Raw genomic sequence first — 71444 nt, 5'->3', positions numbered from 1 at the left:
GCCTGCAATGTGTGCCTGCAGGCTCTGTCCAAGCTTGGCCGCTAGAGGCGCTGTACGGGCCCCATTGTTCGGCTGGAAAGCGAACCCTCTTGCCTGGTTACTTTATCGTAAACCACAATCTGTGCTCCACTGACATATACACCAGGCTCTCCGTAAGTTTCCACGTCACATAGCGGTCACATAGTGTGCAAATATTGAGAGTGCCACAAGTGCGACAGGAGACAACCGCAAGATTCAGTAACTATTTCGGTTGTGTGCAGAGTAGCCTGGGGGCATCAGTGGAAGTCACGCTGCTTGCCTTAAGCCCGCACCGTATTACTAGAGAGGCTGGAAGTAGGAGTGTCTTGCTTGAGACTCAATTCTCCGCTCAAATTTTGCCTAGATTAATTAAATTCGATTATCGTATGGAGGCTTTAATATCAACCACTTAGCTTCCTTCAGCTACAACTGGTTGTGGATAGTCATTATTAATTCCAAGAGGTAGTACGAGGCACAGGTATTCACGTTATGTCGTCCCATTTATGCAGTAAACTTCCAGCAGCAAATTGGATCGCTTTTGGAAGAGTTCTTTTATTACAGAATCTAACACGTATACGATAACCGAGAACACAGCTGTCCGCGCAAAGCGCATGAATTCTGAGAGGCGAAGTAAAAAAATGAGAAACTTAGACTAACCTATCCATTTCTGCCACTTAGCTTTTTGGGGATCTTTGCTGCTCTGTTGCTACACAACCCTCCGCACTGGCATAACAACAAGTGCAGCTAGCTTCCCTGTACTTACCGTTTGCATGGAAACGATGGGATAGACCTTCAGATGAAGTGAGTTTACAGTCACGTAGTGTGCCTGAAGCATCTTGTAACTTTGACTGAAACTATTTTCTTTTTTTTTTATAGTGTACATGTACAGAAAGCTGTTTCTTTTGATTTAGTGCTCAAGGAATTTATTTTATTTATTTTAGGTGGCACCGCCTATTTAACACTTCTTCTTTGGCAGAGCAGAATGAATGGTTCCACACAGACGAAAGCAGAGAACATCACGTCGCAATGTGTTTACAGATGTTATGCCACTCACATAGTCAGGGATGGTCCTCTATTCTCTAGTCAGTAGGGTATAGCTCCAGAGATTTTCATAACACATCCTCGCAGAATATGTTTGATTAAGTTAAGTAGACAATACCTTTATATGACTTCCGCATATTGAACGAACACGAATAAAAAGTTGAATGGAAGCCAGTGATAGCCATGTTCGCAATGGAGACATTTTATTGTACATGTGAGAAGGCTATAGATTCAAATGCGAAGATTTTAAGCATTTTGGTTGTTCAAATCTGGGATGCGATCTTCAACGTCTCTCTCGTAAACATATGCCAAAGCATTCACCTCGGCGCAAAACACATTCAGCTGAAAGAAATTTTGAGGGCATTATTTTTTTTCTGTAATGGAGCGAAAAACAAGGAAAACATTTTTCTTATCAAGTGTTCATCATCCAAACAATGTTTCTGCTAGTTCCTTTGGAGAATAAGTTGAAGGACACTGAAATACAGATTTTATGTATCCACTCCTGCCCCGGCCTGAGAATTTTTTTCACTGAGTTAAATAAATAATAGAACATTCTTCCAACGCTGTATAGTCTCCAACTTGTCAAGTGTATTACAAGGTTTCAGTCAATTTAAACTCACTGTGCCACATACATTCAAAGGAAAGCGTGTGCAAGTTATTTGCGTTTCGGCAACTGAATACATCTTTGATAGCATTACTAATGACTAAATTATTTAATTATTAGGACATAGTGAAGCTATTTCTGGCAGCTACGCTATACCACATACTGGGTGCTTCAGCGAACACTTTCAAAAATTTTCGACAAAAGGCTTTTTGGGATAAAAACATGGCTTTTGTAGCATTGTATTACCGGTGTTGGCGGACACCAGAAAACCGGTGAATCGTCTTAGGTTCTAAGCTGGCAAACAAAGTTTTAATCATAAACTTCTTAACTATTAGATTTAGGCGAGTAGTTGAAATTAACGATTTGTAGCCTGTCGTTTTTAATAGCTATATCAATTTTTAGAATTTCGATAATACGATTAACCTCGACGCTGTGGCTCGATAAAATTAGGCTGCATCGTACGAAAATACAGGCGCTTTAGAAAGCATGCAGGCAAGGCAACCCGTCCAGTGCCCGTAACTAATCGAAAAACTCAAATTTTGTCTAGCCACACCGCCAAGGGTAATCGCATTTTCGAATATCTAAAAACTGATATGGCTATTACTAACGACCGGCTACAAATCTTTAATGGCAACTAGGCGCCTAAATTTACTAGTTAAAATTTCAGTAATTAAATATTTGTGAGCCAACTTACTAATTAAGACGATTCACCGGTTTTGTGATGTCCGCCAACAATGGTAATACTATGCCACAAAATCCATATTTTTACCCCAAAAAGCCTAATTTTGAAAATTTTTGAAAGTGTTTGCTGAAACACCCGGCATAGTAACGCAAACGAAGCAGAAGAATCTACGAAATCTTAAATTCCCATTGTATAATATACCGTGTATAAGTTCTTACAGGCAAGGCAGATGAGTATCCAACGCTCTCCTTTTTGCTGTTTACATGTCTGTTATCTTCCCGACGAGTAAACCTGCTCTAAGAATTTTCTGAACGGCGAAACTGTGCGGCTTCAGGTCTATTCCGACCACTAAGGGCACCATGAAGCGCACTGAAAGCTCATTTCATAGGTGGTGGTGGTGAAAACTTTATTTTAAACAGGGCAGTCTAGGACACGCAGGTCCTTGCGCCCCCGTACGGCCTCACTGCACTCAAAAGTTCATGTCCCGGAGGCTCACAGGCGTTGGTGCATTTTTCATACATTAAAATAGAGCCACCTACGCCAGGATCGAGCTCGCGACCTTGGGCACACCAGTCGAATGCCAATATCAGTGGGCCGCCGCGGCAGTTGTTATGGGTATTACCTCCAATACAAGAGATTGCGGTTCCATATCTCGACCTGACACTCGCATAATTCCTTGAACGTAAATCGCTAAGATAATGCTAGTTGTATAAACAATCAATGTATGCATTGTAATGCCTTACCTTTTCTCCACCGGCAGGGGCAGTGCTCCATGTAGTACCCTCCTTTCACCTGATCTTCTGTGCATTCCTCGAAAAGTCTGGCTCGTCGCTTGCACGTTCTAGTGCCACCGTGTTTAGAGCAACAGAGATTCCTTCGACATTCGTCGCTGTTTAAGCAAGGCTCACCGACACGTTTTCTCTGAAATATGCACACAAAAGAGCACAAAAAAAAAACGCAAATTTCATGTTTTCTTTCACTGTTAGCTTCCGCTACTGCTGCCACTACACCCGCTACTGCTACCACTGCTTCCACTGTGTTGATATTGTTTCACTACCACTGCACTACTGCTAAATGCTACATGCTACTGCTGCTAAGTTGCGACCACTGCAGCTACTGCTCAATGACTGAATGAGGAAACTGCGTGGCAATACTTGTGTGACAAGCATAAATTGTTTCATCCTAGCCTGTTGACTGAGGATCTAAATAATTTTACACCTCTACGAACATGCTCGTACGTTATAAAGCTATTACTCGAACTGTCCCCTGAGCCCTGTATTGAATGGTTTACAGAAATTCAGAATTTAAAAATTCTCACCCGATATCGGGGTCTTTCGAGGCGTTCCCTTTCGTATTTGGAATCGTCTTTTACTGTCACTTGATACATATCGACGTAGTCCCATCTTTTACTCCTAACGACAACGAAAAGCGGTAGAACACAGCATACCAGTAAGAATCGCATCTTCGCCATTAAGCCTGCCTGGAGGAAAGCCGAAGCGATGTAATACAACGCCTTCTTTTGATAACTGGTTAAAAAATCTGCGTTCAGTTTCCCTGACGTCTGCGGCTGTGTTGCTTATGTAGGATCGCGAAGGCGGCTTCGCTTCATTCTCCCGTAGTGTCTGACATTCTCTATAAAGCAAGAACATAAAGAAATTGTCACATTATTTACATCTTATGTCGCCTGCATGCGCGGGGGAAAAAAAAGGTCACGTCAAGATTGTTGCAAGCAAGCCCCTTCACTTTGCCTTGAGCTTAGTGAATACAAGCATTTCAGGACAGAGTGTCGTGGCCGAAGCCTTTGCGGTGCCTCGTAGGCTTTCACGACAGAAGCGTTAAAGCTTCCTTTGCTCGCGGAACGTTTTCTGACATGATGGAGTACTTTGTGAAGCTGTCTTACGAAACAGTCTTCTGTGCAAGCATTTGAAATTGATTAGAAAATCTTATTGTCCGTTTCACATGCTATGCATTCGCCGCAGCTGCCTTTAGTTGATAACATTTCACGTCTTAGCGGAACCACCTCTCTCAGCTAAAGCTTATTTAAGCCGGGTGGCACCAACTGCTTTCGAGCACTAAATGCCGTTCATTTCTTCAGTGTGAAAATATAATTCAGAAGCATTTCACTCCATGTTTTCTCTTCCTTAAGTTCCCCAATCCATCAGATGCACTTTTTGTATCGCTGACGGGTAGTGATTTTTTTTTTTACTATTCCCAAATGTCAGACCTTCTGGAAGGCTAAAATAACATCTTCCCGTGGACGCATACTGCGACATCCGAACAGAATAGCTTACTCAGGTTTGCGTTCCTCATTTGTGGCCCAAACAAGGCGGCAGTAATCTATGTGGGGAACGAACAAAGTATTAGAGATTACGAGTTTTACTGGTGTTGTAAGGATATACCTGTTTTGATATAGTATGCCTGCTATACAGCTGAGCTTTTTCAGTACAAAGTTCACATGCTCAACCCTTTCTAATATGCTCGTAAAACGGGAACAAAATAGGTACCAGCAACTTCGACACGATACGCGAGTTCAACGTTTGTAGAATTGTCCTGCAAGTTTATATCACTAGATATATAGGTACCGTTTCTGTGAAAAACTACAGCTTTTGTTTTCGAAATATTCATTATTAGAAAGTTATGTAGAGACCAGACTCTGAGTTCATGGAGAGCTTCATTAGCATTGTTAAAAAAGTCACGAGGCAAAGGGGATGGTAGAAATATGCTAGTGTTGTATGCATACATTACAAATTTTGCTTCTTTAATGTCGCTAATGTAGATTTAGAATAGGATAGTACCCAGTACGCCACTTTGCGGTACAGCGGAGATAATTTCTCGATATCATGCGATGAAAAGCCATTTAGTGTTAGAAACTTGTAAGACTGCAGTAACTCAAGAGGGATGCCCCGAATGCATCGTTGTTCAAGTTTGTAAACAAGGAGAGTGTCATTCAGGTGATCTAACACCTGAGTAAAGCCGACGAACATATCCAGCATTATCGGGCAAAAATTTTGAAAACTGGAAAATTGTAAGACACTGTTATAGAAATATTGAAGGAAATGGTCCATTCTTTTGATATGTAGCAAAATCATTATTTTAAAGTGTTTCTGTTGATCGCATACAACAGTTGAGACTGCCATAGAAAAGCAATGGGGAACGCTCTTGACGACAGCAAAAACGTGCATAGAAAAAGAGATTAAAGACTTCCGTCGGGTGATCTGCGCATATATTGATTGCTGTAGCGAAATCTTACATTATGTGAAAAAATTGCGTTCATCAACGGTTTCTCACTCAAAAATGATGTTGTCCACAATTACTGGGACCCGCCGCGGTGGCTCAGTGGTTAGGGCGCTCGACTACTGATCCGGAGTTCCCGGGTTCGAACCCGACCGCGGCGGCTGCGTTTTTATGGCGAAAAAACGCTAAAGCGCCCGTGTGCTGTGCGATGTCAGTAGACGTTAAAGATCCCCAGGTGGTCGAAATTATTCCGGAGCCCTCCACTACGGCACCTATCTCTTCCTTTCTTCTTTCACTCCCTCCTTTATCCCTTCCCTTACGGCGCGGTTCAGGTGTCCAACGATATATGAGACAGATACTGCGCCATTTCCTTTCCCCCAAAAAACCAATTGTTATCACAATTACTGGGTATCAATACCACGAGGGAAAAGTTTACGAACGAAATTTTGTAAGAGGTATTCTTTCTGATCTAGAAGGGCTACCTACCTATGTAAATTTTATTTTTGTGAAAACCATCTGTGAACTACTTATGAGCTGAAATCTAGAGTAAGAAGAAGAAGCTTGTTTTAATACAACCTTCTCCAGGCCTTTCGGAAACATGGGTACCATAGAAATGGGTCTATAATTTTTGAGCCTAGTTTCTCTGCTTTTTTTATTTGCTGCTGACCCCACGCCGCAGTTTGTTTTTGTTCTTTGTTTTTTTTAGCGGACACAATTTCTCCACAGAAAAGAGCTCTATTGAATTGTACGTGAGCCTCTTCGGTAGTCTAAGCCTGCGTCCTTTTCTGATGTCAAAGCCACGTGACAGCAGACTAAGTAAAGTCTGTGCTTCAAGGCTTTCTTGTGCCTACTGGCTTCAATATTGTGGTCTGTCTTTGTTTGAGTTTGCGCATCGTGTGACCGATATGCGGCTTCTATTGTTGCTGACAGCGCTTAAAAACACGGACAGAGAACAAAACATGGAAGACGACGTCACAGGCTTCTATGCAGCACTTGAAGTGCAGCATTTGGCGCTGTTTTCTGCTTATTTTTGCTTTGAACCTTTCTCGGCCAGCAATGTAGTCTTAATAACCGTTTAGATGCCTTTTGTTCGTGGCCGGAGAGGCGCCAAGCGTTAACAGCGTAACAGGTAGCCCTCTAGAGTCGAGCCGCCAAAAGTTAATATACTGTGATCGGGACAAACAGCACAGCATATTGTTTGCACATACAACGCCACAAACGCAGTGTCACCAAATATTTAGGCCAGAGCTGGCCACATGCTCTTTGAAAAAATGCAAAATTATTTCAACCCCCCCCCCCCCCCCCCAGAAAAAAAGTAACCGAAATCGCAGAAAATCAGAATGCGGACGATTAACAGATTCTTATATGACCAGTACAACAATCTTGTTCCATGTAGAAGACGGGAAGGCAAATAAAGAGCAGAATACATGCAGCTTTCGGCCAAAATGGCTGAAGTCTAAGAATCTCATGCGTTGGATAATTTCACTGTTACCATTCAACAGCGGTAAGCAGCTAAATGCTTTACTTTCTGAGTAATCTGTTATAAAAGTGATTGTTACGGTCCATCATTCCAACACCGGAGAAAGAGAAGTTGTGGTATCAACTCCCTACAAGGCAAAATTTTAAGGCGCCCCATGCCTCGTTGGGTCTTGAGTAATTATGTAGAAAGCGCACAAACTTTTTGTGCCAGCATGTTCACAAAGCGCTGCTCTGTGCGATGAAGCTATTAGTTCTTGTTTTTAGATGCCCAGTACTTATGCATGCATATTTGCATGAAAAACGTTTCTTCCAAAAATAACTTTTACATGCTACTGCCCGTGTACAAAAAAAATCGAGAGAATTATTAAACCCCTTAACGTCTCGGGATTCATACGCGACATATAGAATCATTCTGTTTACATTCGTTACGAAGTTACGAAGCGAGTAATGCCAATCGCAGAAAATATGAAAGCCCAGAACACCGCCCTAAATATTTATTTCCTCGCTTATCACCAGGTAGTGTTTGCTTTCGGTCAAATAAATGTGGCATTGAAATCAACAGACCCTCTGATCTCTTGAGATCTCCTCTTCATGGTGATACTATTAAGGTGGGGCGCCGTCGTCGGAAAACCGCGGAATTTGTCACGTACCGGTCAGGGCCAACACAAGCACAATTCCCTCAGAATTTTCGACGACCACACACCAAAAAAAAGAGTAATTTTCTAGACTTGTACTGCATATTTTGCTATAATTTTTCGTCACGAAACAGGGGAAGACTCGAGGGCTAGAAAACAAAATAAAATCAGAAATCGAAAATTTCGACCGAACTGACCATTTTGAGAAGGAGAAAAGTCAGCCTGGTTGGTACATGATATTGTGGTGAAAAATAGTGCTTACGTAAGGCAGACGAGAGTGGGGACACGACGCTGTCCGCACTTTATTGTAGAACTGCGCGGTACGTGTGCCATCAGATGGTGAGCGCACGCCTAGACCACCGATACGATTCCAGCGCTTCTCCTCACAACTGTCCCGAAGTAAAAACAATCCGTCCAGTACAGAATGTCAAGAACTGGTTATTTTATACAGTGCCTAGCGTATAGATTAACTACAGCAACGCTTTGTTTCACACTAACCACATATACAATACACAGTGCCGAACTATTTCTTTGAATACGCCTACGTGGCCAGCGTGAGCCTGTTTACTTCGAAAAATACTAAGTTCAATGCATCACCAACTGTTGTCATTCGTAGAAACTGAAAACGCGCCTACAAGCCTTGAAAACCCGCGCCCAAAAATTCTCCGCGATGCTGCTCCCTGGCCTGCTCCCTACCGCGATCGCGCTAGCGACCGCAGCGCAACCTTGTTTTTTGCAAACGTGCAGGAAGGCTATAAATGCTAACTTCCGTTTTACAAAGTTGTACGAATAGATTTGTAATATTAGGCGCATATTCTAGACGCCAGACGAGTACAAACTGCTTTCCATCTCTCTCAGCGTCGCCTCACTCAAGGAGCGGCTAAAGACGGTTCGATAATTATATGGCTCCCTTCAGCGCTCCCTAGAGTTAAGGGAGCATAGGGCTCCTCATTGTAGGTAAGAAAACCTTATAAGCTAAGAAGAACTCCGAAATTTCGCCCTTAGAGATATGCTTGGCTGCCGTTCTTCATTCTTCAGCGATAAGTGGTGAGGCGGTTGCTGCAGGAGAGATTAATAATTGGCTTTTGGGGAAAGGAAATGGCGCAGTATCTGTCTCATATATCGTTGGACACCTGAACCGCGCCGTAAGGGAAGGGTAAAGGAGGGAGTGAAGGAAGAAAGGAAGAATAGGTGCCGTAGTGGAGGGCTCCGGAATAATTTCGACCACCTGGGGATCTTTAACGTGCACTGACATCGAACAGCACACGGGCGCCTTAGCGTTTTTGCTCCATAAAAACGCAGCCGCCGCGGTCGGGTTCGAACCCGGGAACTCCGGATCAATAGTCGAGCGCCCTAACCACTGAGCCACCGCGGCGGGGCCAGGCAGGAGAGATTAGTGCTTGGTTTGGATACAAAACATCAGGCGCCTTATGAAGGACCATCCTTAAAGGTGTTTCGATGCGAAGAAAAAGCAACATGAATCCAGTGTCTTGTCGCATTCCTACAGTCACAGGCACCTTTAAATACCAATATTAAACATCAAGGCACTCAGTAATCTAAGCGTTTTCCTCCATATTACATTTCAGTCGCACGCCAAACTGTGCCTATACTTGGATGACGGCGCCCTGCAGTGTGCTCACAAGACTTCTTATACCGGCGCATGCCTTGAGTTTGTGTACGCCTTGTGAATGCGCTAGACTTTGTGTTTAAAATATTTAGAAAGCCGAAAACTAAATATGACCCACAGCGGTTGCTCAGGGGATAGTTCGAATGTGGCCGCGGCTTCCCGAATTCGATGGCGCCCACGCGCTGTGCGATGTCAGTGCATGTTAAAAATTCCCAGGTGGTAAGAATTATTACTCCGGAGCCCTCCACCACGGCACCTCTTCCTTCCTTTCTTCTCTCATTTCCTCCTTTATACCTTCCCTTACGGCGTGGTTCAGGTGTCCAACGATATATGAGACAGATACTGTGCCATTTCCTTTCCACAAAAACCAAAAAAATGTCACGGCTGACGTAAATGATGCGACTTCTCTTTCTAGTGTAAGTGATCACTCCCTCCTTTATCCCTTCCCTTACGGCGTGGTTCAGGTGTCCAACGATATATGAGACAGATACTGTGCCATTTCCTTTCCACAAAAACCAAAAAAAAATGTCACGGCTGACATAAACGATGCGACTTCTCTTTCTAGTGTAAGTGATCACTCCCTCCTTTATCCCTTCCCTTACGGCGCGGTTAAGGTGTCCGCCGGTATATGAGACAGATACTGCGCCATTTTCTTTCCCCAAAAAAACAATTTTAATAATTGGTTTTTGGGGAAAGGAAATGACGCAGTATCTGTCTCATATATCGTTCGTTGGACACCTGAACCGCGCCGTAAGGGAAGGGATAGGGGAGAAGTGAAAGAAGAAAGGGAGAAAGGGGTGCCGTAGTGGAGGGCTCCGGAATAATTTCGACCACCTGGGGATCTTTAACGTGCACTGACATCGCACAGCACACGGGCGCCTTAGCATTTTTCCTCCGTAATTTCCATTTTAAGGGTATGACAATAATAATAATATTATTTTTATCATTTAGTTTCTACTGGTTGCCTGCAGTAAAACCGAAGTTAGAGCAGATTCACGCAGTCTGGTTCTCCATCTTTGCCAATGAGAGAAAAGGCATTAAGGAAAGAAAAAAAGAAAATGGATGATAAATCAACCCACTTAAGCATTAAAAAAAAGCCGGGCGGTAATTCACTGTAACACGAATAACAGCGCAATATATAAATCACCGGGTTATTAAAGTTCTACTTTTGCAATTTCCTTTCCTCAAAAACCAATTAATAATTATTTATAGTAATTCTTGCGCACTTACTATATTAAGAGTAATATATATGGTAGGTGATGTGAAATGCTGGAGAAACTGAATCAGTAAACCGAATTATTTTCTCTTCTACTGAATACATGAGCAAATGAAGGTCTCAGAAACACTTTCTTTCAAAGCCGAAACATTTTATTGGCGTCACATAGCTTGAAGAGCGCCCGTGTCTCAGAGGTAGCTCGTTAATCTCAACCTTCCTTTTGCGGCATATTTTTCAGGATAATGGGACAACAAGTCGGATTACATTCTGTACTTAGACTGTGGATGCAAACTATTACAGTTTTATCGTAAATTAAAGCCTTTACGATAAAAATGTAATAGTTTGCATCAAATTAAAGTACTGAATGTAATGCTTGTTGTCATTCTCTGCAAAAATGCGCAAAAGTTTTGAACGTTCAAATGCCAAGACACATTGTAAACAAAATTTTGGCATCGATGCGAAAGCGCCAGTGTGTGCAAGCGACAAAACATCTCAACGCCGCCGCGGCCGCTACTGCATGTGAATCACCTACAAAAATCGTCTCTTGGGGAGCACGCTTTATTCGGCGCTGCTGTTGCTATCTCCAGATACGGAATTTGTTGCATTTGTTCGCGACCGCGAGTTCTTGAATCCTATCAAAATGCTGAATAATAATTTTCCGGGCTGACAGCACTTTAGCTAACGATATTTTCCGCCTCCCCGTGAACGTGTAAGGATCCCACGCCTCTGGAGTAAAGAAAGCAGCTTATCTCACCCACACACGTGCCCAAATAGCCAGGCATCGGGCGTTGGCAGCCGGTGTCATTCTGGTTACGGCTGCAGCTCTGAACAGACCCAGCTCATATTACAACCCACGCGGATCGACGCGTACTAATCGGAAAGGGTCGTCCATAAAATCTTCGATATGATGCGCGCGCGACAGCAGGCGCACTTAAGGGTTGCGTCCCGCAGGCTGAAGTTTGAAGACCACTGGTCTAAAGAATTGAGAAATGGAGCCACCCATTTTGTGGTGAAGCTGATTCAAAATTTAAACCCCTTTCAGTGATGAAATTTTAAGAGCGTTAGCTTTTACTCATCACGCTTCTCGATTTCTTGGGGGGGGGGGGGAATTCGCCGCAAAATTTTCGAAGTCCGAGGAATTCAAGGTGGCGGCCCCCATAGTAAATCGTATAGCAATCCAATTGGTGATTGAATGGTGACGTCTTTAGTATATCGAATTGGTGACTGATCGGTGACGTCACTGATATATCCAAGTGGTGATACATTGGTGCTATCACTTATAAATCCAAGATGTCAAATTCGTATTTCTATTTCTTTACCTCACTTCAATGTCATCATTCATATCAATTCTAGTAAACCAAACTGCTAACGCGCGCTACTTCAACGTCTTCCCGACGGGGGGGGGGGGGGGGGGGGGGGGGGCACCTTTTCTTCTTTTGTGCTGCTTACCAATGGGACGGAAAATTTAAAATTTTTGTAAATGTTCGAGTTCGCTGTGACAAAAAACTTTAGCTCTGATGCGAACTCTGCCAATTTAGTTTCGACCGCATGTTTCCTGCACATGCGTGCCCTGCAAATAGGGCCGGACTAGCATGCAGTGAACCGGATCGTCTTGGTGCCCGCCCGCTGACGGAGCTAGACGAGATAGTCGGGCAGGCAACGCGGCGATCGCCGCCCGTGAAAGCCTGCCAGGCTCTCCTTCTCCGACTACGGCACCTCTTTCTCTCTTTCTTCTTTCACTCCGTCTCTTACCCCTTACCTTACGGCATGGTTCGGGTGTCCACCGAGATATGGGAGACAGTTGCTGCGCCATTTTCTTTCCTCAAAACCAATTTTCAATTTTTTTTCTTTCTTCTGTTGAGGGTATGGGGCCAGCATGTATAGGTTATAGCACTTATAGCTTAAATAAATGATTTCTGACAAAAATAAATTAATGCAATGTCGTCCAAAAAAATGCTGAGCAACTGCATTTATAGGCTCTTAAAAAAGGTTTTCACCATCGAAATACCTTCTGAAGTCTTATCCAGGGGCCGCATTCTGTGAGTATCCATGTCCCCATATCATTTCATTTGTTGTGATGCAATAGTGACTGCACGACTGCTTTAAACTAAGTCACAAGGTCGTGCCGAAGACATTTCTCGCCACACGCACCGGCTCGGCAATGGTTGCGATGTGCAGCCAATGGTGAGATCTGGTCCCCAATGAAACAATCGTCTGGTCGCTTCCCACGAATGCTGCAAAGTCGCACTACGTCATGTCCTCCTTATAAAATAGGGCTCCTAATTTGTTATTCTTGTCTCAATCACAAACTGCAAGAAACCTCGTCTCGCAGCCCCGTATCACCTTAAGAACAATAAGAATGCTCATGGATGCGTGCGTAAAATCAGTTAAACCTAATCCAGAAGAGCAGAAAAACGTATCTCATTTCTGTTCTCGTTACGTTTTTTCCAAGTCCACTCAAGATGTTCTCACAAACAGCACAACACTTTGGTCTTTGATCATTTCCTTCGCATACTAAGCTGCTGGAGAGTGCGCACCTAGAATAGCCGCAACGATACAGCGTACTCACCTTTGCCGCAGGGGCAGCCTCCGATGTAGGCTTTATATATGCTGCTTTTGGGCCACCTTCTTTTCGAGCAGCGCAGGCCGACTGTGCTGTTCCTCGCTCGGCATTTGTTTCCCTCCTCTCGAGTCATCCGGGCACAGCAAAGGCCTATTTTACAGTTGGCCTCGACATCGCAACGTGCTCCCACGTCGTGACGCTGGAGGAAATATTACGACATTGTTACTGCAGCGATGGCGTAGAGGTAGAACATCCGCCTCGCGTGCAAGAGGACCGGGGTTCAAATCCTGGTGCCGCGCAATTCTCCACCGGGTTTAAAAAAAAAATCCGCGTGTCGATGGAATTGCATAACCAGGCCTGGAGTGCGGCCTGATCTCGGTGACCAAAACCGACAACGCACTCCCTCACCAGAGCAGGATTTGGCCACCCTGGTGTAGTACTTCGCCACAACCTTCTATGATCAAACCAATCAACCCTCGGCCCTCAGTCCCCAGCGGCTGCAGAGCAACTGACCACGGCGGCGGTCAGACCTGTGACGCAGCGGAGGGTGCTAAGAATCTCTGGCTCCGGACAGGCCGCCATTGGAATCTGAACCTGGCAACGTTTAACGCTAGAACTTTAGCTAGTGAGGCTAGCCTAGCAGTGCTGTTTGAGGAACTAGCGGGAATTAAATGGGATGTGATAGGGCTTAGCGAAGTTAGGAGGACAGGTGAGGCGTATACAGCACTAAAGGACGGACACATACTGTGCTATCGCGGGTTAGAGGATAGACGAGAACTAGGTGTGGGTTTCCTCATTAATAAGGATATAGCTGGCAACGTAGAGGAGCTCTACAGTATTAACGAGAGGGTAGCAGCTATAGTAATTAGGCTGAATAGGAGGTACAAGTTGAAAGTGGTGCAGGCCTACGCACCCACATCCAGCCATGATGACCAGACCGTTGAAAGCTTCTATGAGGACGTAGAATCAGCAATGAATAAAGTAAAATCGCAGTACACTGTACTGATGGGCGACTTCAATGCGAAGGTGGGCAAGAAGCAGGCTGACGACCACGCGGTAGGTGACTATGGGATAGGCTCTAGAAATAGCAGGGGAGAGTTAGTCGAATTCGCGGATAGAAATAATTTACGGATCATGAATACCTTCTTCCGCAAACGAGAAAACAGGAAGTGGACCTGGAAGAGCCCCAATGGTGAGATTAAAAATGAAATCGACTTCATACTATGCGCTAAACCTGGCATCATTCAGGATGTGGCCGTCCTCGGAAGGGTGCGTTGCAGCGACCATAGAATGGTAAGGTCTAGAATTAGCTTAGACTTGAAGAGGGAACGGAAGAAGCTAGCGAAGAAGAAGACCATTAACGAGTTAGCCGTAAGAGGGAAAGCACAGGAGTTTAGGATAGCGCTGCAAAACAGGTATTCGGCTTTAACTGAGGAAGATGATCTTGATGTTAATTCAATGCACGATAATCTGACATCAATAATTACGGAGTGCGCAGTAGAAGTAGGCGGCAGGACAGTTCGAAAAGATACCGGGAAGCTATCTCAGGTGACGAAAGATCTGATTAAGAAGCGCCAAAACATGAAGGCATCTAACACTACCGATAGAATAGAACTAACGGAGCTATCAAAGTTACTAAATAAGCGAAAGGTAGCCGACATAAGGAAGTTTAATATGGAGAGAATCGAGCATGCTAGAAAGAACGGAGGTAGCCTAAAAACAGTGAAGAGGAAACTAGGCATAGGTAAAAACCAGATGTATGCATTAAGAGACAAGCAGGGCAATGTCATTAGCAATATGGATAAGATAGTTAACGTAGCCGAAGAGTTCTACACAGACCTGTACAGTAGCCAATGTAATCAGAGCGCTAATGAGAAAGCGCTAATGAGAAAGACAGCAGTGCACAGCAATGCGTCATCCCGCCAGTAACGAAAGATGAAGTAAAGAAAGCCTTAGAAGCAATGAAAAGGAGAAAAGCAGCTGGGGAGGATCAGGTAACAGCAGATCTGTTGAAGGATGGAGGGGACATCGTGCTAGAAAAACTAGCCACCCTGTATACGCAATGCCTTATGACCTCGACTGTACCAGAAGCTTGGAAGAATGCAAACATTATCTTAATTCATAAGAAGGAAGACGCCAAGGACTTGAAAAATTACAGGCCGATCAGCTTACTATCCGTTGCCTACAAAGTACTTACTAAGGTAATCGCTAATAGAGTCAGGGCAACGTTAGGCTTTAATCAACCAAATGATCAGGCAGGCTTTCTTAAAGGATATTCCACAATAGATCATATTCACACTATCAATCAGGTGATAGAGAAATGCGCAGAATATAACCAACCTCTATATATAGCTTTCATTGATTACGAGAAAGCATTCAACTCAGTGGAAACCTCAGCAGTCATACAGGCATTGCGTAATCAGGGGGTAGAAGAGCCTTATGTCAAAATACTGGAAGATATATATAGCAACTGCACAGCTATTATAGTCCTCCATAAAGTCAGCAATAAAATTCCAATAAGAAAGGGCGTCAGGCAAGGAGACACGATCTCGCCAATGCTGTTCACCGCATGTTTGCAGGAGGTATTTCGAGGCCTGAATTGGGAACAGTTGGGAATAAGAATAAATGGAGAATACCTAAATAATCTGCGATTTGCTGATGACATTGCCTTGCTGAGTCACTCAGGAGGTGAGCTGCAAATCATGATCAACGAGTTAGACAGGCAGAGCAGATCGATGGGTCTAAAAATTAACATGCAGAAAACCAAGGTAATGTTCAACAGCCTAGCAAGGGAACAACAGTTCACAATTGGCAGCGAGAGCCTAGAAATTGTGCCGGAATACGTCTACTTAGGGCAGGTAGTGACAGCTGATGCTGATCATGAGAGGGAGATAACTAGAAGGATAAGAATGGGGTGGAGCGCATATGGCAAATTCTCGCAGATCATGAGTGGCAGTTTACCAATTTCCCTCAAAAGGAAAGTGTACAACATCATGATCTTACCGGTACTCACCTACGGGGCAGAAACGTGGAGGCTAACGAAAAGAGTTCAGCTTAAGTTAAGGAAAACGCAGCGAGCCATGGAAAGAAAAATGATAGGTGTAACGTTAAGAGATCGGAAGCGGCAGAGTGGGTGAGGAACAAACACGGGTTAATGACATCCTAGTCGAAATCAAGAGAAAGAAATGGGCTTGGGCAGGGCATGTAATGCGAAGGCAGGATAACCGCTGGTCTTTAAGGGTAACGGAGTGGGTTCCAAGAGAAAGTAAGCGTAGCAGGGGGCGGCAGAAGGTTAGGTGGGCGGATGAGATTAAGAAGTTTGCAGGCAAAGGGTGGATGCAGCTGGCAAAAGATAGGGTTAATTGGAGAGACATGGGAGAGGCCTTTGCCCTGCAGTGGGTGTAGTAAGGCTGATGATGCTGATGATGACTTTATTTGCACTATGACAAAAGTGCACGTATGGCTTCCCCCACACACCCAAGGTGTTTTGCACATTTTGCTGATTGCTGCGCAAAACATCCTGCTCAAAATGAATGAAGCGCGCTGGAAGTACATGACCCTCAGAACGCAAAGAGGCATCTTTTGTTCATGCACCATATGGAGACACTTAAAGAGCACACGACTTCGAACTAAGCAGTTATTTTTATTAAGTATTAATTTGTCAGCCTCTCGACTCACCGTCAACCATGCGGGTAATCCAGCGCTGGTCTCACGCCCTGAAATAAAAAAAGCGAAAGTAGTTTTCCTTCAGTGTCTGTAATTTTCTCAACTTTGCACTGAACAGACGACTACTTCTCCACAAAACACTTAGAACGTCCGCTATAAACATTTATTACCACATCGCACGTATCTTCACGAACTTCGATATACAAAATTTCATTTTTTCCTCAAACCACTTCAGAACAAAACTCCCTGCAGTAATTTCCCATTTTTGTCCCGCAATAATTAGAGTGGGATGTATTGTAATGTGCTTTGCATTTTCGTTATTTCTAATGTTTTATTATGTGATGTGTTCCTTGGGTTTTATTGAGTGTATTGCTTTTCTGTATTCATATCGTTCATCATTCCCATCATCAGCCCTGACTACACCAGCTGCAGGATAAATGCCTCTCCTGTATCTCCAATTAATCCTGTCTAGCGCCAGCTCAGGCCACCCTATGCCCGCAAACTTCTTGATCTCGTCCGCCCACCTAACCTTCTGCCGCCCACTGCTACGCTTGCCTTCTCTTGTAATCCACTCCGGTACCCTTTAGAACCAGCGGTTATCTTGCCTTCGCATTACATGCCCGGCCCAAGGCCACTTCTTCCTCTTGATTTCGACTAGGATGCCATTAACCCGCGTTTGTTCCCTCACCCACTCTGCCTGCTTCTTAACATTACACCTATAATTTTTTTCCATAGCTCCTCGCGTTGTCCTTAAGTTGAACCCTCCTCAATATCCTCCACGTTTCTGCCCCGTAGGTTAATACCGGTAATATACAGCTGTTGTACACTTTTCTCTTGAGGAATACAGGTAAACTGATATTCATGATCTGAGAGAATCTGCCATATGCGTTTCACCCCATTCTTATTCTTACACGTAGTTCCCTCTCTTGATCCGAGTCAGCTGTCACTACCTGTCCTAAGTAGACATATTCCCTTACCACTTCCAGCACCTCGCTGCCAATCGTGAACTGCTGTTCTCTTGCGAGACTGTTGAACATTACTTTGGCTTTCTGCATGCTAATGTTTAGACCCAGCATTCTGCTCTGCCTGTTTGACTCATTGATCATGATTTTCGGTTCACCTCTTGAGTTCTGCCAGCTGTATTCTCTATGTGGGGTTTGATGTTGTCATGCTTTGATGTCTCTTAATCACATCTTTTTTCTCCTGAGAGAGTTTGCCCGCATCCTGTCGAAGCAACCTACCGCTACCTGTGCTGCGTACACCGTAATGATAGCTTTGAGGTCATCGTTCATAGCGTTAACATTATAGTCGTCGTCTTCAGTTAAACCCGAATATCTGTTCTCGAGCGATATCCTCAATTCCTCTACTTTCGCTCTTGCCACTAACTCGTTAGTGGGCTTCCGCTTCGCTAGCTTCATCCGTTCCCTCTTCAAGTCTAGGCTAATTCCAGACCTTACCATCCTGTGGTGCCTACAACGCAACCTTCCGAGGACGTCCACATCCTGCACGATGCCAGGGTGAGGGCATAGTATGAAGTCTATTCCATTTTTAGTCTCACCATTGGAGCTTTTCTACGTCCACTTGCTGTGCTCTCGTTTGCGAAGGAAGGTACTCATGATCCGTAAATTATTTCTCTCAGCATACTCTACAAATACAGCCACTAAGCAAAGCTCCCTACTGACATGCGTATGTTATCTGTGTTCAAATAGGGCAATTTTAACAAGCGCAATCCCTGGAACACATTACAAAGTAAAGGGAAGGCAGTTTTCATTCGGACTGCGTCCATTTTTTTAGCATATCAAGCTACACTGTAATTCGTAGAATTTACACGATGTGAAGTTAGCACTTACCTCTGCTGCATGATTTCCGGCAGAGTACAGAATAACAATGATGAAAACTGCAGCGACAACAGCCATCAGGGTCTTCAGTGAGTTCATCATGGCACCTGCTCCAATTCAGTAGCCGCAGTAGGACGGAAATGTCCCGTCATTTTATACAGTAGCTGGATGATTTTGCTTTGACCTGATGACGCTTTTTTTTCTGCTTCCAATTTCCCCAACTTCCTCCTGTGGAAGTTCTCTCTCTCCCCCTGTCTCACTTCTTTTTTTTAGAGACTGCACAAGATGGTCAGCAGTATGAAAGTCATTTGATTAAAAATTTCGTCAAAATTTTCGGCAAAACAAATTCAACAACATAAAGTCGAAAACAATGCAGAGTGCTTCAAGTTGTTCTCCCGTAGTGTTGTTGCGAATGATCTGGCTCGCAAACTAGTCTACAAAAAAAAAAGACGCAGTGACAGGAGAGCACACTGAACGATTTATTATTGTTCTCTTTGATTTGAAGTGAATCCATGAGCTTCGCTGAGCTGGCAGTTCAAAATGTGTGGCGGCTGCCTTAGGACCAACCACGACGAGGAACAATTCTTATTGTCTCTGTGAGGCCCAACGAATTGGCTCTTTGATATCGAACCAAGAATAATTCAGAGCTTAAAAAATGACAATTTTACTGCAGAAATCAGTATATCATAGGCAGATGAAGCAGCTAAGTATTGTTTCCTGAGCAGCTCTGGACAGAATACATCATGCAGTCTTCCACCAATAACTTCGCACTGACTATCACGAAGAGACAGGTGCACAAACGCCCAATCTGATATAGGGCGGGGGTGGTCACACATGTTCTTTTCGACTATTTTTGATACCGCCACCGAAATGGCATAACATTCAGCTGAGAAAATTGACGCGCACTGAGGTAACCGAACTACCTTTTCCCATTTGTCTTGCACCACAGCACTTCCTACCTAAAGTGATGTTTTAGAACCGTCTGTATAAAATGCTGTGTATTCTTTGTACTTTTCCTCTAGTGCGAAACATTCTTGTAGTATGTGTTGACGTGGAGTTTGCTTTTACTGAAATTGTGTCATTGTGTAGTCCCCTACTGCGAGAAAGGTGTACCAAGGTGGCAGTGGTTTGGGTCTCTGGGCGACATCAGGTAGTGTGTCTAAAATACCCAATTCCTGGAAAATTTCTTCAAAACGGAGGATAAGGGGTCTCGTCGCATTCGGTTTGTTACTAAAAAGCTGCTTAGACGGGCACTTCGTAGCTATGGAGTAGCAGAGATGTTTTGGTAGTGAACGGGTTTTTAGGGCGTATGCACATGTGAGCATGGCTCTTCTATCTGCGAGGGCTGGTTCGTTACATTCGACATATAGGCTGTTTATTGGTGATGTCCTGTATGCCCCACTTGCAAGGTGCAAAGCTGAATTATGTACTGGGTCTAATTGCTTAAGGTAGGATGGTCGAGCGAGTTGTACGCTATACAACCATAATCTAGGCAAAAAGGAACTATCCTGCGGTAGATGTGCAAAAGGCAGGTTCTATCAGACCCCCAGCGTTTATGTGAAAGCACCTTTAAGATCTTTAATGATCGAGAAGTTTTCTTCTTCAGGTTCTTTATGTGGGGCAAGAAGGTCAGTTTTTTGACAAACGTTATGCCCAGAAATTTGTGTTCACTTTTTATCGGTAATTCGGTTTAGTTCAGGTGCAGTCTAGGATCTGTCTGTAGGCCACGTTTGAGCGAGAAAAGAATGGCCAGTGTGTTCTGTGGGGAGAACCGGAAACCATTTCGGTCAGCCCATGTTGAAAGTTTATTTATTGTTACCTGCACTTGTCTTTCACATGTTGATATGTTTGAGGACGTGCAAGCTATCTGCAGATCAGCGACATAGATCGAATACATAACAGACATTGGAATTATTTTGCTAATAGAATTCATTTTGACAACAAAGAGGGTCGTGCTTAAGACACCTCCTTGAGGCACTCCATTTTCCTGAATGAAAATTCTCGAGAGGGTTGAACCGAGGCGTACATTGAATGAACGGTTTGACAGGAAATCTTTTAGGCAGTTCAACATCCTGCCACGAATGCCAAGTTCAGCCAGGTCGTGAAGAATTCCGTACCTCCAGGTTGTGTCATATGCTTTCTCTAAATCGAAATAAACAGCAAGACATTGTTGTTTGTGTATGAAGGCCTCACGGACAGTATTCTCAAGGCGAACTAGGTGGTCTGTTGTGGAGCATGCCTTTTTGAAACCGCACTGATAGACATCGAGAAGCTCACGGGCTTCTAGCACGAAGGTTAAGGATTTTTACGCTCCCAACAATTAAATGAAGACCTTCGACTTCTTCTCAGAAATTGGAAAGTGTCTTAGGTGTGGTTAAAAAAGTCTGTTTGTTGTGATTAATTGACCACACTTAATGAAACCTACAATTTGTTCACAAACCTGGTTTTTTTAGAAAATTAAAAACATCTGAAAATCAACACTTTCACCTTCACGGATGGAATGTTGCGTGTTCATTGTAAAATAACTGCAAAATCCTTTTTTCTTAGTATTTCGAATTTTCTGAACGAAAATAAAGCATAGTTTACTATTAGCTCATCTTCCCATAATTCAGATAGGGAGTTGTTTTGTCAGTAGGAAGTTATGCGTGAGGTGTGTGTGTCCTATACGATGACAGCAGATAACTTCCTTGAAACATCCCTGGTGGGCGCAGGGCTTCCATTCACCTAAAACTGGTCTTACAAAGTGTATTTTCTTATTTGCTTTGCTGTTCCAAGCGGACTGCCATTTTTTTCCTAGCTTACGATGCACTAAGTTCCTGCAATCTTTAAAGGGTACATTTACGTTTTTTATTTGCTTGCCACGAGCTTGAGCAGCGCAGAGGTCTGCTTTCTCCTTGCCTTCAATTCCGGCATGACTCGGTACCCAGCAGAGTTTTATGCTTTTTCCCTAAGCTATTGCTATTGCTATGTTGCGTATGATGTGACCAAGTAGCGTAAGGATTGCATTTCTCGAGTGGAGAGCTGTAAGTACGCATAGGGATTCTGCGTAAATATTAATGCCTTTGTAATTCTGCCTGAAAAATGTCGACTTAACAATGCAGGCAGGAGAAATGCCAGAGTGAACTACCTAAAGCGCAGAAAAGGAAGAAGCCCGAAGGCGGTATACGTGGACGCTGCCCTATATAAAAAATTCTTAAACTTTGCTGTAGCTGTAGTAACAGACTCTTCCTGCTAAGAAGCACCTAGCATTCCAATCCTACATTGCACAGTTACTGAAACTGAGGCTGTTGTGGGAGTACCAGCCGTCCACCATGGAGATGCAACCAGTCGAGAACACCACATAATTGCCGACTGCCAACAGGCATGTCGGCTCTTTCTTCCAGACAGAATACATAAAAAACTTTTACACTTCACTACTAATCCATTGGCTAAAAACTCCTCCCTCAAACATCAAATCACGTGGGCCCCGGCGCACTCGGGACTTGAGGGTAATAACATCGTGGAGCGACTAGCTCGAGAACATACAAACCGAGCGGTCACAATCCAAGACCCCGCAACCATTCCAACCACTCACTTCGTCCCAGTGGTCTAAGGTTCACGGTTATAACATCTACGCACACAACATCAGCATTGCCGTCTTCGCCACAAGGGACTCAGAGCACACCAATTACGCCAGAGTCTGGAGAGAATTTCAGATTGGTACCTCCCCGGATTTACATAAGTACCGTACATTTTCCGGAACACCAGAAAGAAGCATGTCCGTGGAGCGACCAAGACCCAGAGCCTACCAGGTTACGTGTGGGTGTGCAGGCCCTGAACCTCCAGAAATGCAAATACAAAAAACGGAGGACCAGCGGGAGGCCACTCTGTCCAGCCCGCACCTAGCGACACAGCGGAAGGTCATAATCCAAGCCAAGCCAGAGCGATTAAAATGAAGGCTCCACTCGCTGTCGCTCTTTTCCGCCCTTAATGCCCTTTTCACGAATAAATGTTTACTACTATACTACTACTGCAACTACTACTACTACTACTACTACTACTACTACTACTACTACTACTACTACTACTACTACTTCTACTACTGCTACTACTACTACTACTACTACTACCGGAACAAGCCTACGGGAGGGCACGCATCGAAGAAGCGTGAAGAAAGGGGAGGTAGTAGAGGGAGGACGAAAATGTAAACCGCTCTGGAGGAAAAGGCACTGCGCCGAGCTTGCAGTGTTTCTCGGGCAGGCATAGAAAGTGGGAGAACGAAAGGACAGTATAATGGGGGATACGAAAGAGCGGGGAGAAATAGAAGACACGCGTCGGACTTGGAGCAGTAAAATGGTCTTGCTTGCAGTGTGTGTCGGACGGGGCGGAAAAAAGAGAGAGCTGTGACGTAATCTTATTTAAAACGGAAACGACGTGTGCAGGCTAAGGGCGAAACGTCAGAGAAACGAAAGCAGCGCGGGCGCGTGGACTGTGCACTTTTGTGCCTCGCCCTAAAAACGTGGTGCAGTGTTGTGTATGGTTGTGAATTGAGCTGTGAGGTCTTTGGCAGCGCGATACAAGTGATTTCATCGCGGAATGCGGTGCGGGGTAGATGGACGCGTGGTGCCAACAATGTGATGGCTGCCGTACTCCTTCAGGAAGTGGCAGCGCAACCAGTTGGTTGATTACGGAAGACAACATGTTTGAAGCAATGCCTTCGATAGGTGTAGCAGATCTGTGTGCGAACTGCAGAAAAAAATTGAGAAAGCCTAACCTAAGCACTGGAGTGTCACCGATCATGGAAACGGTTCATGCTCCAGCATTCTGATCAGATTGACCTTTGATCGTGGCGTAATTTTTTGTTCCTTGATTTCCTTTCCTGTCTCTGAAACGCCTCTTAAACGGGCATATGCGCAGGATGGCCCACTGCTTTCAGGCCATCCAGGGGCGCCATGTATGTATCGATTCTCCTTGCTGTTAACAGGCTTTTACAGAGGCAATCTGTTGTAGCGAACGCTCCGGCGATGGACATGACGTCATCTGGCTTAGCACTTCTATAGCGCTGCACGAGGGCTCCTCACGCGCCCGGCTTATTAAGTCACGCAGGGCTAGGCTGTGAACCATCCGTTAGCAAGTTTAGTGTCGTTGCTGACGGTGGTGTTGCATCCTGATCACATGAATAGGCCGAGCGCACCTCACGCGCCCATGGCTGATTCGTCTTCCTCGCGGCCAAGAGTAGAGGTCGCGTGGGGGCGTGCAGCGATTTCGCCATGGAAGACTGTTGCATCAGCCACCCTCAGCAGCCGAGATTCGGCGTGGTCGTGAGCGTGAGAAGACTTAGCAACGGCAAAATCCAGCTGTATCATCAGGGGCAGAAGTAAAAGACATACCCCCCTGTCACCCACCCCTCCAAGTTCCGACCGGCGCCACTCTACGTTGGGGAGCCACCTGACTAAACACGTCTGGTGTCGAGGCTGGCGCTGCGGGCCCGTTTTGACACCAGAAATGCTTTGTCAGGTGGCGCCCCTACGCAGAGTGGCACGGGCCGGAACTTGGAGGAGGGTTTGTCCCTTTTGCACCCGACGGTACGTGAAACGGATTATCAAGCTGCTAAGCTGCGTTGCCAAATGAACATCGTCGCCAGATGTAAGCAGCTTATTTTCGAGTACATCGAAAGCGTAAGGTATAAGCATCTGGCCTTGCTTTAGCAGCACGACAGTTACATGGCTTTAGCAGTAAAACGCACTGGCAAGCCGATCAGTCTAACTGAGAAATGTACGTCCACTTCTGCTAAAGCAGATTGGTCGGATCGCATCCTATCATCACCTGTGCATTTCTATATACGTGCACATGATCGCACCTGTGCAAGTCTGCATTTTCGGTCCCTTATTTACACCGAAAGATTTATGCAGCTGTTCTCTCCCATTTTCATTGGTGCTTTTTTTTAACACCGAGGCAGGTGGCCCTGAGTCTATATTGCATATTAGGAATCAGAAGTGGAAACTGCTTTTCTGGAGTGTAACCCAAGAGCTCTGGTTCAGGAACCAGAGCTGCCGCGCAAAGACATGCACAGACAAAAAAAAAATATGCCAGAACAGAACTGTCAGCCCAAGTGACGGGACAGAACAAAAAAAACCTTAACGGTTCATCGCTGTCCCGTCTGCTTTGTTGTCATTTTGGTCTGTTAAATTCGCTTGCGGTTTCAAGATGAGCCGGCTGTGTGACACACTGTTACGACAATGGAATGATCATTCTTTTCTTTGTGAGGGCAAGCGAGATAGATTTTGCGCCTGAGCATGCAATAAGTCATACTTCAAATCTTGAAAATAACAATTTTAGTGCAGGAATCATCATATCAAAAATGCCCAAGGAGCAGCCGGACGAGGACTTGTGCATAGCACTTCTAGGCAAACAATCTCTTAAAATTCCTTGAAAAAACATCAGCCTGAATACTAAGACGAACAGACACACGTCCGGTCCAACCAAGGTCGTCTTTTGTAGCCTTTATATCCGAATTTACGCTTCATTTACTTGCTCTGAGAGCAACTTTTTCCGTCCACCGAAACATTATTACCTGTAAATGCGAAGGGAAACGCATTACTACATATCTCTGAGTGCCTTCCACTGCACTTACGCCAGTAAAAGTCCAGCCATCTTTTATTTATTCTTATTTTTACAGCAGTATCACTCCATTTTTTATGCTATTATTATACCGCGTGTCTCTGATGATGATGATGATGATGCCAGGTTTTTAATGGCGCAAGGGCAACTGGGGCCAAAGAGCGCCAAACACAAGGTTTATGGTCGACTCGGGCTAAAATGTGTGCAGATGGTAAAGTTAAATCCAGGTGTATAGGGCCTAAGAGTACTGAGTATGTGCATGGTTATAGTTGGAAGAGGGTGTTTAAATATCTGGAGGAATGGCTTAAAGTGATGTAGCGCTTAAAACTTGTTTTAAAAGGAGTTATATATGAAAGACGAAGCCAGATAGCCTCAACCATAGTCCTTGAATGAGCAAGGAGGGCGAGGCGTCTTCTGGCAGTTATGGGTAAGCTCAGCACTCTCCTCAGCATTGAGGAGGTGCTGAGATTACTTGGAGTATGAAATCCCTCGTAAAAAACCTACATCAGTTAAAAATTTAAAAACCCTATCCAATGAGAACATGCGGTGATCACCTAAAAATAATGAAGGGTGCATTGGTACTTTAAATGTGTACAGTTCAGGGAAGTGATGTCGTCTTTGTGTATCCAGTCTGGGGCATGTGATTAGTGTGTGGACAACCGAGATGTGGGCTCCACATCTCGCACATTGCGGCGCCGGAGTATCCTGTAGAATATGTGAGTGTTTGGTAAATGTATGTCCTATCCTTAGTCTGCAGAGAGCAACTTCTTTGAATCTATTTTGTTTTTCTGTGACATACCTCCCAATCTGTGGTTTTATTGTGTGCAGTTTGTTGTCTGTTTCGTCATCCCAATCCTGCTGCCACTCTTTGCGAAGTGCAGTCCTAATATATGGCCTGAGGTCCTGGTACGGGAGTTCTTTTATATCTATACTACTCAGTTCGGCACCTGATGCTGCAAGCCTATCAGCTTCTTCATTTCCGTTTATTCCACAGTGACGTGGTACCCAGATTACTGTAATTTTGAGGTTAAATGTGCATGCAGACTTAAAGCATTTCAGGACGGAATTCATTACAGGGTTTTTACAGGGTTTTCCAGAAGACAGGGCTATAATCACACTTAGAGAATCTGAGTATATAACAGAGCTTGGGATTTTCTTTTCCAGGATGAATCTAACAGCCAACAGAATACCATGACATTCCGCAGTAAATATGCTTGTGTGTCTATTCATGGTTTTTGTTTCAGAAAACTGACTTTTCTAAACTGCACATGAAACTGAGGATGTCTTTGAGGCATCAGTGTAAAACTCTGTGCACAGATATTTTGCTTGTAGGGATAAGAAATGCTGTTTTATGGCAATTAGTGGCCCATTCTTACCAACCTCACGAAAAGATGTGTCGCAGCCAACTGGATACACCTGCCAGGGAGCAATTGTGTCTTTATTAGAAGTTACTAGAATGTTGGACAGTGGTATGTTCATGTCTTGGACAAGTGTGGCGACTCTAATGGGTAAGGGTGGGGTTTCAGACGGTCTTTTTGCAAACAGCAGTGTACTGGTTGGGTTTCGCAACAGCGCGTTGCATGGATGGTCAGCATGAGATAATGTCTTAGTAGCATACGTTATAGTTGTGTATTTCCGTCGTCGTTCAAGTGACCATCGGTCCGCCTCAACGTACAAGCTGGCAATTGGGCTTGTATGGAAAGCACCAGTAGCCAACCGCAGAAGCAGGTGGTACACAGCGTCGAGCATTTTTAAGGTGCTTTTTCGTGCAGACTCGTACACTGCTGAGCCGTAGTCTATACGTGACAGAATTACAATATTCAGAAGATTCAGCAGACAGTCTCGATCTGTACCCCAGGACTGGTGGGACAGAATTTTTAAAAGTTTCATTGATTTAATGCATTTAAGTCTAAGGTGTTTAATGTGTTTGATGAATGTAAGGTTTTCGTCGACTATGACACCAAGAAATTTGTGCTCCCTTTGGACAGCAATACTCTGCCCATTAAGTGTGATGTCGGGTTCAGGCCTAATACCACGTTTTTTTGTGAAGAGTACACTTACAGTCTTTGATGAATTGAGTTTAAATCCATTTTGGTCTGCCCACTTTGCTTTGTTTACACCTAGCTGTATTTGCCGCTCACAGATGAACAAATTACATGACTTGTAACTTATTTGTATATCGTCGACATAAACGGAGTAGAATATAGATCTAGGCAGGACGCTCTTTAATGAATTCATTTTCACTATAAAAAGAGTGCAGGTGAGAACGCCGCCTTGAGGGACACCATTCTCTTGTATAAACTGCTTGGATATCGAATTCCCTACACGGACCTTGAATGTTCGCTCAGACAGATAACTTTGAATGGTGTACAGCATATTTCCCGAGATCCCAAAAGCGAACAGGTCACGGAGGATACCATAACGCCATATGGTATCATAAGCTTTCTCTAAATCAAAGAAAACAGATAAACAGTGCTGCTTATGCACAAAGGCATCCCTTACGTAGGACTCGAAGGCAACGAGCTGGCCAGTGGTTGATCGTTTAGCTCTAAATCCAGCTTGGTGCTGGTCAAGAAGGCCATTGATTTCAAGAAAATGCACAAGGCGACGATTTACCATTTTTTCAAAGAGCTTACATAAACAGCTGGTTAGGGCAATTGGCCGATAACTGGCCGCAAGTGTGGCTCCTTTGCCTTGCTTTAATACCGAAATAATAATTGCTCCTTTCCAGGCTTTTGGAAGGTGTCCAGCAGCCCAAATCTTATTAAACAGGCACAGGATAGTTTCAAGAGTTGTTCATGCAGGTGCCTATGCCTTCCATATGTAACCCTGTCAGGACCTGCTGCTGTTGAGTTCCCACAAGTGCCTAAGGACACTTTCAACTCTTGTAAAGTGAATGGGCTATTGTATCCTTCTACTGATGGCCTTTTATTATTGTGAATAGGTTTGCGCTCCTCAGCTAGCTTGTATCTCAAGAAGGAATCTGTATAATGTGCTGAGCTAAAAGTGTATTCAAAATGTTTGCCTAGTGTATCTGCTTGGTGCTCCAATGTATCACCAGCAGTGCTAACAAGAGGAATTGGATGTGAACTATGCCCTTTAAGTGCTTTTAGTCTACTGTACACTTTATGTGTATCTGTGTAAGAATTTACAGAGGAGAGAAATGATTGCCAGCTTTCGCGTTTGGATATATGCCGAGTACGCCTACCATTTGCTTTAGCTCGCTTGAAGTTGACTAAGTTGTCAGCCTAAGGATAACGGCGGAATTTTGACTATGCATTATTTTGGTCATGACGAGCTTTCTCGCACTGTGCATTCCACCATGGCTTTCGTTTGTTGCGTATTTTTTCTGATGTCTGTGGAATGGATTTCTGTGCAGCATCTATAATATGCAATGTGACCAAGGATTGGGACTCATCTATGCTTATGTTCGTTATTGATGAACAGGGCAGTGTTGAGAGTTCCCTGAACAGCTTCCAGTCAGCAATCTGTTCTTTAAACCTTATAGGATTATCTACCCTCGGAGTTATATTTCCCATGTATTTTAAAGAAATGGGGAAGTGGTCACTTCCATAGAGGTTATTAATAACAGCCCACTCAATAGCTGCCAAGAGCAATGGCGAGCCAATAGCAAGGTTTATCGCCGTATATGAGCTGTGTGTTGCATTAAAATGTGTCGGTTCTTTTCTATTGAATAAACATGAGCCAGATGATAACAAGAATTTTTCAATTAGCCTGCCTCGAGAATCGGTTTTATTACCTCCCCATAATGGGTGGTGTGCGTTAAAGTCTCCAACCAACACGAACGGCTCGGGTAGCTGGCCAATGAGTTTTTCGAGTTCATCAATTGACAGGCGATGATCTGGTGGGATATATAAAGAGCATATGGTTATTACTCGGCCGAAAGTTAGGGCTCGTATTGCCACTGCCTCTAAATCAGTAGCAAGTGGAAGACATTGGGAAGGAATTGAATTCTGAGCCACTATAGCGACGCCACCTGATGAGTGGGCACTGCCTTGCCTGTCCTTCCTGTATACTACATATTTGTTTAGAAAGTTTGCGTGTGCTGGGTTTAGGTGTGTTTCTTGAAGGCAAAGTATGTTTGGATGATATTGCGCGAGTATTTCATATATGTCATCCAGGTTCTTAAGAAGACCTCTGCAGTTCCAGTAAATAATGCTCTCGACGTCCATATTTCTTAGCGAGAAAGCGAAGGCTATTGGGGTGTTATTTAGATGTCGCCACCTTTACAGGCGGCTTCACTGGAATATGTCTTTTTGTTTTGAGGCGGTCCAGAGAGTTCCGCCTCTTTTTGGGGGACTCCCTCATCGCCTGCGGCACTGGGGATCCCGGTACCACCTCCATTGCATCCGCTGAAGATGCGGAAGCAGACGTGGAGGCAGACGTAGATTTTTCAAGAGGGAAAGACTCCCTCTCACTTGTCTGTGTTTTTCCAGAGGTCTGCGAGAAGTTGACCTCTGGAACATCAAAGTATAGTGCAGCCTGAGGCTGCTTGGTGAGGGGCCGAAGTGGGCCTGCATCAGCGAGGCTGTATTGCGTGCCCACCGTGACCAGACGCCGCCCGGCCCCCCTGCGCGCTGCGTCAGCGTAGGATCTTCCGGAGAGAAGCGAGAGCTTCTTCCGGGCTTCAGGGAATGTGATATTTTCAGTTACTTTCAGTTTGATGATTTTTTTCTCGTTTGGAAATGTCTCACATGTCCGCGAATACGTGGCGTGTGGCCCGTGGCAATTTGGACACTCTACTTGAACGGCACTGCAGTTTTCTGTTGGGTGCTCATGGGCACCGCACTTCGCACATGTGAGTTTTTCCCGGCACGTTTTTGATCCATGTCCGTACTTTTGACAATTAAAACATCTTCTCGGGTTTGGATTGTATGGGCGGACTTTGCAGTGGATGAATTCTGCTTTGACAGCATCTGGTAGACGGGTACGTTCAAAAGTTAACACGATGTGGGGTGTTACCACCTCTTCGTCGTTACGCCTTATGGCGATGCGACGAAGGGCAATGACACCTTGATCTCGGAAGCCTTCAAGGAGGTCTGAGTCTGTTTCACGGATTAGGTCGCGTTCGGATATAACACCTTGTACAGTTTTCGGGCTGCGGTGGGGCGAGATGGTTACCAAGAGGTGAGCAAAATGTTTTTGCTTGAGTAGAGTGTCCGAGTGGTCTTTCTGTGACACTTCGACAAGAAGGTCACCGGATGTGAGTTTTTTTGCATTGTAGTTTTTGCCTATCATTTTTTCCGGAGTCCTAGCAATGAGAAAAACAGATATGGCAGCAATTGGTTCATTGTCTACAAGCGGGTAGACAATCAGGAAGCGAGAAAAATGTTGAGAGTTGGGTCGAGTTCTGGCAGTGCTTTCATCGGTGCGGTTCCTTTTCAGGGACCGATCAGGTTTTTTAGAGGAAGAATTACTCATGCGCTATGTATATAATGACGGTTCCTAAATGTCGCCTGTGGTTCACCGTCTTATTCACAGGAAGGTCCCGGAGCCCCCCGCCTGGTAAACAGACGGGGAGCCCTTCGGCCGGAGCTTGACCATGGCCCCGACCGCCACCGTTCATGGTTTCTACCCTTCACCTTAAAACCTATCGCCACGGTGCGGATGACAGCTTCGGTACGGTGAGCTAGGGTCCGTGGTGGCGCCAAGCACCATCACCTTGAGACTCAAGGTGCCCTTGCGGTAATTCTTGCGCACTTACTTACTATATTAAGAGTATTATATATGGTAGGTGATGTGAAATGCTGAAGAAACTGAATCAGTTAACCGAATTATTTTCTCTTCTACTGAATACATGAGCAAATGAAGGTCTCAGAAACACTTTCTTTCAAAGCCGAAACATTTTATTGGCGTCACATAGCTTGAAGAGCGCCCGTGTCTCAGAGGTAGCTCGTTAATCTCAACCTTCCTTTTGGGACACATTTTTTTTCGGATAATGCTCGCAGGTACCATATCCAAGTTGGCGATCCATCTTGCACCTCAGACCTGTGGATGCACACCTTGTTGTTAAAGCCTTTACGATAAAAATGTAATAGTTTTCATCAAATTAAAATACTGAATGTAATGCTTGTTTTCATTTCTCTGCCAAAATGCGCAAAAGTTGAGAAGGTTCAAATGCCAAGATACATTGTAAACAAAATTGTGGCATCGATGAGAAAGCGCCATTGTGTGCAAGCGACAAAACATCTCAACGCCGCCGCGGCCGCTACTGCCTATGAATAACCCACAAAAATCCTCTCTTGGGGAGTACGGTTTATTCGGCGCTGCTGTTGCTATCTTCAGATACAAAATTTGTTGCATTTGTTGGCGACCGCGAGTTATGAATCCTATCAAAATGCTGAAGAATAATTTTCCAGGCTGACAGCAGTTTAGCTAACGATATTTTCCGCCTCCCCGTGAACGTGTAAGGATCCCACGCCTCTGGAGTAAGGAAAGCAGCTTATCTCACCCACACACGTGCCCAAATAGCCAGGCATCGGGCGTTGGCAGCCGGTGTCATTCTGGTTACGGCTGCAGCTCTGAACAGACCCAGCTCATATTACAACCCACGCGGATCGACGCGTACTAATCGGAAAGGGTCGTCCATAAGAGCTTCGATATGATGCGCGCGCGACAGCAGGCGCACTTAAGGGTTGCGTCCCGCAGGCTGAAGTTTGAAGACCACTGGTCTGAACAATTGAGAAATGGAGGCGCCCATTTTGTGGTGGAGCTGATTCAAAATTCAAACTCCTTTCAGTGATGAAATGTTAAGAGCGTTACTTTTTACTCATCACGTTTCTCGATATCTTGGGGGGAAATTCGCCGCAAAATTTTCGAAGTCCGAGGAATTCAAGATGGCGGCCCCCATAATAAATCGTATAGCAATCCAATTGGTGATTGAATGGTGACGTCTTTAGTATATCGAATTGGTGATTGATCGGTGACGTCACTGATATATCCAACTGGTGATACATTGGTGCTATCACTTATAAATCCAAGATGTCAAATTCGTATTTCCATTTCTGTACCTCACTTCAATGTCATTCATATCAATTCTAGTAAACCAAACTGCTAACGCGCGCTACTTCAACGTCTTCCAGACGGGGGGGCACCTTTTCTTCTTTTGTGCTGCTTACCAATGGGACGGAAAATTTAAAATTTTTGTAAATGTTCGAGTTCGCTGTGACAAAAAACTTTAGCTCTGATGCGAACTCTGCCAATTTAGTTTCGACCGCATGTTTCCTGCACATGCGTGCCCTGCAAATAGGGCCGGACCAGCTTGCAGTGAACCGGATCGTCTTGGTGCACGCCCGCTGACGGAGCTAGACGAGATAGTCGGGCAGGCAACGCGGCGATCGCCGCCCGTGAAAGCCTGCCAGGCTCTCCTTCTCCGACTACGGCACCTCTTTCTCTCTTTCTTCTTTCACTCCGTCTCTTACCCCTTACCTTACGGCGTGGTTCGGGTGTCCACCGAGATATGGGAGACAGTTACTGCGCCATTTTCTTTCCTCAAAACCAATTTTCAATTTATTTCTTTCTTCTGTTGAGGGTATGGGGCCAGCATGTATAGGTTATAGCTCTTATAGCTTAAATAACTGATTTCTGACAAAAATAAATAAATGCAAAGTTGTGCAAAAAAAATGCCGAGCAATTGCATTTATAGGCTCTTAAAAAGGTTTCCACCGTCAAAATACCTTGTGAAGTATTATCCAGGGGCCGCATTCTGTGGGTATCCATGTCCACATATCATTTCATTTGTTGTGAAGCAATAGTGACTGCACGACTGCTTTAAACTAAGTCACAAGGTCGTGCCGAAGACATTTCCCGCCACACGAACCGGCTCGGCAAAGGTTGCGATGTGCAGCCAATGGTGAGATCTGGTCCCCAATAAAACAATTGTCTGGTCGCTTCTCACGAATGCTGCAAAGTCGCACTACGTCATGTCTCCTTATAGAATAGGGCTCCTAATTTGTTATTCTTGTCTCAATCACAAACTGCAAGAAACCTCGTCCCGCTGCCCTGTATCACCTTAAGAACAATAATTATGCTCATGGATGCGTGCGTAAAATCAGTTTAACCTAATCCAGAAGAGCAGAAAAACGTATCTCATTCCTGTTCTCGTTACACTTTTTTCAAGTCCACTTAAGATGTTGTCACAAACAGCACAACATTTTGGTCTTTGATCGTTTCCTTCGCATTACTAAGCTGTTGGAGAGTGCGCACCTAAAATAGCCGCAACGATACAGCGTACTCACCTTTGCCGCAGGGGCAGCCTCCGATGTAGGCTTTAGATATGGTGCCTTTCGGCCACCTTCTCTTCGAGCAGCGCAGGCCGACGGTGCTGTTCCTCGCTCGGCATTTGTTTCCCTCCTCTCGAGTCATCCGGGCACAGCAAAGGCCTATTTGACAGTTGCGCTCGACATCGCAAGGTTCTCCCTCGTCGTGACGCTGGAGGAAATATTACGACATTGTTACTTTATTTGCACTATGACAAAAGTGCACGTATGGCTGCCCCCACACACCCAAGGGTACATTTTGCTGATTGCTGCACAAAACATCCCGCTCAAAATGAACGAAGCGCGCCGGAAGTACATGACCCTCAGAACGCAAAGAGGCAAGTTTTGTTCATGCACCATATGGACACACTTAAAGAGCACACGACTTCGAACTAAGCAGTTATTTTTATTAAGTATTATTTTGTCAGCCTCTCGACTCACCGTCAACCATGTGGGGTAATCCAGCGCTGGCTTCGCGCCCTGAAATAAAACAAGCGAAAGTAGTCTTCCTTCAGTGTCTGTAATTTTCTCAACTTCGCACTGAACAGACGACTACTTCTCCACAAAACACTTAGAACGTCCGCTATAGACATTTATTACCACATCGCACGTATTTTCACTAACTTGGATATATAAAATTTCATTTTGTCCTCAAACGACTTCAGAACAAAACTCCTTGCAGTAATTTCCCATTTTTGTCCCGCAGTAATTAGAGTGGGATGTATTGTAATGTGCGTTGCATTTTCGTTATTTCTAATGTTTTATTATGTGATGTGTTCCTTGGGTTTTATTGCGTGTATTGCTTTTCTGTATTCATATCATTCATCATTCCCATCATCAGCCTGACTACACCAGCTGCAGGATAAATGCCTCTCCTGTCTCTCCAATTAATCCTGTCTAGCGCCAGCTCAGGCCACCCTATGCCCGCAAACTTCTTGATCTCGTCCGCCCACCTAACCTTCTGCCGCCCACTGCTACGCTTGCCTTCTCTTGGAATCCACTACGGTACCCTTAAGAACCAGCGGTTATCTTGCCTTCGCATTACATGCCCGGCCCAAGGCCATTTCTTCCTCTTGATTTCGACTAGGATGCCATTAACCCGCGTTTGTTCCCTCACCCACTCTGCCTGCTTCTTAACATTACACCTATCATTTTTTTCCATAGCTCATCGCGTTGTCCTTAAGTTGAACCCTCCTCATTATCCTCCACGTTTCTGCCCCGTAGGTTAGTACCGGTAATATACAGCTGTTGTACACTTTTCTCTTGAGGAATACAGGTAAACTGCCATTCATGATCTGAGAGAATCTGCCATATGCGTTCCACCCCATTCTTATTCTTACACGTAGTTCCCTCTCATGATCCGAGTCAGCTGTCACTACCTGTCCTAAGTAGACATATTCCCTTACCACTTCCAGCACCTCGCTGCCAATCGTGAACTGCTGTTCTCTTGCGAGACTGTTGAACATTACTTTGGCTTTCTGCATGTTAATGTTTAGACCCAGCATTCTGCTCTGCCTGTTTGACTCATTGATCATGATTTTCAGTTCACCTCTTGAGTTCTGCCAGCTGTATTCTCTATGTGGGGTTTGATGTTGTCATGATTTGATGTCTCTTAATCACATCTTTTTTCTCCTGAGAGAGTTTGCCCGCATCCTGTCGAAGCAACCTACCGCTACCTGTGCTGCGTACACCGTAATGATAGCTTTGAGGTTATCGTTCATAGCGTTAACATTATAGTCGTCGTCTTCAGTTAAACCCGAATATCTGTTCTCGAGCGATATCCTCAATTCCTCTACTTTCGCTCTTGCCACTAACTCGTTAATGGGCTTCCGCTTCGTTAGCTTCATCCGTTCCCTCTTCAAGTCTAGGCTAATTCCAGACCTTACCATCCTGTGGTGCCAACAACGCAACTTTCCGAGGACGTCCACGTCCTGCGCGATGCCAGGGTGAGGGCATAGTATGAAGTCTATTCCATTTTTAGTCTCACGATTGGAGCTTTTCTACGTCCACTTGCTGTGCTCTCGTTTGCGAAAGAAGGTACTCATGATCCGTAAATTATTTCTCTCAGCGTACTCTAGTAATACAGCCACTAAGCAAAGCTCCCTACTGACATGAGTATGTTATCTGTGTTCAAATAGGGCAATTTTAACAAGCGCAATCCCTGGAACACATTAGAAAGTAAAGGGAAGGCAGTTTTCATTCGGACTGCGTCCATTTTTTAGCATATCAAGCTACACTGTAATTCGTAGAATTTACACGATGTGAAGTTAGCACTTACCTCTGCTGCATGATTTCCGGCAGAGTACAGAATAACAATGATGAAAACTGCAGCGACAACAGCCATCAGGGTCTTCAGTGAGTTCATCATGGCACCTGCTCCAATTCAGTAGCCTCAGTAGGACGGAAATGTCCCGTCATTTTATACAGTAGCTGGATGATTTTGCTTTGAGCTGATGACGCTTTTTTTTCTGCTTCCAATTTCCCCAACTTCCTCCTGTGGAAGTTCTCTCTCTCCCCCGTCTCACTTCTTTTTTTTTAGAAACTGCACAAGATGGTCAGCAGCATAAAAGTCATTTGATTAAAAATTTCGTCAAAATTTTCGGCAAAACAAATTCAACAACATAAAGTCGAAAACAATGCAGAGTGCTTCAAGTTGTTCTCCCGGAGTATTGTTGCGAATTGGTCTGGCTCGCAAACTAGTCTACAAAAAAAAAGAAATAATGCATGGAAATGCTGTAGCATAGCTTAAATGACGAGACGCAGTGACAGGAGAGCACACTGAACGATTTATTATTGTTCTCTTTGATTTGAAGTGAATCCGTGAGCTTCGCTGAGCTGGCAGTTCAAAATGTGTGGCGGCTGCCTTAGGAACAACCACGACGAGGAACAATTCTTATTGTCTCTGTGAGGCCCAACGAATTGGCTCTTTGATATCGAACCAAGAATAATTCAGGCCTTAAAAAATGACAATTTTACTGCAGAAATCAGTATATCATAGGCAGATGAAGCAGCTAAGTATTGTTTCCTGAGCAGCTCTGGACAGAAAACATCATGCAGTCTTCCACCTATAACTTCCCACTGAATATCACGAAGAGAGAGGTGCACAAACTCCAATCTGATATAGGGCGGGGGTGGTCACACATGTTCTTTTCGACTATTTTTGATACCGCCACCGAAATGGCATAACATTCAGCTGAGAAAATTGACGCGCACTGAGGTAACCGAACTACCTTTTCCCATTTGTCTTGCACCACAGCACTTCCGACGTAAAGTGATGTTTTAGAACCGTCTGTATAAAATGCTGTGTATCCTTTGTACTTTTCCTCTTGTGCCAAAAATTCTTGTAGTATGTGTTCACGTGGAGTTTGCTTTTACTGAAATTGTGTCATTGTGTAGTCCCCTACTGCGAGAAAGGTGTTCTAAGGTGGCAGTGGTTTGGGTCTCTGGGCGACATCAGGTAGTGTGTCTAAAATACCCAATTCCTAGAAAATTTCTTCAAAACGGAGGATAAGGGGTCTCGTCGCATTCGGTTTGTTACTAAAAAGCTGCTTAGACGGTCACTTCATAACTATGGAGTAGCAGAGATCTTTTGGTAGTGAACGGGTTTTTAGGGCGTATGCACATGTGAGCATGGCTCTTCTATCTGCGAGGGCTGGTTCGTTACATTCGACAGATAGGCTGTTTATTGGTGATGTCCTGTATGCCCCACTTGCAAGGCGCAAAGCTGAATCACGTACTGGGTCTAATTGCTTAAGGTAGGATGGTCGAGGTGAGTTGTACACTATACACCCATTATCTAGGCAAGAGCGAACTATGCTGCGGTAGATGTGCAAAAGGCAGGTTCTATCAGACCCCTAGCGTTTATGTGAAAGCACCTTCAAGATATTTAATGATCGAGAAGTTTTATTCTTCAGGTTCTTTATGTGGGGCAAGAAGGTCAGTTTTTTGTCAAACGTTATGCCCAGAAATTTGTGTTCCCTTTTTATCGGTAATTCGGTTTCGTTCAGGTGTAGTCTAGAATCTGTCTGTAGACCACATTTGAGCGAGAAAAGAATGGCCACTGTTTTCTGTGGGGAGAACCCGAAACCATTTCGGTCAGCCCATGTTGAAAGTTTATTTATTGTTACCTGCACTTGTCTTTCACATGTTGATTTGTTTGAGGACGTGCAAGCTATCTGCAGATCATCGACATAGATCGAATACATAACAGACATTGGAATTATTTTGCTAATAGAATTCATTTTGACAACAAAGAGGGTCGTGCTTAAGACACCTCCTTGAGGCACTCCATTTTCCTGAATGAAAATTCTCGAGAGGATTGAACCGATGCGTACATTGAATGAACGGTTTGACAGGAAGCCTTTTAGGCAGTACAACATCCTGCCACGAATGCCAAGTTCAGCCAGGTCGTGAAGAATTCCATACCTCCAGGTTGTGTCATATGCTTTCTCTAAATCGAAATAAACAGCAAGACATTGTTGTTTGTGTATGAAGGCCTCACAGACAGTATTTTCAAGGCGAACTAGGTGGTCTGTTGCGGAGCATGCCTTTTTGAAACCGCACTGATGGACATCGAGAAGCTCACGGGCTTCTAGCACGAAGGTCAAGGAATTTGAGGCTCCCAACAATTAAATGAAGACCTCAGACTTCTTCTCAGAAATTGGAAGGTGTCTTAGTTGTGGTTAAAAAAGTCTGTTTGTTGTGATTAATTGACCACACTTAATCAAATCTACAATTTGTTCACACACCTGTTCTCTTTAAAAAATTAAAAAACATCTGAAAATCAACAATTTCACCTTGACGTAAGGGAAAAGTCGGTTGGAATGGTACGTGTTCATTGTAAAAAAACTGCAAAATCCTTTTTTCTTAGTGTTTCGAGTTTACTGAACGAAAATAAAGCATAGTTTACTATTAGCTCATCTTCGCATAATTCAGATATGGAGTTGTCTTGTTTTGTCAGTAGGAAGTTATGCGTGAGGTGTGTGTGTCCTATACGATGACAGCAGATAACTTCCTTGAAACATCCCTGGTGGGCGCAGGGCTTCCATTCACCTAAAACTGGTCTTACAAAGTGTATTTTCTGATTTGCTTCGCTGTTCCAAGCGGACTGCCATTTTTTTCCTAGCTTACGATGTACTAATTTCCTGCAATCTTTAAAGGGTACATTTACTTTTTTTATTTGCTTGCCACGAGCTTGAGCAGCGCAGAGGTCTGCTTTCTCCTTGCCTTTAATTCCGGCATGACTCGGTACCCAGCAGAGTTTTATGCTTTTTCCCTAAGCTATTGCTATTGCTATGTTGTGTATGATGTGACCAAGTAGCGTAAGGATTGCATTTCTCGAGTGGAGGGCTGTAAGTACGCATAGGGATTCTGCGTAAATATTATTTTTCTTTGTAATTCTGCCTGAAAAATGTCGAATTAAAAATGCAGGCAGGAGAAATGCCAGAGTGAACTACCTAAAGCGCAGAAAAGGAAGTCCGAAGGTGGTATACGTGGACGCTGCCTTATATGAAATTTTCTTAAACTTTGCTGTAGCTGTAGTGACAGACTCTTCATGCTAAGAAGTACCTAGCATTCCAATCCTACATTGTACAGTTACTGAAACTGAGGCTGTAATGGGAGTACGAGCCGTCCACCATGGAGATGCAACCAGTCGAGAACACCACATAATTGCCGACTATCAAGAGGCACGTCGGCTCCTTCTTCCAGGCAGAATACATAAAAAAATTACACACTTCGCTACTAATTCATTGGCTAAAAACTCCTCGCTCAAACATCAAATCATGTGGGCCCCGGCGCACTCGGGACTTGAGGGTAATAACGTCGTGGAGCGACTAGCTCGAGAACATACAAACCGAGCGGTCACAATCCAAGACCCCGCAACCATTCCAACCACTCACTTCGTCCCAGTGGTCTAAGGTTCACGGTTATAACATCTACGCACACAACATCAGCATTGCCGTCTTCGCCACAAGGGACTCAGAGCACAGCAAGGCAGAGTCTGGAGAGAATTTCAGATTGGTACCTCCCCGGATTTACATAAGTACCGTACATTTTCCGGAACACCAGAAAGAAGCATGTCCGTGGAGCGACCAAGACCCAGAGCCTACCAGGTTACGTGTGGGTGTGCAGGCCCTGAACCTCCAGAAATGCAAATACAAAAAACGGAGGACATGCGGGAGGCCACTCTGTCCAGCCCGCACCTAGCGACACAGCGGAAGGTGATAATCCAAGCCAAGCCAGAGTGATTAAAATGAAGGCTCCACTCACTGTAGCTCTTTTCCGCCCTTACTGCCCTTTTCACGAATAAATGTTTACTACTATACTACTACTGCTACTACTACTACTACTACTACCGGAACAAGCCTACGGGAGGGCACGCATCGAAGAAGCGTGGAAAAAGGGGAGGTAGTAGAGGGAGGACGAAAATGTAAACCGCTCTGGAGGAGAAGGCACTGCGCCGAGCTTGCAGTGTTTCTCGGGCAGGCATAGAAAGTGGGAGAACGAAAGAACGGAGAAATGGGGGATACGAAAGAGCGGGGAGAAATAGAAGACACGCGTCGGACTTGGAGCAGTAAAATGGTCTTGCTTGCAGTGTGTGTCGGACGGGGCGGAAAAAAGAGAGAGCTGTGACGTAATCTTATTTAAAACGGAAACGACGTGTGCAGGCTAAGGGCGAAACGTCCGAGAAACGAAAGCAGCGCGCGCGCGTAGACTGTGCACTTTTGTGCCTCGCCCTAAAAACGTGGTGCAGTGTTGTGTATGGTTGTGAATTGAGCTGTGAGGTCTTTGGCAGCGCGATACAAGTGATTTCATCGCGGAATGCGGTGCGGGGTAGATGGACGCGTGGTGCCAACAATGTGATGGCTGCCGTACTCCTTCGCGAAGTGGCAGCGCAGCCAGTTGGGTGATTACGGAAGACAACATGATTGAAGCAATGCCTTCGATAGGTGTAGCAGATCTGTGAGCGAACTGCAAAGAGAAATCGAGAAAGCCTAACCTAAGCACTGGAGTGTCACCGATCATGGAAACGGTTCATGCTCCAGTATTCTGATGAGATTGACCTTTGATCGTGGTGTTATTTTGGTTCCTTAATTTCCTTTCCTGTCTCTGAAACGGGCATATGCGCAGGATGGCCCTCTGCTTTCAGGCCATCCAGGGGCGCCATGTATGTATCGATTCTCCTTGCTGTTAACATGCTTTTACAGGGGCAATCTGTTGTAGGGAACGCCCCGGTGATGGACATGACGTCATCTGGCTTAGCACTTCTATAGCGCAGCACGAGGGCTCCTCACGCGTCCGGCTTATTAAGGCACGCAGGGCTAGGCTGTGAACCATCCGTTAGCAAGTTTAGTGTCGTTGCTGACGGTGGTGTTGCATCCTGATCACATGAATAGGCCGAGCGCACCTCACGCGCCCATGGCTGATTCGTCTTCCTCGCGGCCCAGAGTAGAGGTCGCGTGGGGGCGTGCAGCGATTTCGCCATGGGAGACTGTCGCATCAGCCACCCTCAGCAGCCGAGATTCGGCGTGGTCGTGAGCGTGATAAGAGTCAGCAACAGCAAAATCCAGCTGTATCATCGGGGGCAGAAGTAAAAGACATACCCCCCTGTCACCCACCCCTCCAAGTTCCGACCGGCGCCACTCTACGTTGGGGAGCCACCTGACTAAACGCGTCTGGTGTCGAGGCTGGCGCTGCGGGCCCGTTTTGACACCAGAAGTGCTTTGTCAGGTGGCGCCCCTACGCAGAGTGGCACGGGCCGGAACTTGGAGGAGGTTTTGTCACTTTTCCACCCGACGGTACGTGAAACGGATTATCAAGCTGCTAAGCTGCGTTGTCAAAAGAACATCGTCGCCAGATGTAAGCAGCTTATTTTCGGGTACATCGAAAGCGTAATGTATAAGCATCTGGCCTTGCTTTAGCAGCACGACAGTTACATGGCTTTAGCAGCAAAAGGCACTGGCAAGGCGATCAGTCTGAGATATGTACGTCCACTTCTGCTAAAGCAGATTGGTCGGATCGCATGCTATCATCACCTGTGCATTTCTATATACGTGCACATGATCGCACCTGTGCAAGTCTGCATTTTCGGTCCCTTATTTACACCGAAAGATTTATGCAGCTGTTCTCTCCCATTTTCATTGGTGCTTTTTTTTAACACCGAGGCAGGTGGCCCTGAGTCTATATTGCATATTAGGAATCAGAAGTGGAAACTGCTTTTCTGGAGTGTAACCCAAGAGCTCTGGTTCAGGAACCAGAGCTGCCGCGCAAAGACATGCACAGACAAAAAAAATGCCAGAACAGAACTGTCAGCCCAAGTGACGGGACAGAACAAAAAAAACCTTAACGGTTCATCACTGTCCCGTCTGCTTTGTTGTCATTTTGGTCTGTTAAATTCGCTTGCGGTTTCAAGATGAGCCGGCTGTGTGACACACTGTTACGACAATGGAATGATCATTCTTTTCTTTGTGAGGGCAAGCGAGATAGATTTTGCGCCTGAGCATGCAATAAGTCATACTTCAAATCTTGAAAATAACAATTTTAGTGCAGGAATCATCATATCAAAAATGCCCAAGGAGCAGCCGGACGAGGACTTGTGCATAGCACTTCTAGGCAAACAATCTCTTAAAATTCCTTGAAAAAACATCAGCCTGAATACTAAGACGAACAGACACACGTCCGGTCCAACCAAGGTCGTCTTTTGTAGCCTTTATATCCGAATTTACGCTTCATTTACTTGCTCTGAGAGCAACTTTTTCCGTCCACCGAAACATTATTACCTGTAAATGCGAAGGGAAACGCATTACTACATATCTCTGAGTGCCTTCCACTGCACTTACGCCAGTAAAAGTCCAGCCATCTTTTATTTATTCTTATTTTTACAGCAGTATCACTCCATTTTTTATGCTATTATTATACCGCGTGTCTCTGATGATGATGATGCCAGGTTTTTAATAGCGCAAGGGCAACTGGGGCCAAAGAGCGCCAAACACAAGGTTTATGGTCGACTCGGGCTAAAATGTGTGCAGATGGTAAAGTTAAATCCAGGTGTATAGGGCCTAAGAGTACTGAGTATGTGCATGGTTATAGTTGGAAGAGGGTGTTTAAGTATCTGGAGGAATGGCTTAAAGTGATGTAGCGCTTAAAACTTGTTTTAAAAGGAGTTATATATGAAAGACGAAGCCAGATAGCCTCAACCATAGTCCTTGAATGAGCAAGGAGGGCGAGGCGTCTTCTGGCAGTTATGGGTAAGCTCAGCACTCTCCTCAGCATTGAGGAGGTGCTGAGATTACTTTGAGTATGAAATCCCTCGTAAAAAACCTACTTCAGTTAAAAATTTATAAACCCTATCCAATGAGAACATGCGGTGATCACCTAAAAATAATGAAGGGTACATTGGTACTTTAAATGTGTACAGTTCAGGGAAGTGATGTCGTCTTTGTGTATCCAGTCTGGGGCATGTGATTAATGTGTGGACAACCGAGATGTGGGCTCCACATCTCGTACATTGCGGTGCCGGAGTATCCTGTAGAAGATGTGAGTGTGTGGTGAATGTATGTCCTATCCTCAGTCTGCAGAGAGCAACTTCTTTGAATCTATTTTGTTTTTCTGTGGCATACCTCCCAATCCGTGGTTTTATTGTGTGCAGTTTGTTGTCTGTTTCCTCATCCCGATCCTGCTGCCACTCTTTGCCAAGTGCAGTCCTAATATATGGCCTGAGGTCCTGGTACGGGAGTTCTTTTATATCTATACTACTCAGTTCGGCACCTGATGCTGCAAGCCTATCAGCTTCTTCATTTCCGTTTATTCCACAGTGACCTGGTACCCAGATTACTGTAATTTTGAGGTTAAATGTGCATGCAGACTTATAGCATTTCAGGACGGAATTCATTACAGGGTTTTTACAGGGTTTTCCAGAAGACAGGGCTATAATCCCAAAGGCGAACAGGTCACGGATGATACCATAACGCCATGTGGTATCGTAAGCTTTCTCTAAATCAAAGAAAACAGATAAACAGTGCTGCTGAATGCACAAAGGCATCCCTTACGTAGGACTCGAAGGCAACGAACTGGTCAGTGGTTGATCAGATAGCTCTAAATGCAGCTTGGTGCTGGTCAAGAAGGCCATTGATCTCAAGAAAATGCACAAGGCGACGATTTACCATTTTTTCAAAGAGCTTACATAAACAGCTGGTTAGGGCAATTGGCCGATAACTGGCCGCAAGTGTGGCTCCTTTGCCTTGCTTTAATACCGGAATAATAATTGCTTCTTTCCAGGCTTTTGGAAGGTGTCCAGCAGCCCATATCTTATTAAACAGGCACAGGATAGTTTTAAGGGTTTGTTCATGCAGGTGCCTAAGCATTCCATATGTAACCCTGTCAGGACCTGCTGCTGTTGAGTTCCCACAAGTGCCTAAGGACACTTTCAACTCTTGTAAAGTGAATGGGCTATTGTATCCTTCTACTGATGGCCTTTTATTATTGTGAATAGGTTTGCGCTCCTCAGCTAGCTTGTATCTCAAGAAGGAATCTGTATAATGTGCTGAGCTAAAAGTGTATTCAAAATGTTTGCCTAGTGTATCTGCTTGGTGCTCCAATGTATCACCAGCAGTGCTAACAAGAGGAATAGGATGTGAACTATGCCCTTTAAGTGCTTTTAGTCTACTGCACACTTTATGTGTATCTGTGTAAGAATTTACAGAGGAGAGAAATGATTGCCAGCTTTCGCGTTTGGATATATGCCGAGTACGCCTACCATTTGCTTTAGCTCGCTTGAAGATGACTAAGTTGTCAGCCGTTGGATAACGGCGGAATTTTGACTATGCATTATTTTGGTCATGACGAGCTTTCTCGCACTGTGCATTCCACCATGGCTTTCGTTTGTTGCGTATTTTTCCTGATGTCTGTGGAATGGATTTCTGTGCAGCATCTATAATATGCAATGTGACCAAGGATTGGGACTCATCTATGCTTATGTTCGTTATTGATGAACAGGGCAGTGTTGAGAGTTCCCTGAACAGCTTCCAGTCAGCAATCTGTTCTTTAAACCTTATAGGATTATCTACCCTCGGAGTTATATTTCCCATGTATTTTAAAGAAATGGGGAAGTGGTCACTTCCATAGAGGTTATTAATAACAGCCCACTCAGTAGCTGCCAAGAGCAATGACGAGCCAATAGCAAGGTCTATCGCCGTATATGAGCTGTGTGTTGCATTAAAATGTGTCGGTTCTTTTCTATTGAATAAACATGAGCCAGATGATAACAAGAATTTTTCAATTAGCCTGCCTCGAGAATCGGTTCTATTACCTCCCCATAATGGGTGGTGTGCGTTAAAGTCTCCAACCAACACGAACGGCTCGGGTAGCTGGCCAATAAGTTTTTCGAGCTCATCAATTGACAGGCGATGATCTGGTGGGATATATAAAGAGCATATGGTTATTACTCTGCCGAAAGTTAGGGCTCGTATTGCCACTGTCTCTAAATCAGTAGCAAGTGGAAGACATTGGGAAGGAATTGAATTCTGAGCCACTATAGCGACGCCACCTGATGAGTGGGCACTGCCTTGCCTGTCCTTCCTGTATACTACATATTTTTTTAGAAAGTTTGCATGTGCTGGGGTTAAGTGTGTTTCTTGAAGGCAAAGTATGTTTGGATGATATTGCGCGAGTATTTCATATATGTCATCCAGGTTCTTAAGAAGACCTCTGCAGTTCCAGTAAATAATGCTCTCGACATCCATATTTCTTAGCGAGAAAGCGAAGGCTATTGGGGTGTTATTTAGATGTCGCCACCTTTACAGGCGGCTTCACTGGAATATGTCTTTTTGTTTTGAGGCGGTCCAGAGAGTTCCGCCTATTTTTGGGGGACTCCCTCATCGCCTGCGGTACTGGGGATCCCGGTGCCACCTCCATTGCTTCCGCTGGAGATGCGGAAGCAGACGTGGAGGCAGCCGTGAATTTTTCAAGAGGGAAAGACTCCCTCTCACTTGTCTGTGTTTTTCCAGAGGTCTGCGAGAAGTTGACCTCTGGAACATCAAAGTTTAGTGCAGCCTGAGGCTGCTTGGTGAGGGGCCGAAGTGGGCCTGCATCAGCGATGCTGTATTGCGTGCCCACCGTGACTAGACGCCTCCCGGCCCCCCTGCGCGCTGCGTCAGCGTAGGAACTTCCGGAGAGAAGCGAGAGCTTCTTCAGGGCTTCAGGGAATGTGATATTTTCAGTTACTTTCAGTTGGATGATTTTTTTTCTCGTTTTGAAATGTCTCACATGTCCGCGAATAAGTGGCCCGTGGCAATTTGGACACTCTACTTGAACGGCACTGCAGTTTTCTGTTGGGTGCTCATGGGCACCGCACTTCGCACATGTGAGTTTTCCCCGGCACGTTTTTGATCCATGTCCGTACTTTTGACAATTAAAACATCTTCTCGGGTTTGGAATGTATGGGCGGACTATGCAGTGGATGAATTCTGCTTTGACAGCATCTGGTAGACGGGTACGTTCAAAAGTTAACACGATGTGGGGTGTTACCACCTCTTCGTCGTTACGCCTTATGGCGATGCGACGAAGGGCAATGACACCTTGATCTCGGAAGCCTTCAAGGAGGTCTGAGTCTGTTTCACGGATTAGGTCGCGTTCGGATATAACACCTTGTAGTTTTCAGGCTGCGGTGGGACGAGATGGTTACCAAGAGGTGAGCAAACTGTTTTTGCTTGAGTAGAGTGTCCGAGTGGTCTTTCTGTGACACTTCGACAAGAAGGTCACCGGATGTGAGTTTTTTTGCATTGTAGTTTTTGCCTATCATTTTTTCCGGAGTCCTAGCAATGAGAAAAACAGATATGGCAGCAATTGGTTCATTGTCTACAAGCGGGTAGACAATCAGGAAGCGAGAAAAATGTTGAAAGTTGGGTCGAGTTCTGGCAGTGCTTTCATCGGTGCGGTTCCTTTTCAGGGACCGATCAGGTTTTTTAGAGGAAGAATTACTCATGCGCTATGTATATAATGACGGTTCCTAAATGTCGCCTGTGGTTCACCGTCTTATTCACAGGAAGGTCCCGGAGCCCCCCGCCTGGTAAACAGACGGGGAGCCCTTCGGCCGGAGCTTGACCATGGCTCCGACCGCCACCGTTCATGGTTTCTACCCTTCACCTTAAAACCTATCGCCACGGTGCGGATGACAGCTTCGGTACGGTGAGCTAGGGTCCGTGGTGGCGCCAAGCACCATCACCTTGAGACTCAAGGTGCCCTTGCGGGAATTCTTGCGCACTTACTTACTATATTAAGAGTATTATATATGGTAGGCGATGTGAAATGCTGAAGAAACTGAAACAGTTAACCGAATTATTTTCTCTTCTACTGAATACATGAGCAAATGAAGGTCTCAGAAACACTTTCTTTCAAAGCCGAAACATTTTATTGGCGTCACATAGCTTGAAGAGCGCCCATGTCTCAGAGGTAGCTCGTTAATCTCAACCTTCCATTTGGGACACATTTTTTTTCGGATAATGCTCGCAGGTACCATATCCAAGTTGGCGATCCATCTTGCACCTCAGACCTGTGGATGCACACCTTGTTGTTAAAGCCTTTACGATAAAAATGTAATAGTTTTCATCAAATTAAAATACTGAATGTAATGCTTGTTTTCATTTCTCTGCCAAAATGCGCAAAAGTTGAGAAGATTCAAATGCCAAGATACATTGTAAACAAAATTGTGGCATCGATGCGAAAGCGCCATTGCGTGCAAGCGACAAAACATCTCAACGCCGCCGCGGCCGCTACTGCCTATGAATAACCCACAAAAATCCTCTCTTGGGGAGTACGCTTTATTCGGCGCTGCTGTTGCTATCTTCAGATACGAAATTTGTTGCATTTGTTGGCGACCGCGAGTTATGAATCCTATCAAAATGCTGAAGGATAATTTTCCAGGCTGACAGCAGTTTAGCTAACGATATTTTCCGCCTCCCCGTGAACGTGTAAGGATCCCACGCCTCTGGAGTAAGGAAAGCAGCTTATCTAACCCACACACGTGCCCGAATAGCCAGGCATCGGGCGTTGGCAGCCGGTGTCATTCTGGTTACGGCTGCAGCTCTGAACAGACCCAGCTCATATCGCAACCCAGGCGGATCGACGCGTACTAATCGGAAAGGGTCGTGCATAAGAGCTTCGATATGATGCGCGCGCGACAGCAGGCGCACTTAAGGGTTGCGTCCCGCAGGCTGAAGTTTGAAGACCACTGGTCTGAAGAATTGAGAAATGGAGCCGCCCATTTTGTGGTGGAGCTGATTCAAAATTCAAACTCCTTTCAGTGATGAAATGTTAAGAGCGTTACTTTTTACTCATCACGTTTCTCGATATCTTGGGGGGAAATTCGCCGCAAAATTTTCGAAGTCCGAGGAATTCAAGATGGCGGCCCCCATAATAAATCGTATAGCAATCCAATTGGTGATTGAATGGTGACGTCTTTAGTATATCGAATTGGTGATTGATCGGTGACGTCACTGATATATCCAACTGGTGATACATTGGTGCTATCACTTATAAATCCAAGATGTCAAATTCGTATTTCCATTTCTGTACCTCACTTCAATGTCATTCATATCAATTCTAGTAAACCAAACTGCTAACGCGCGCTACTTCAACGTCTTCCAGACGGGGGGGGGGGGGGGCACCTTTTCTTCTTTTGTGCTGCTTACCAATGGGACGGAAAATTTAAAATTTTTGTAAATGTTCGAGTTCGCTGCGACAAAAAACTTTAGCTCTGATGCGAACTCTGCCAATTTAGTTTCGACCGCATGTTTCCTGCACATGCGTGCCCTGCAAATAGGGCCGGACCAGCTTGCAGTGAACCGGATCGTCTTGGTGCACGCCCGCTGACGGAGCTAGACGACATAGTCGGGCAGGCAACGCGGCGATCGCCGCCCGTGAAAGCCTGCCAGGCTCTCCTTCTCCGACTACGGCACCTCTTTCTCTCTTTCTTCTTTCACTCCGTCTCTTACCCCTTACCTTACGGCGTGGTTCGGGTGTCCACCGAGATATGGGAGACAGTTACTGCGCCATTTTCTTTCCTCAAAACCAATTTTCAATTTATTTCTTTCTTCTGTTGAGGGTATGGGGCCAGCATGTATAGGTTATAGCTCTTATAGCTTAAATAACTGATTTCTGAGAAAAATAAATAAATGCAAAGTCGTGCAAAAAAAAATGCCGAGCAATTGCATTTATAGGCTCTTAAAAAGGTTTCCACCGTCAAAATACTTTGTGAAGTATTATCCAGGGGCCGCATTCTGTGGGTATCCATGTCCACATACCATTTCATTTGTTGTGAAGCAATAGTGACTGCACGACTGCTTTAAACTAAGTCACAAGGTCGTGCCGAAGACATTTCCCGCCACACGAACCGGCTCGGCAAAGGTTGCGATGTGCAGCCAATGGTGAGATCTGGTCCCCAATAAAACAATCGTCTGGTCGCTTCTCACGAATGCTGCAAAGTCGCAATACGTCATGTCTCCTTATAGAATAGGGCTCCTAATTTGTTATTCTTGTCTCAATCACAAACTGCAAGAAACCTCGTCCCGCTGCCCTGTATCACCTTAAGAACAATAATTATGCTCATGGATGCGTGCGTAAAATCAGTTTAACCTAATCCAGAAGAGCAGAAAAACGTATCTCATTTCAGTTCTCGTTACACTTTTTTCATGTCCACTCAAGATGTTCTCACAAACAGCACAACACTTTGGTCTTTGATCATTTCCTTCGCATTACTAAGCTGTTGGAGAGTGCGCACCTAAAAGAGCCGCAACGATACAGCGTACTCACCTTTGCCGCAGGGGCAGCCTCCGATGTAGGCTTTAGATATGGTGCCTTTCGGCCACCTTCTCTTCGAGCAGCGCAGGCCGACGGTGCTGTTCCTCGCTCGGCATTTGTTTCCCTCCTCTCGAGTCATCCGGGCACAGCAAAGGCCTATTTGACAGTTGCGCTCGACATCGCAAGGTTCTCCCTCGTCGTGACGCTGGAGGAAATATTACGACATTGTTACTTTATTTGCACTATGACAAAAGTGCACGTATGGCTGCCCCCACACACCCAAGGGTGTTTTGCACATTTTGCTGATTGCTGCACAAAACATCCCGCTCAAAATGAACGAAGCGCGCCGGAAGTACATGACCCTCAGAACGCAAAGAGGCATGTTTTGTTCATGCACCATATGGACACACTTAAAGAGCACACGACTTCGAACTAAGCAGTTATTTTTATTAAGTATTATTTTGTCAGCCTCTCGACTCACCGTCAACCATGTGGGGTAATCCAGCGCTGGCTTCGCGCCCTGAAATAAAACAAGCGAAAGTAGTCTTCCTTCAGTGTCTGTAATTTTCTCAACTTCGCACTGAACAGACGACTACTTCTCCACAAAACACTTAGAACGTCCGCTATAGACATTTATTACCACATCGCACGTATTTTCACTAACTTGGATATATAAAATTTCATTTTTTCCTCAAACGACTTCAGAACAAAACTTCTTGCAGTAATTTCCCATTTTTGTCCCGCAGTAATTAGAGTGGGATGTATTGTAATGTGCGTTGCATTTTCGTTATTTCTAATGTTTTATTATGTGATGTGTTCCTTGGGTTTTATTGCGTGTATTGCTTTTCTGTATTCATATCATTCATCATTCTCCATCATCAGCCTGACTACACCCGCTGCAGGATAAATTCCTCTCCTGTATGTCCAATTAATCCTGTCTAGCGCCAGCTCAGACCACCCTATGCCCGCAAACTTCTTGATCTCGTCCGCCCACCTAACCTTCTGCCGCCCCCTGCTACGCTTGCCTTCTCTTGGAACCCACTCCGTTACCCTTAAGAACCAGCGGTTATCTTGCCTTCGCATTACATGCCCGGCCCAAGGACATTTCTTCCTCTTGATTTCGACTAGGATGCCATTAACCCGCGTTTGTTCCCTCGCCCACTCTGCCTGCTTCTTAACATTACACCTATCATTTTTTTCCATAGCTCATTGCGTTGTCCTTAAGTTGAACCCTCCTCATTATCCTCCACGTTTCTGCCCCGTAGGTTAGTACCGGTAATATACAGCTGTTGTACACTTTTCTCTTGAGGAATACAGGTAAACTGCCATTCATGATCTGAGAGAATCTGCCATATGCGTTCCACCCCATTCTTATTCTTACACGTAGTTCCCTCTCATGATCCGAGTCAGCTGTCACTACCTGTCCTAAGTAGACATATTCCCTTACCACTTCCAGCACCTCGCTGCCAATCGTGAACTGCTGTTCTCTTGCGAGACTGTTGAACATTACTTTGGCTTTCTGCATGTTAATGTTTAGACCCAGCATTCTGCTCTGCCTGTTTGACTCATTGATCATGATTTTCAGTTCACCTCTTGAGTTCTGCCAGCTGTATTCTCTATGTGGGGTTTGATGTTGTCATGCTTTGATGTCTCTTAATCACATCTTTTTTCTCCTGAGAGAGTTTGCCCGCATCCTGTCGAAGCAACCTACCGCCTACCTGTGCTGCGTACACCGTAATGATAGCTTTGAGGTTATCGTTCATAGCGTTAACATTATAGTCGTCGTCTACAGTTAAACCCAAATATCTGTTCTCGAGCGATATCCTCAATTCCTCTACTTTCGCTCTTGCCACTAACTCGTTAATGGGCTTCCGCTTCGCTAGCTTCATCCGTTCCCTCTTCAAGTCTAGGCTAATTCCAGACCTTACCATCCTGTGTGGTGCCTGCAACGCAACTTTCCGAGGACGTCCACATCCTGCGCGATGCCAGGGTGAGGGCATAGTATGAAGTCTATTCCATATTTAGTCTCACGATTGGAGCTTTTCTACGTCCACTTGCTGTGCTCTCGTTTGCGAAAGAAGGTACTCATGATCCGTAAATTATTTCTCTCAGCGTACTCTAGTAATACAGCCACTAAGCAAAGCTCCCTACTGACATGCGTATGTTATCTGTGTTCAAATAGGGCAATTTTAACAAGCGCAATCCCTGGAACACATTAGAAAGTAAAGGGAAGGCAGTTTTCATTCGGACTGCGTCCATTTTTTAGCATATCAAGCTACACTGTAATTCGTAGAATTTACACGATGTGAAGTTAGCACTTACCTCTGCTGCATGATTTCCGGCAGAGTACAGAATAACAATGATGAAAACTGCAGCGACAACAGCCATCAGGGTCTTCAGTGAGTTCATCATGGCACCTGCTCCAATTCAGTAGCCGCAGTAGGACGGAAATGTCCCGTCATTTTATACAGTAGCTGGATGATTTTGCTTTGACCTGATGACACTTTTTTTTCTGCTTCCAATTTCCCCAACTTCCTCCTGTGGAAGTTCTCTCTCTCCCCCGTCTCTCTTCTTTTTTTTTAGAAACTGCACAAGATGGTGAGCAGCATAAAAGTCACTTGATTAAAAATTTCGTCAAAATTTCCGGCAAAACAAATTCAACAACATAAAGGCGAAAACAATGCAGAGTGCTTCAAGTTTTTCTCCCGGAGTGTTGTTGCAAATTGGTCTGGCTCGCAAACTAGTCTACAAAAAAAAAGAAATAATGCATGGAAATGCTGTAACATAGCTTGAATGACGAGACGCAGTGACAGGAGAGCACACTGAACGATTTATTATTGTTCTCTTTGATTTGAAGTGAATCCGTGAGCTTCGCTGAGCTGGCAGTTCAAAATGTGTGGCGGCTGCCTTAGGAACAACCACGACGAGGAACAATTCTTATTGTCTCTGTGAGGCCCAACGAATTGGCTCTTTGATATCGAACCAAGAATAATTCAGAGCTTAAAAAATGACAATTTTACTGCAGAAATCAGTATATCATAGGCAGATGAAGCAGCTAAGTATTGTTTCCTGAGCAGCTCTGGACAGAATACATCATGCAGTCTTCCACCTATAACTTCCTACTGAATATCACGAAGAGACAGGTGCACAAACTCCAATCTGATATAGGGCGGGGGTGGTCACACATGTTCTTTTCGACTATTTTTGATACCGCCACCGAAATGGCATGACATTCAGCTGAGAAAATTAACGCTCACTGAGGTAACCGAACTACCTTTTCCCATTTGTCTTGCACCACAGCACTTCCTACCTAAAGTGATGTTTTAGAACCGTCTGTATAAAATGCTTTGCATTCTTTGTACTTTTCCTCTAGTGCCAAAAATTCTTGCAGTATGTGTTCACGTGGAGTTTGCTTTTACTGAAATTGTGTCATTGTGTAGTCCCCTACAGCGAGAAAGGTGTACCAAGGTGGCAGTGGTTTGGGTCTCTGGGCGACATCAGGTAGTGTGTCTAAAATACCCAATTCCTGGAAAATTTCTTCAAAACGGAGGATAATGGGTCTCGTCGCATTCGGTTTGTTACTAAAAAGCTGCTTGGACGGTCACTTCGTAACTATGGAGTAGCAGAGATGTTTTTGCAGTGAACGGGTTTTTAGGACGTATGCACATGTGATCATGGCTCTTCTATCTGCGAGGGCTGGTTCGTTACATTCGACATATAGGCTGTTTATTGGTGATGTTCTGTATGCCCCACTTGCAAGGCGCAAAGCTGAATTATGTACTGGGTCTAATTGCTTGCGGTAGGATGGTCGAGCGAGTTGTACACTATACACCCATAATCTAGGCAAAAAATAACTATGCTGCGGTAGATGTGCAAAAGGCAGGTTCTATCAGACCCCCAGCGTTTATGTGAAAGCACCTTCAAGATATTTAATGATCGAGAAGTTTTATTCTTCAGGTTCTTTATGTGGGGCAAGAAGGTCAGTTTTTTGTCAAACGTTATGCCCAGAAATTTGTGTTCCCTTTTTATCGGTAATTCGGTTTCGTTCAGGTGTAGTCTAGAATCTGTCTGTAGGCCACATTTGAGCGCGAAAAGAATGGCCACTGTTTTCTGTGGGGAGAACTGGAAACCATTTCGGTCAGCCCATGTTGAAAGTTTATTTATTGTTACCTGCACTTGTCTTTCACATGTTGATTTGTTTGAGGACGTGCAAGCTATCTGCAGATCGTCGACATAGATCGAATACATAACAGACATTGGAATTATTTTGCTAATCGAATTCATTTTGACAACAAAGAGGGTCGTGCTTAAGACACCTCCTTGAGGCACTCCATTTTCCTGAATGAAAATTCTCGAGAGGATTGAACCGATGCGTACATTGAATGAACGGTTTGACAGGAAGCCTTTTAGGCAGTACAACATCCTGCCACGAATGCCAAGTTCAGCCAGGTCGTGAAGAATTCCGTACCTCCAGGTTGTGTGATATGCTGTCTCTAAATCGAAATAAACAGCAAGACATTGTTGTTTGTGTATGAAGGCCTCACAGACAGTATTTTCAAGGCGAACTAGGTGGTCTGTTGCGGAGCATGCCTTTTTGAAACCGCACTGATGGACATCGACAAGCTCACGGGCTTCTAGCACGAAGGTCAAGGAATTTGAGGCTCCCAACAATTAAATGAAGACCTCAGACTTCTTCTCAGAAATTGGAAGGTGTCTTAGTTGTGGTTAAAAAAGTCTGTTTGTTGTGATTAATTGACCACACTTAATCAAATCTACAATTTGTTCACACACCTGTTCTCTTTAAAAAATTAAAAAACATCTGAAAATCAACAATTTCACCTTCACGTAAGGGAAAACTCGGTTGGAATGGTACGTGTTCATTGTAAAAAAACTGCAAAATCCTTTTTTCTTAGTGTTTCGAGTTTACTGAACGAAAATAAAGCATAGTTTACTATTAGCTCATCTTCGCATAATTCAGATAGGGAGTTGTCTTGTTTTGTCAGTAGGAAGTTATGCGTGAGGTGTGTGTGTCCTATACGATGACAGCAGATAACTTCCTTGAAACATCCCTGGTGGGCGCAGGGCTTCCATTCACCTAAAACTGGTCTTACAAAGTGTATTTTCTTATTTGCTTCGCTGTTCCAAGCGGACTGCCATTTTTTTCCTTGCTTACGATGTACTAATTTCCTGCAATCTTTAAAGGGTACATTTACTTTTTTTATTTGCTTGCCACGAGCTTGAGCAGCGCAGAGGTCTGCTTTCTCCTTGCCTTTAATTCCGGCATGACTCGGTACCCAGCAGAGTTTTATGCTTTTTCCCTAAGCTATTGCTATTGCTATGTTGTGTATGATGTGACCAAGTAGCGTAAGGATTGCATTTCTCGAGTGGAGGGTTTTAAGTACGCATAGGGATTGTGCGTAAATATTAATTTCTTTGTAATTCTGCCTGAAAAATGTCGAATTAAAAATGCAGGCAGGAGAAATGCCAGAGTGAACTACCTAAAGCGCAGAAAAGGAAGTCCGAAGGCGGTATACGTGGACGCTGCCCTATATAAAAAATTCTTAAACTTCGCTGTAGCTGTAGTGACAGACTCTTCATGCTAAGAAGTACTTAGCATTCCAATCCTACATTGTACAGTTACTGAAACTGAGGCTGTAATGGGAGTACCAGCCGTCCACCATGGAGATGCAACCAGTCGAGAACACCACATAATTGCCGACTATCAAGAGGCATGTCGGCTCCTTCTTCCAGGCAGAATACATAAAAAAATTACACACTTCGCTACTAATTCATTGGCTAAAAACTCCTCGCTCAAACATCAAATCACGTGGGCCCCGGCGCACTCGGGACTTGAGGGTAATAACGTCGTGGAGCGACTAGCTCGAGAACATACAAACCGAGCGGTCACAATCCAAGACCCCGCAACCATTCCAACCACTCACTTCGTCCCAGTGGTCTAAGGTTCACGGTTATAACATCTACGCACACAACATCAGCATTGCCGTCTTCGCCACAAGGGACTCAGAGCACAGCAAGGCAGAGTCTGGAGAGAATTTCCGATTGGTACCTCCCCGGATTTACATAAGTACCGTACATTTTCCGGAACACCAGAAAGAAGCATGTCCGTGGAGCGACCAAGACCCAGAGCCTACCAGGTTACGTGTGGGTGTGCAGGCCCTGAACCTCCAGAAATGCAAATACAAAAAAACGGAGGACATGCGGGAGGCCACTCTGTCCAGCCCGCACCTAGCGACACAGCGGAAGGTCATAATCCAAGCCAAGCCAGAGTGAATAAAATGAAGGCTCCACTCACTGTAGCTCTTTTCCGCCCTTACTGCCCTTTTCACGAATAAATGTTTACTACTATACTACTACTGCTACTACTACTACTACTACTACTACTACTACTACTACTACCGGAACAAGCCTACGGGAGGGCACGCATCGAAGAAGCGTGGAGAAAGGGGAGGTAGTAGAGGGAGAACGAAAATGTAAACCGCTCTGGAGGAAAAGGCACTGCGCCGAGCTTGCAGTGTTTCTCGGGCAGGCATAGAAAGTGGGAGAACGAAAGAACGGAGAAATGGGGGATACGAAAGAGCGGGGAGAAACAGAAGACACGCGTCGGACTTGGAGCAGTAAAATGGTCTTGCTTGCAGTGTGTGTCGGACGGTGCGGAAAAAAAAGAGAGCTGTGACGTAAACTTATTTAAAACGGAAACGACGTGTGCAGGCTAAGGGCGAAACGTCCGAGAAAAGAAAGCAGCGCGCGCGCGTAGACTGTGCACTTTTGTGCCTCGCCCTAAAAACGTGGTGCAGTGTTGTGTATGGTTGTGAATTGAGCTGTGAGGTCTTTGGCAGCGCGATAGAAGCGATTTCATCGCGGAATGCGGTGCGGGGTAGACCAACGCGTGGTGCCAACAATGTGATGACTGCCGTACACCTTCAGGAAGTGGCAGCGCAACCAGTTGGTTGATTACGGAAGACAACATGTTTGAAGCAATGCCTTCGATAGGTGTAGCAGATCTGTGAGCGAACTGCAGAGAAAAATCGAGAAAGCCTAACCTAAGCACTGGAGTGTCACCGATCATGGAAACGGTTCATGCTCCAGCATTCTGATGAGATTGACCTTTGTTCGTGCCGTAATTTTTTGTTCCTTGATTTCCTTTCCTGTCTCTGAAACGCCTCTTAAACGGGCATATGCGCAGGATGGCCCACTGCTTTCAGGCCATCCAGGGGCGCCATGTATGTATCGATTCTCCTTGCTGTTAACATGCTTTTACAGGGGCAATCTGTTGTAGGGAACGCTCCGGTGATGGACATGACGTCATCTGGCTTAGCACTTCTATAGCGCTGCACGAGGGCTCCTCACGCGTCCGGCTTATTAAGGCACGCAGGGCTAGGCTGTGAACTATCAGTTAGCAAGTTTAGTGTCGTTGCTGACGGTGGTGTTGCATCCTGATCACATGAATAGGCCGAGCGCACCTCACGCGCCCATGGCTGATTCGTCTTCCTCGCGGCCCAGAGTAGAGGTCGCGTGGGGGCGTGCAGCGATTTCGCCATGGGAGACTGTCGCATCAGCCACCCTCAGCAGCCGAGATTCGGCGTGGTCGTGAGCGTGATAAGAGTCAGCAACAGCAAAATCCAGCTGTATCATCGGGGGCAGAAGTAAAAGACATACCGCCCTGTCACCCACCCCTCCAAGTTCCGACCGGCGCCACTCTACGTTGGGGAGCCACCTGACTAAACGCGTCTGGTGTCGAGGCTGGCGCTGCGGGCCCGTTTTGACACCAGAATTGCTTTGTCAGGTGGCGCCCCTACGCAGAGTGGCACGGGCCGGAACTTGGAGGAGGTTTTGTCACTTTTGCACCCGACGGTACGTGAAACGGATTATCAAGCTGCTAAGCTGCGTTGTCAAAAGAACATCGTCGCCAGATGTAAGCAGCTTATTTTCGGGTACATCGAAAGCGTAATGTATAAGCATCTGGCCTTGCTTTAGCAGCACGACAGTTACATGGCTTTAGCAGCAAAACGCACTGGCAAGGCGATCAGTCTAACTGAGATATGTACGTCCACTTCTGCTAAAGCAGATTGGTCGGATCGCATGCTATCATCACCTGTGCATTTCTATATACGTGCACATGATCGCACCTGTGCAAGTCTGCATTTTCGGTCCCTTATTTACACCGAAAGATTTATGCAGCCGTTCTCTCCCATTTTCATTGGTGCTTTTTTTTAACACCGAGGCAGGTGGCCCTGAGTCTATATTGTATATTAGGAATCAGAAGTGGAAACTGCTTTTCTGGAGCGTAAGCCAAGAGCTCTGGTTCAGGAACCAGAGCTGCCGCGCAAAGACATGCACAGACACAAAAAAAATGCCAGAACAGAGCTGTCAGCCCAAGTGACGGGACAGAACAAAAAAAAACTTAACGGTTCATCGCTGTCCCGTCTGCTTTGTTGCCATTTTGGTCTGTTAAATTCGCTTGCGGTTTCAAGATGAGCCGGCTGTGTGACACACTGTTACGACAATGGAATGATCATTCTTTTCTTTGTGAGGGCAAGCGAGATAGATTTTGCGCCTGAGCATGCAATAAGTCATACTTCAAATCTTGAAAATAACAATTTTAGTGCAGGAATCATCATATCAAAAATGCCCAAGGAGCAGCCGGACGAAGACTTGTGCATAGCACTTCTAGGCAAACAATCTCTTAAACTTCCTTGAAAAAACATCAGCCTGAATACTAAGACGAAGACACACGTCCGGTCCAACCAAGGTCGTCTTTTGTAGGCTTTATTTCCGAATTTACGCTTCATTTACTTGCTCTGAGAGCAACTTATTCCGTCCACCAAAACCTTATTAGCTGTAAATGCGAAGGGAAACGCATTACTACATATCTCTAAGTGCCTTCCACTGCACTTACGCCAGTAAAAGTCCAGCCATCTTTCATTTATTCTTATTTTTACAGCAGTATCACTCCATTTTTTATGCTATTATTATACCGCGTGTCTCTGATGATGATGATGCCAGGTTTTTAATAGCGCAAGGGCAACTGGGGCCAAAGAGCGCCAAACACAAGGCTTATGGTCGACTCGGGCTAAAATGTGTGCAGATGGTAAAGTTAAATCCAGGTGTATAGGGCCTAAGAGTACTGAGTATGTGCATGGTTATAGTTGGAAGAGGGTGTTTAAATATCTGGAGGAATGGCTTAAAGTGATGTAGCGCTTAAAACTTGTTTTAAAAGGAGTTATATATGAAAGACGAAGCCAGATAGCCTCAACCATAGTCCTTGAATGAGCAAGGAGGGCGAGGCGTCTTCTGGCAGTTATGGGTAAGCTCAGCACTCTCCTCAGCATTGAGGAGGTGCTGAGATTACTTTGAGTATGAAATCCCTCGTAAAAAACCTACTTCAGTTAAAAATTTATAAACCCTATCCAATGAGAACATGCGGTGATCACCTAAAAATAATGAAGGGTGCATTGGTACTTTAAATGTGTACAGTTCAGGGAAGTGATGTCGTCTTTGTGTATCCAGTCTGGGGCATGTGATTAATGTGTGGACAACCGAGATGTGGGCTCCACATCTCGTACATTGCGGTGCCGGAGTATCCTGTAGAAGATGTGAGTGTGTGGTGAATGTATGTCCTATCCTCAGTCTGCAGAGAGCAACTTCTTTGAATCTATTTTGTTTTTCTGTGGCATACCTCCCAATCCGTGGTTTTATTGTGTGCAGTTTGTTGTCTGTTTCCTCATCCCGATCCTGCTGCCACTCTTTGCCAAGTGCAGTCCTAATATATGGGAGGTCCTGGTACGGGAGTTCTTTTATATCTATACTACTCAGTTCGGCACCTGATGCTGCAAGCCTATCAGCTTCTTCATTTCCGTTTATTCCACAGTGACCTGGTACCCAGATTACTGTAATTTTGAGGTTAAATGTGCATGCAGACTTATAGCATTTCAGGACGGAATTCATTACAGGGTTTTTACAGGGTTTTCCAGAAGACAGGGCTATAATCACACTTAGAGAATCTGAGTATATAACAGAGCTTGGGATTTTCTTTTCCAGGATGAATCTAACAGCCAACAGAATACCATGACATTCCACAGTAAATATGCTTGTGTGTCTATTCATGGTTTTTGTTTCAGAAAACTGACTATTGTAAACTGCACATAAAACTGAGGATGTCTTTGAGGCATCAGTGTAAAACTCTGTTCACTGATATTTTGCTTGTAGGGATAAGAAATGCTGTTTTATAGCAATTGGTGGCCCATTCTTACCAACCTCACGAAAAGATGTGTCGCAGTCAACTGGATACACCTGCCAGGGAGCAATTGTGCCTTTAGTAGAAGTTACTAGAATGTTGGACAGTGGTATGTTCATGTCTTGGACAAGTGTGGCGACTCTAATGGGTAAGGGTGGGGTTTCAGACGGTCTTTTTGCAAACAGCAGTGTACTGGTTGGGTTTCGCAACAGCGCGTTGCATGGATGGTCAGCATGAGATAATGTCTTAGTAGCATACGTTATAGTTGTGTATTTCCGTCGTCGTTCAAGTGACCATCGGTCCGCCTCAACGTACAAGCTGGCAATTGGGCTTGTACGGAAAGCACCAGTAGCCAACCGCAGACCCAGGTGGTACACAGCGTCGAGCATTTTTAAGGTGCTTTTTCGTGCTGACTCGTACACTACTGAGCCGTAGTCTATACGTGACAGAATTACATTATTCAGAAGATTCAGCAGACAGTCTCGATCTGTACCCCAGGACTGGTGGGACAGAAGTTTTAAAAGGTTCATTGATTTAATGCATTTAAGTCTAAGGCGTTTAATGTGTTTGATGAATGTAAGCTTTTCGTCGACTATGACACCAAGAAATTTGTGCTCTCTTTGGACAGCAATACTCTGCCCATTAAGTGTGATGTCGGGTTCAGGCCTAATACCACGCTTTTTTGTGAAGAGTACACTTACAGTCTTTGATGAATTGAGTTTAAATATATTTTGGTCTGCCCACTTTGCTACTTTGTTTACACCGAGCTGTATTTGCCGCTCACAGATGAACAAATTACATGACTTGTAACTTATTTGTATATCGTCGACATAAGCGGAGTAGGATATAGATCTAGGCAGGACGCTTTTAATGAATTCATTTTCACTATAAAAAGAGTGCAGCTGAGAACGCCGCCTTGAGGGGCACCATTCTCTTGTATAAACTGCTTGGATATCGAATTCACTACACGGACCTTGAATTTTCGCTCAGACAGATAACTTTGAATGGTGTACAGCTTATTTCCCGAGATCCCAAAGGCGAACAGGTCACGGATGATACCATAACGCCATGTGGTATCGTAAGCTTTCTCTAAATCAAAGAAAACAGATAAACAGTGCTGCTGAATGCACAAAGGCATCCCTTACGTAGGACTCGAAGGCAACGAACTGGTCAGTGGTTGATCAGATAGCTCTAAATCCAGCTTGGTGCTGGTCAAGAAGGCCATTGATCTCAAGAAAATGCACAAGGAGACGATTTACCATTTTTTCAAAGAGCTTACATAAACAGCTGGTTAGGGCAATTGGCCGATAACTGGCCGCAAGTGTGGCTCCTTTGCCTTGCTTTAATACCGGAATAATAATTGCTTCTTTCCAGGCTTTTGGAAGGTGTCCAGCAGCCCATATCTTATTAAACAGGCACAGGATAGTTTCAAGGGTTTGTTCATGCAGGTGCCTAAGCATTCCATATGTAACCCTGTCAGGACCTGCTGCTGTTGAGTTCCCACAAGTGCCTAAGGACACTTTCAACTCTTGTAAAGTGAATGGGCTATTGTATCCTTCTACTGATGGCCTTTTATTATTGTGAATAGGTTTGCGCTCCTCAGCTAGCTTGTATCTCAAGAAGGAATCTGTATAATGTGCTGAGCTAAAAGTGTATTCAAAATGTTTGCCTAGTGTATCTGCTTGGTGCTCCAATGTATCACCAGCAGTGCTAACAAGAGGAATTGGATGTGAACTATGCCCTTTAAGTGCTTTTAGTCTACTGTACACTTTATGTGTATCTGTGTAAGAATTTACAGAGGAGAGAAATGATTGCCAGCTTTCGCGTTTGGATATATGCCGAGTACGCCTACCATTTGCTTTAGCTCGCTTGAAGTTGACTAAGTTGTCAGCCGTAGGATAACGGCGGAATTTTGACTATGCATTATTTTGGTCATGACGAGCTTTCTCGCACTGTGCATTCCACCATGGCTTTCGTTTGTTGCGTATTTTTTCTGATGTCTGTGGAATGGATTTCTGTGCAGCATCTATAATATGCAATGTGACCAAGGATTGGGACTCATCTATGCATATGTTCGTTATTGATGAACAGGGCAGTGTTGAGAGTTCCCGGAACAGCGTCCAGTCAGCAATCTGTTCTTTAAACCTTATAGGATTATCTACCCTCGGATTTATATTTCCCATGTATTTTAAAGAAATGGGGAAGTGGTCACTTCCATAGAGGTTATTAATAACAGCCCACTCAGTAGCTGCCAAGAGCAATGGCGAGCCAATAGCAAGGTCTATCGCCGTATATGAGCTGTGTGTTGCATTAAAATGTGTTGGTTCTTTTCTATTTAATAAACATGAGCCAGATGATAACAAGAATTTTTCAATTTGCCTGCCTCGAGAATCGGTTCTATTACCTCCCCATAATGGGTGGTGTGCGTTAAAGTCTCCAACCGACACGAACGGCTCGGGTAGCTGGCCAATGAGTTTTTCGAGCTCATCAATTGACAGGCGATGATCTGGTGGGATATATAAAGAGCATATGGTTATTACTCTGCCAAAAGTTAGGGCTCGTATTGCCACTGCCTCTAAATGAGTAGCAAGTGGAAGACATAGGGAAGGAATTGAATTCTGAGCCACTATAGCGACGCCACCTGATGAGTGGGCACTGCCTTGCCTGTCCTTCCTGTATACTACATATTTTTTTAGAAAGTTTGCATGTGCTGGGTTTAAGTGTATTTCTTGAAGGCAAAGTATGTTTGGATGATATTGCGCGAGTATTTCATATATGTCATCCAGGTTCTTAAGAAGACCTCTGCAGTTCCAGTAAATAATGCTCTCGACATCCATAATTCTTAGCGAGAAAGCGAAGGCTATTGGGGTGTTATTTAGATGTCGCCACCTTTACAGGCGGCTTCACTGGAATATGTATTTTTGTTTTGAGGCGGTCCAGAGTGTTCCGCCTCTTTTTGGGGGACTCCCTCATCGCCTGCGGGACTGGGCATCCCGGTGCCACCTCCATTGCTTCCGCTGGAGATGCGGAAGCAGACGTGGAGGCAGACGTGGATTTTTCAAGAGGGAAAGACTCCCTCTCACTTGTCTGTGTTTTTCCAGAGGTCTGCGAGAAGTTGACCTCTGGAACATCAAAGTTTAGTGCAGCCTGAGGCTGCTTGGTGAGGGGCCGAAATGGGCCTGCATCAGCGAGGCTGTATTGCGTGCCCACCGTGACTAGACGCCTCCCGGCCCCCCTGCGCGCTGCGTCAGCGTAGGATCTTCCGGAGAGAAGCGAGAGCTTCTTCCGGGCTTCAGGGAATGTGATATTTTCAGTTACTTTCAGTTGGATGATTTTTTTCTTGTTTTGAAATGTCTCACATGTCCGCGAATACGTGGCGTGTGGCCCGTGGCAATTTGGACACTCTACTTGAACGGCACTGCAGTTTTCTGTTGGGTGCTCATGGGCACCGCACATCGCACATGTGAGTTTTCCCCGGCACGTTTTTGATCTATGTCCGTACTTTTGACAATTAAAACATCTTCTCGGGTTTTGAATGTATGGGCGGACTTTGCAGTGGATGAATTCTGCTTTGACAGCATCTGGTAGACGGGTACGTTCAAAAGTTAACACGATGTGGGGTGTTACCACCTCTTCGTCGTTACGCCTTATGGCGATGCGACGAAGGGAAATGACACCTTGATCTCGGAAGCCTTCAAGGAGGTCTGAGTCTGTTTCACGGATTAGGTCACGTTCGGATATAACACCTTGTACAGTTTTCAGGCTGCGGTGGGACGAGATGGTTACCAAGAGGTGAGAGAGAGAGAGAGAGAGAAACAACTTTATTGTAACACCAGTCAATGAACGCCAGGAGAGAAGTCCATCTCCCCTGTCGGTCCTAGCCGTCGGCCGGGATCCCTTGGGATACAGCAGCAGCAAGGGCTTGACCGATGAATTTGGTCCACATGGTGTGGACGTGCCCGGCTAAATATGATAGCTCACGCACTATAGAATCCTGGGAGGCTTTGCTCCGCAGCCCAGACCAAGAGGTGAGCAAACTCTTTTTGCTTGAGTAGAGTGTCCGAGTGGTCTTTCTGTGACACTTCGACAAGAAGGTCACCGGATGTGAGTTTTTATTTGCATTGTAGTTTTTGCCTATCATTTTTTCCGGAGTCCTAGCAATGAGAAAAACATATATGGCAGCAATTGGTTCATTATCTACAAGCGAGTAGACAATCAGGAAGCGAGAAAAATGTTGAGAGTTGGGTCGAGTTCTGGCAGTGCTTTCATCGGTGCGGTTCCTTTTCAGGGACCGATCAGGTTTTTTAGAGGAAGAATTACTCATGCGCTATGTATATAATGACGGTTCCTAAATGTCGCCTGTGGTTCACCGTCTTATTCACAGGAAGGTCCCGGAGCCCCCCGCCTGGTAAACAGACGGGGAGCCCTTCGGCCGGAGCTTGACCATGGCGCCGACCGCCACCGTTCATGGTTTCTACCCTACACCTTAAAACCTATCGCCACGGTGCGGATGACAGCTTCGGTGCGGTGAGCTAGGGTCCGTGGTGGCGCCAAGCACCATCACCTTGAGACTCAAGGTGCCCTTGCGGGAATTCTTGCGCACTTACTTACTATATTAAGAGTATTATATATGGTAGACGATGTGAAATGCTGAAGAAACTGAATCAGTTAACCGAATTATTTTCTCTTCTACTGAATACATGAGCAAATGAAGGTCTCAGAAACACTTTCTTTCAAAGCCGAAACATTTTATTGGCGTCACATAGCTTGAAGAGCGCCCGTGTCTCAGAGGTAGCTCGTTAATCTCAAACTTCCTTTTGGGACACATTTTTTTTCGGATAATGCTCGCAGGTACCATATCTAAGTCGGCGATCCATCTTGCACCTCAGACCTGTGGATGCACACCTTGTTGTTAAAGCCTTTACGATAAAAATGTAATAGTTTTCATCAAATTAAAATACTGAATGTAATGCTTGTTTTCATTTCTCTGCCAAAATGCGCAAAAGTTGAGAAGGTTCAAATGCCAAGATACATTGTAAACAAAATTGTGGCATCGATGAGAAAAGCCATTGTGTGCAAGCGTCAAAACATCTCAACGCCGCCGCGGCCGCTACTGCCTATGAATAACCCACAAAAATCCTCTCTTGGGGAGTACGCTTTATTCGGCGCTGCTGTTGCTACCTTCAGATACGAAATTTGTTGCATTTGTTGGCGACCGCGAGTTCTTGAATCCTATCAAAATGCTGAAGAATAATTTTCCAGGCTGACAGCAGTTTAGCTAGCGATATTTTCCGCCTCCCCGTGAACGTGTAAGGATCCCACGCCTCTGGAGTAAGGAAAGCAGCTTATCTCACCCACACACGTGCCCAAATAGCCAGGCATCGGGCGTTGGCAGCCGGTGTCATTCTGGTTACGGCTGCAGTTCTGAACAGACCCAGCTCATATTACAACCCACGCGGATCGACGCGTACTAATCGGAAAGGGTCGTCCATAAAATCTTCGATATGATGCGCGCGCGACAGCAGGCGCACTTAAGGGTTGCGTCCCGCAGGCTGAAGTTTGAAGACCACTGGTATAAAGAATTGAGAAATGGAGCCGCCCTTTTTGTGGTGGAGCTGATTCAAAATTCAAACTCCTTTCAGTGATGAAATTTTAAGAGCGTTACTTTTTACTCATCACGTTTCTCGATATCTTGGGGGGAAATTCGCCGCAAAATTTTCGAAGTCCAAGGAATTCAAGATGGCGGCCCCCATAATAAATCGTATAGCAATCCAATTGGTGATTGAATGGTGACGTCTTTAGTATATCGAATTGGTGATTGATCGGCGACGTCACTGATATATCCAACTGGTGATACATTGGTGCTATCACTTATAAATCCAAGATGTCAAATTCGTATTTCCGTTTCTGTACCTCACTTCAATATCATTCATATCAATTCTAGTAAACAAAACTGCTAACGCGCGCTACTTCAACGTCTTCCAGACGGGGGGGGGGGGGGCACCTTTTCTTCTTTTGTGCTGCTTACCAATGGGACGGAAAATTTAAAATTTTTGTAAATGTTCGAGTTCGCTGTGACAAAAAACTTTAGCTCTGATGCGAACTCTGCCAATTTAGTTTCGACCGCATGTTTCCTGCACATGCATGCCCTGCAAATAGAGCCGGACCAGCATGCAGTGAATTGGATCGTCTTGGTGCCCGCCCGCTGACGGAGCTAGACGACATAGCCGGGCAGGCAACGCGGCGATCGCCGCCCGTGAAAGCCTGCCAGGCTCTCCTTCTCCGACTACGGCACCTCTTTCTCTCTTTCTTCTTTCACTCCGTCTCTTACCCCTTACCTTACGGCATGGTTCGGGTGTCCACCGAGATATGGGAGACAGTTGCTGCGCCATTTTCTTTCCTCAAAACCAATTTTCATTTTTTTTTCTTTCTTCTGTTGAGGGTATGGGGCCAGCATGTATAGGTTATAGCACTTATAGCTTAAATAAATGATTTCTGACAAAAATAAATAAATGCAATGTCGTCCAAAAAAAGGCTGAGCAACTGCATTTATAGGCTCTTAAAAAGGTTTTCACCATCGAAATACCTTCTGAAGTCTTATCCAGGGGCCGCATTCTGTGAGTATCCATGTCCCCATATCATTTCATTTGTTGTGATGCAATAGTGACTGCACGACTGCTTTAAACTAAGTCACAAGGTCGTGCCGAAGACATTTCCCGCCACACGAACCGGCTCGGCAATGGTTGCGATGTGCAGCCAATGGTGAGATCTGGTCCCCAATAAAACAATCGTCTGGTCGCTTCTCACGAATGCTGCAAAGTCGCACTACGTCATGTCTCCTTAGAGAATAGGGCTCCTAATTTGTTATTCTTGTCTCAATCACAAACTGCAAGAAACCTCGTCTCGCTGCCCCGTATCACCTTAAGAACAATAATTATGCTCATGGATGCGTGCGTAAAATCAGTTTAACCTAATCCAGAAGAGCAGAAAAACGTATCTCATTTCTGTTTTCGTTACATTTTTTTCATGTCCACTCAAGATGTTCTCGCAAACAGCACAACACTTTGGTCTTTGATCATTTCCTTCGCATTACTAAGCTGTTGGAGAGTGCGCACCTAAAATAGCCGCAACGATACAGCGTACTCACCTTTGCCGCAGGGGCAGCCTCCGATGTAGGCTTTAGTTATGGTGCCATTCGGCCACCTTTTCTTCGAGCAGCGCAGGCCGACTGTGCTGTTCCTCGCTCGGCATTTGTTTCCCTCCTCTAGAGTCATCCGGGCACAGCAAAGGCCTATTTGACAGTTGCGCTCGACATCGCAAGGTTCTCCCACGTCGTGACGCTGGAGGAAATATTACGACATTGTTACTTTATTTGCACTATGACAAAAGTGCACGTATGGCTGCCCCCACACACCCAAGGGTGTTTTGCGCATTTTGCTGATTGCTGCGCAAAACATCCCGCTCAAAATCAACGAAGCGCGCTGGAAGTACATGACCCTCAGAACGCAAAGAGGCATGTTTTGTTCATGCACCTAATGGACACACATAAAGAGCACACGACTTCGAACTAAGCAGTTATTTTAATTAAGTATTAATTTGTCAACTTCTCGACTCACCGGCAACCATGCGGGGTAATCCAGCGCTGGTCTCGCGCCCTGAAATAAAAAAAAAGCGAAAGTAGTCTTCCTTCAGTGTCTGTAATTTTCTCAACTTTGCACTGAACAGATGACTTCTCCAAAAACACCTTAGAACGTCCGCTATAAACATTTATTACCACATCGCACGTATCTTCACGAACTTGGATATACAAAATTTCATTTTTTCCTCAAACCACTTCAGAACAAAACTCCCTGCAGTAATTTCCCATTTTTGTCCCGCAGTAATTAGAGCGGGATGTATTGTACTGTGCTTTGCATTTTCGTTATTTCTAATGTTTTATTTTGTGATGTGTTCCTTGGGTTTTATTGAGTGTATTGCTTTTCTGTATTCATATCATTCATCATTCTCCATCATCAGCCTGACTACACCCGCTGCAGGATAAATTCCTCTCCTGTATGTCCAATTAATCCTGTCTAGCGCCAGCTCAGACCACCCTATGCCCGCAAACTTCTTGATCTCGTCCGCCCACCTAACCTTCTGCCGCCCCCTGCTACGCTTGCCTTCTCTTGGAATCCACTCCGGTACCCTTAAGAACCAGCGGTTATCTTGCCTTCGCATTACATGCCCGGCCCAAGGCCACTTCTTCCTCTTGATTTCGACTAGGATGCCATTAACCCGCGTTTGTTCCCTCACCAACTCTGCCTGCTTCTTAACATTACACCTATCATTTTTTTCCATAGCTCCTCGCGTTGTCCTTAAGATGAACCCTCCTCATTATCCTCCACGTTTCTGCCCCGTAGGTTAATACCGGTAAGATACAGCGGTTGTACACTTTTCTCTTGAGGAATACAGGTAAACTGCCATTCATGATCTAAAAGAATCTGCCATATGCGTTCCATCCCATTCTTATTCTTACACGTACTTCCTTCTCATGATCCGAGTCAGCTGTCACTACCTGCCCTAAGTAGACATATTCCCATACCACTTCCAGCACCTCGCTGCCAATTGTGAACTGCTGTTCTCTTTCGAGACTGTTGAACATTACATTGGCTTTCTGCATGTTAATTTTTAGACCCAGCATTCTGCTCTGCCTGTTTGACTCATTGATCATGATTTTCAGTTCACCTCTTGAGTTCTGGCAGCGGTAGTCTCTATGTGGGGTTTGATGTTGTCATGCTTTGATGTCTCTTAATCACATCTTTTTTCTCCTGAGAGAGTTTGCCCGCATCCTGTCGAAGCAACCTACCGCCTACCTGTGCTGCGTACACCGTAATGATAGCTTTGAGGTCATCGTTCATAGCGTTAACATTATAGTCGTCGTCTTCAGTTAAACCCGAATATCTGTTCTCGACCGATATCCTCAATTCCTCTACTTTCGCTCTTGCCACTAACTCGTTAATGGGCTTCCGCTTCGTTAGCTTCATCCGTTCCCTCTTCAAGTCTAGGCTAATTCAAGACCTTACCATCCTGTGGTGCCAACAACGCAACTTTCCGAGGACGTCCACATCCTGCGCGATGCCAGGGTGAGGGCATAGTATGAAGTCTATTCCATTTTTAGTCTCACGATTGGAGCTTTTCTACGTCCACTTGCTGTGCTCTCGTTTGCGAAAGAAGGTACTCATGATCCGTAAATTATTTCTCTCAGCGTACTCTAGTAATACAGCCACTAAGCAAAGCTCCCTACTGACATGAGTATGTTATCTGTGTTCAAATAGGGCAATTTTAACAAGCGCAATCCCTGGAACACATTAGAAAGTAAAGGGAAGGCAGTTTTCATTCGGTCTGCGTCCATTTTTTTAGCATGTCAAGCTACACTGTAATTCGTAGAATTTACGCGATGTAAAGTTGGCACTTACCTCTGCTGCATGATTTCCGGCAGAGTACAGAATAACAATGATGAAAACTGCAGCGACAACAGCCATCAGGGTCTTCAGTGAGTTCATCATGGCACCTGCTCCAATTCAGTAGCCGCAGTAGGACGGAAATGTCCCGTCATTTTATACAGTAGCTGGATGATTTTGCTTTGACCTGATGACACTTTTTTTTCTGCTTCCAATTTCCCCAACTTCCTCCTGTGGAAGTTCTCTCTCTCCCCCTGTGTCACTTTTTTTTTTGGAAACTGCACAAGATGGTCAGCAGTATGAAAGTCATTCGATTAAAAATTTCGTCAAAATTTTCGGCAAAACAAATTCAACAACATAAAGTCGAAAACAATGCAGAGTGCTTCAAGTTGTTCTCCCGGAGTATTGTTGCGAATTGGTCTGGCTCGCAAACTAGTCTACAAAAAAAAAGAAATAATGCATGGAAATGCTGTAACATAGCTTAAATGACGAGACGCAGTGACAGGAGAGCACACTGAACGATTTATTATTGTTCTCTTTGATTTGAAGTGAATCCGTGAGCTTCGCTGAGCTGGCAGTTCAAAATGTGTGGCGGCTGCCTTAGGAACAACCACGACGAGGAACAATTCTTATTGTATCTGTGAGGCCCAACGAATTGGCTCTTTGATAACGAACCAAGAATAATTCAGAGGTTAAAAAATGACAATTTTACTGCAGAAATCAGTATATCATAGGAAGATGAAGCAGCTAAGTAGTGTTTCCTGAGTAGCTCTGGACAGAATACATCATGCAGTCTTCCACCAATAACTTCGCACTGAATATCACGAAGAGAGAGGTGCACAAACTCCAATCTGATATAGGGCGGGGGTGGTCACACATGTTCTTTTCGACTATTTTTGATACCGCCACCGAAATGGCATAACATTCAGCTGAGAAAATTAACGCTCACTGAGGTAACCGAACTACCTTTTCCCATTTGTCTTGCACCACAGCACTTCCGACCTAAAGTGATGTTTTAGAACCGTCTGTATAAAATGCTGTGTATTCTTTGTACTTTTCCTCTTGTGCCAAAAATTCTTGCAGTATGTGTTCACGTGGAGTTTGCTTTTACTGAAATTGTGTCATTGTGTAGTCCCCTACAGCGAGAAAGGTGTACCAAGGTGGCAGTGGTTTGGGTCTCTGGGCGACATCAGGTAGTGTGTCTAAAATACCCAATTCCTGGAAAATTTCTTCGAAACGGAGGATAAGGGGTCTCGTCGCATTCGGTTTGTTACTAAAAAGCTGCTTAGACGGTCACTTCGTAACTATGGAGTAGCAGAGATGTTTTTGCAGTGAACGGGTTTTTAGGACGCATGCACATGTGAGCATGGCTCTTCTATCTGCGAGGGCTGGTTCGTTACATTCGACATATAGGCTGTTTATTGGTGATGTCCTGTATGCCCCACTTGCAAGGCGCAAAGCTGAATTATGTACTGGGTCTAATTGCTTAAGGTAGGATGGTCGAGCGAGTTGTACACTATACACCCATAATCTAGGCAAAAGCGAACTATGCTGCGGTAGATGAGCAAAAGGCAGGTTCTATCAGACCCCCAGCGTTTATGCGAAAACACCTTTAAGATCTTTAATGATCGAGAAGTTTTCTTCTTCAGGTTCTTTATGTGGGGCAAGAAGGTCAGTTTTTTGTCAAACGTTATGCCCAGAAATTTGTGTTCACTTTTTATCGGTAATTCCGTTTAGTTCAGGCGTAGTCTAGGATCTGTCTGTAGGCCACGTTTGAGTGAGAAAAGAATGGCCAGTGTTTTCTGTGTTGAGAACCGGAAACCATTTCGGTCAGCCCATGTTGAAAGTTTATTTATTGTTACCTGCACTTGTCTTTCACATGTTGATATGTTTGAGGACGTGCAAGCTATCTGCAGATCAGCGACATAGATCGAATACATAACAGACATTGGAATTATTTTGCTAATAGAATTCGTTTTGACAACAAAGAGGGTCGTGCTTAAGACACCTCCTTGAGGCACTCTATTTTCCTGAATGAAAATTCTCGAGAGGGTTGAACCGAGGCGTACATTGAATGAACGGTTTGACAGGAAATCTTTTAGGCAGTTCAACATCCTGCCATGAATGCCAAGTTCATCCAAGTCGTGAAGAATTCCGTACCTCCAGGTTGTGTCATATCCTTTCTCTAAATCGAAATAAACAGCAAGACATTGTTGTTTGTGTATGAAGGCCTCACGGACAGTATTCTTAAGGCGAACTAGGTGGTCTGTTGTGGAGCATGCCTTTTTGAAACCGCACTGATGGACATCGAGAAGCTCACGGGCTTCTAGCACGAAGGTTAAGGATTTTGAGGCTCCCAACAATTAAATGAAGACCTCAGACTTCTTCTCAAAAATTGGAAGGTGTCTTAGGTGTGGTTAAAAAAGTCTGTTTGTTGTGATTAATTGACCACACTTAATCAAATCTACAATT

At 44.9% G+C, this 71444-nt stretch overlaps 3 protein-coding genes across 4 annotated transcripts; all 3 read right to left on the bottom strand.

Moving 5' to 3' along the window:
• Positions 1-13105: 13105 nt before the first annotated feature.
• On the bottom strand, positions 13106-69151 carry LOC144106212 (uncharacterized). 2 transcript variants are annotated; one of them, XM_077638950.1, is made up of 4 exons: positions 68988-69151; positions 67149-67187; positions 66680-66872; positions 64260-64423 (listed from the first exon to the last, which is right to left on the bottom strand). In XM_077638950.1, exons 1-4 carry the CDS (start codon positions 69075-69077, stop codon positions 64338-64340), a joined length of 408 nt encoding a protein of 135 aa, XP_077495076.1. In that variant the 5' UTR covers positions 69078-69151; the 3' UTR covers positions 64260-64337. The 2 variants fall into 2 exon arrangements, 1 of the variants encoding a protein (XP_077495076.1); XR_013308932.1 differs by lacking the exons at positions 64260-64423; positions 66680-66872 and adding an exon at positions 13106-13298 and having other exon boundaries at positions 68988-69140.
• LOC144106815 (uncharacterized) lies at positions 31049-35911 on the bottom strand. The gene is made up of 4 exons (XM_077639758.1): positions 35761-35911; positions 33924-33962; positions 33462-33654; positions 31049-31212 (listed from the first exon to the last, which is right to left on the bottom strand). Exons 1-4 carry the CDS (start codon positions 35848-35850, stop codon positions 31127-31129), a joined length of 408 nt encoding a protein of 135 aa, XP_077495884.1. The 5' UTR covers positions 35851-35911; the 3' UTR covers positions 31049-31126.
• On the bottom strand, positions 46868-51745 carry LOC144106837 (uncharacterized). Its single transcript, XM_077639781.1, has 4 exons — positions 51600-51745; positions 49759-49797; positions 49290-49482; positions 46868-47031 (listed from the first exon to the last, which is right to left on the bottom strand). The coding sequence occupies exons 1-4, from the start codon at positions 51687-51689 to the stop codon at positions 46946-46948; spliced, it is 408 nt and encodes a 135-aa protein (XP_077495907.1). The 5' UTR covers positions 51690-51745; the 3' UTR covers positions 46868-46945.
• Positions 69152-71444: the final 2293 nt, after the last annotated feature.

Source organism: Amblyomma americanum, chromosome 10 (genome assembly GCF_052857255.1).
Source record: "Amblyomma americanum isolate KBUSLIRL-KWMA chromosome 10, ASM5285725v1, whole genome shotgun sequence".
In the NCBI taxonomy this organism is placed as follows: Eukaryota; Metazoa; Arthropoda; class Arachnida; order Ixodida; family Ixodidae; genus Amblyomma; species Amblyomma americanum.
This window is presented reverse-complemented; position numbering and strand designations above follow the sequence as displayed.

Bases quoted from the DNA above. Each gene is read 5' to 3' on its own strand.
- LOC144106837 (XM_077639781.1), bottom strand. From the start codon at position 51,689: ATGATGAACTCACTGAAGACCCTGATGGCTGTTGTCGCTGCAGTTTTC. The intron at 49,798-51,599 runs GTAAGTGCTAAC...GTTTTATTTCAG, and splicing joins CCGGAAATCATGCAGCAGAG to GGCGCGAAGCCAGCGCTGGA. The intron at 49,483-49,758 runs GTGAGTCGAGAG...TATTTCCTCCAG, and splicing joins ATTACCCCACATGGTTGACG to CGTCACGACGAGGGAGAACC.
- LOC144106212 (XM_077638950.1), bottom strand. From the start codon at position 69,077: ATGATGAACTCACTGAAGACCCTGATGGCTGTTGTCGCTGCAGTTTTC. The intron at 67,188-68,987 runs GTAAGTGCCAAC...TTTTTATTTCAG, and splicing joins CCGGAAATCATGCAGCAGAG to GGCGCGAGACCAGCGCTGGA. The intron at 66,873-67,148 runs GTGAGTCGAGAA...TATTTCCTCCAG, and splicing joins ATTACCCCGCATGGTTGCCG to CGTCACGACGTGGGAGAACC.
- LOC144106815 (XM_077639758.1), bottom strand. From the start codon at position 35,850: ATGATGAACTCACTGAAGACCCTGATGGCTGTTGTCGCTGCAGTTTTC. The intron at 33,963-35,760 runs GTAAGTGCTAAC...GTTTTATTTCAG, and splicing joins CCGGAAATCATGCAGCAGAG to GGCGCGAAGCCAGCGCTGGA. The intron at 31,213-33,461 runs GTGAGTACGCTG...GTGCATCCACAG, and splicing joins AGGCTGCCCCTGCGGCAAAG to GTCTGAGGTGCAAGATGGAT.